Source organism: Lactuca saligna, chromosome 3, assembly GCF_052625555.1.
Source record: "Lactuca saligna cultivar CGN05327 chromosome 3, ASM5262555v1, whole genome shotgun sequence".
NCBI lineage: Eukaryota > Viridiplantae > Streptophyta > Magnoliopsida > Asterales > Asteraceae > Lactuca > Lactuca saligna.
This window is the reverse complement of record NC_136419.1, coordinates 227,763,986-227,836,074: the sequence shown is the minus strand read 5'-3', so window position 1 is coordinate 227,836,074 and position 72,089 is coordinate 227,763,986. Positions and strand designations below refer to the sequence as shown.

At 36.7% G+C, this 72,089-nt stretch overlaps 2 long non-coding RNA genes across 2 annotated transcripts; both read right to left on the bottom strand.

Moving 5' to 3' along the window:
* Positions 1–37,540: 37,540 nt before the first annotated feature.
* On the bottom strand, positions 37,541–40,918 carry LOC145034175 (uncharacterized). The gene is made up of 7 exons (XR_013677931.1): positions 40,298–40,918; positions 40,153–40,197; positions 39,823–40,031; positions 39,331–39,742; positions 38,552–38,618; positions 38,180–38,212; positions 37,541–38,109 (listed from the first exon to the last, which is right to left on the bottom strand). It is a non-coding gene; the product is annotated as an uncharacterized LOC145034175 (long non-coding RNA).
* A 2,026-nt stretch (positions 40,919–42,944) lies between these two features.
* Positions 42,945–43,466, bottom strand: LOC145034174 (uncharacterized). The gene is made up of 3 exons (XR_013677930.1): positions 43,389–43,466; positions 43,272–43,300; positions 42,945–43,020 (listed from the first exon to the last, which is right to left on the bottom strand). It is a non-coding gene; the product is annotated as an uncharacterized LOC145034174 (long non-coding RNA).
* Between the last annotated feature and the right edge of the window lie 28,623 nt (positions 43,467–72,089).

Below are 72,089 nucleotides of genomic sequence, written 5' to 3'. Positions count from 1 at the left end.
AGATCTTCATTATCATAATCGGTAAGATCTTCACCAAGATTCACAAAATGTTCATCATCATCTTCTGTATCTTCATCTTCATTGCCCTCTTCAATGTTCATAGGTGCACGCTCTTCATCGACAATAGCAATAAGAGGAACATGCTCTTCCTCATGCTCAAAAGCAGCCATCAGTTCATCTTTAGTTTCCATAGGATCTGATGAGCTTTCAGTCTCAGTTGAATCACTAACTTCTACGAATTGGTCGAATTTCACCAATGGATATTTCTCTTGAAACATGAATTTTCCCTTTCTATTTTGTTTCATAAGTCCAAAGGTGCTGGAACCAAGGGACTTCAAGTCAAGAGTTTCTCCCGTTTTTTAAAGTTTCGGGTATTTGTTGTTGAAGATCATCTTTAAGAACCTTGGAAACATGAGAAACTTGTCTTTTCTTTTTCCTTCTACGTTTCCCACCATTTCGTTTGCGATGAATCTCGAAAAGTTGAAGTCGAGACTCATAGCTAGAGCAGTAACTGCACCCGTGTTTAACAGGGGGACCTCGTCAGCCCCAACTCCCCTTACAAAAATACAAATCACAAACACATGAACCAGGAACCTCCAGTATGGTGGAAGCAATTTCTTGATCGTTGGAGGAAACACACCCTCATATCCCATGCATGCGATAATTTCCTCGGTCTGGTTTATGGAGATCTTGGTTGGAAATCCCGACTGGTCATTGATCTGGATAACCTCATGGATGACTTGCTCAGATACAACGATCTTCCTTCCATTGATAGTAGCTTCTAAAGAGATTTCATCATCATTTCCTTTTCGTACACAGCAGAGTTCCAAAACTGCTTCACTAGATCTTGAAAGATTATTGGACAGGATATGAGAGACAAATGATTTAAGTCATTAAAGATTAAGTTTTCTCATTGTTCAATTAATTAGGCTTTAATTTTGAATGAAATTAAATAAAATTTGAGTTTATGGGCAAAAGAGGGTTCACGGCTGTAAACGGGTTGACTGTTGTGAACGCTTTAAAGGCCGTGAATGCCTTAACAATGCTGAAAACGCGATTTCATCAATAATCCCACTAAACATGATCAATTCCAGTTATATTTAGCATGTATGTGATTGTTTCTGATGTACCTACAAAGTGAAACAATCAATTTTGGATTAAACACAAGATCAGATGTCAAATCGAGAATCAAAGGAGAGAGAATCTGATAAGGGTTCACGGCCGTGATCAACAAATGAGCGTGAAAGTGTTCATAGTCGTGAATCCTTCTATTTATACCCGGACCCAAAACCTAGCTCAAAGCCCATGAAACGCAAACCCAAAAAGAATCAAATCTAAGCCCAATACATCAATTTTTCAAAAAAAAAAACATTTTGAGGACAATTTTTAAAAATTTAAAAACAAAATAAAATAAAATCTAAAAATTTAAACTAAACTAATTTTGACTAAAATTTTTGTTTTTTTCAAAGGAAAATAAAGTAAAATAAAATAAATATAAAAATAAAATAACATAATATAATTTTCCTTTTTCAACATTGCAGATATTTCTTTTGTGATGTTGGGATCAAAGTTTTAGGACAATCTTAATCCATTTTTCAGTACCTTCACCTTCGTGACTAGATCTGGTCAATCGTCAGTCTTGTGGTTCACTTAAACACGAAAAATTGTGACAGATGAGGGCATAATACAAGTGACAAAGTATTTGACCCTATGATCCTAAATAATATTCCTTAGAAGACCATTTAGCTAACGAAGACCACTGATATTGTTGTCCACCTAAATTTAGTAGCAAGATCTATAGATAACCTATTGAATGTTGACTTTTAGGTGTACTAGAACGTGTTTCCCGCTTCTTGACATACTCCGATAATTAAGAACTTCCAGAATACTACTTAGTTTAGTTAGCAGATAATTATAAAGAGGGAAGTCAGATTTACAATGCATATGTTGTACACCCAGGTCAGATTTTCCAATCGCGTAGAGGGATAAACATATGAATAACTGGATAGAGAGATTGAGAAATAGAATGATGCATATGCTGTGTTCCAGGTCGGATAAGGACTTATCATGCAAAGGAGACATCATATGACTAACAAACAGAAAGAATTTGCATAGAAAAGAAGATGCATAGAAGTAGAGTTTCATATGTTGCAGTCCGGGTCGGATCTTCTGATCACGGAGAGGAGACAACATATGACTGGCAGAAAGAAAGTAAGAAAATAACCTTCTACAGACCTACTTTATCGGAATTCCCAAGTCGCCCTATCAGTACCAGAATTAAGGACATACATTCATACATCGAGGAAAAGTCACACCACAGTTCTAGATACAGATTACTTAAGTGAAGCCCGTAGATTCCCATGTATATCTCACTGTTCAATCTACTCGAGCGTCGTATTGTCAAACCAGAGGGGACTATCTAAGTCATTTTTTCAATTCCTTTCATTTTCCAACTATACCTAGTCTATTCCTTTAAATTTTTCGTGCCTACCAGCGCATCGAACATTGAGCCTAGACATTTTAGTGTTGGCACCTTACACTAACCAAAATAGTCTGTTATCACTCGGTTGATATCACTTCCCAACACATCACCTGCAAGCAAACTTCATCAAAAACATATTTTTTGATTTTCTAATTTTTGTTTGGTGTTTGTTTATTTCTCCCCCTAAATTTATGCATGGAAAGAATGAAAAGGAAATGCACAAATTTAAACTACCTAAAAAGAAAAATCAGTCCTCAAAGTGAATCATTTTAAGAAAACCAACCAGCACATCGAATCGAGCTTTGTTAAATGGTTTTGTGAATAGATCTGCCAGATTATTAGCATTGGGAACCTATCAAACCAAATGAGTCGGTGATCATAACAATCTCTGATAAAATGAACTTTGATGTCGATGTGCTTGGTTTTTGAGTGTTGGACATGATTTTTAGCAACATGGATTGCAGCTTCGTTATCACAGAATATTGGGGTTTCAAGAAAGTTCAAACCGTAATCCATTAATTGATGTTGAATCCAAATCACATGAGAGCAACAGGCAGAAGCAACAATGTATTCCGCCTCTACTGTTGAGGTTAAGAATATATGTTGTTTCTTGCACTTCCATGACACCAACGGGTCACCTAGGAATTGACATCCCCCAAACGTTGATTTCGTGTAAAGTTCACAACCTCCATAATTGATGTCAGCGAATGCAAATTAATCAAAATTAAAAATTTTTGGATAACAAAGACCCAATTTTGGGCTGCCTTTGAGATACCTAAAGATTATTTTGACAGCAATAAAATGAGAGAGTTTAGGATTAGCCTGGTATGGTGCACATTGACAAACATCGAACATGATGTCCGAGCTGCTTGCAGTTAGATACATCAGGGATCCGATCATCGATCTGTACTCAGTCTGATCTACGGATTCACCTTCAGAATCTGGAGACAATACGGGTGGTTCAGCCATCGGCATCAAGGCAGCTTTTACATCTTTGAACCCGAAACTATCAAGCATGTCTTCTACATATTTTGCTTGGTGCAGCGGAATCCCGACTGAGCTTTGATGTACATTCAAACCCAAAAACATTGTCATTTTCCCCAAGGAACTCATCTTGAACCTCTTCTTCATAATCGTCTCGAACTCCTTGCAGAGCTTCTGGGTCGTTGAACCGAAAATGATATCATCGATATAGATCTGAACAAAAATCATGTCTCCATCAATATGCTTTATAAACAACGTTTGATCGATCGTGCCTCTAGTGTAACCATGTTCGAGCAAATAACGAAACGAGAGGCTGATTAACATAAATCTCCTCTTTCACAACTCCATATATAAAGGCAATCTTAATGTCCATCTGATATACAGTGAACTCCATGTAGGATGCATATGCCAAAAAGATACATATAGCTTCAAGATGTGATATAGGAGAATACACCTCAGTGTAGTCAAGTCCTTTTATTTTCCAAAATCCACGAACAACCAAACGTGCTTTATTCTGCATTATGACCCCACAATCGTCCTGTTTGCTGCGAAACACCCAGCAGGTATCCAGTGACTTCTTTCCTTTGGGCAGTTTAACCAGTTTCCAAACCCCTAATTTCTCGAATTGATTCAGATCTTCATGCATGGCATCAATCCAACTAGGCTCATTTAGCACCATTTAGACATTCTTTGGCTCTATTTGAGAGATGAAGCAAGAGTAGAGACATATGTTTACATCACCACTCTGACTTCTCGTTCGAACATCATCGCCTAGTTCACCAATAACGTTCTCTATAAGATGATCTCATTACAGTCGGGTTGGAATTTTGTGGCTGATATCATTAAGCGTGACAGGAAGGTTGTTGTTGTTGATATGTCCGTCATTTGTTGAAACAGGAGCCTCAGATGATTAAGAACTGCGAGAGGTGCTGGCCACGTACTCATTTACAATCGAATCAGGAAAGAGAAGCTCCATCAAAGTTTGATTGGAAGTGCAAGTATCTCTGGTCATGAAGTCTCTTTCCCTCGTTAAAGTTTTCAATGTCGTGTAACTAGGAAATGCATCTTATCATGTGTTGGGAACAACCGTTGTCGACATACCATGGTATGGCAACACTGGGTCTACCTTGACCTCTCCTCCGCACCTGTTCTTGCAAAATGCGCTGTCGACATACCAAGCTCAGAACTCCATTAGAAACGGTTCCTTTTTGCATGATCTTTCCTCCGCACCTGTTCCTGCACAATGTGCGGGATCATTTAGATTTTGGGACCCAGGTCATTACAACAATGGGTCTACCCTTGACATTCACAAAATTTTCTTTGACCTTTTCATTTTGATTTAGAATCAAAAGCACCTACAGAAGATGAAGATGATTGGACAATTAAAGATTTGGGACCCACTGGTAATTAGGTTTTGAAATATTTATAGGTGATTTTGAAATATTTTTTTTGCTTTCAGCGTTTGGATTTCCGGCTAGGATTAGTCGAGGATCCAGATGTTGTCTTTGACGATATGGATCTTGTCTTGGCCGCATTCGATTTCGTCAAAGCACCTGTGGCTGTTTTATTGAAAACATGTTTACCCTTTTTAAGCTCAACCCTTTTTCTGTCCTTAAGAACATTCCAATCATCATCATGAAGACGAGATCTCGAGGAATTTCTCATGAGAGACCTTCCTGTTAGAACAAAGTTCTATTAGGATCGTATGATTCTAAGCAAGATATAAAATAAGAACGTAATAAGAACACAAGTATTGCATTGAATGTGTCGAATGATTAATGCAAATAACACCTCAGAAGATCTCGATAAAGAACTTCAATCTGTAGAGGCGTTTAGGGTTACAAAAATCAACGTAATGAAAAGCTTATTAATATACGCATACATGCATGCATATATATATACTATAACCCTAGCAATCAATCTAGATAACTACATAACTAATCTAGATAGACATGGATGGATAGGCCCAATCCGGATTACAAAACACTTAGCCCAAGACGCAACACAAATATACTCTACAATCTCCTCCTTTGCGTCCGTGGAGCAAAAACTTCATTCCCTCTTAACAACAGAAGGTTTCTTCACGGTTTTAAACACCTTCGGTATAATGGCCAGAATATGATGTCAAAACGTAATATACCACTGAAGCATGTCTGTGAAGTTCTTCTTGTCAGCCACTGAGTTCTGCTTGCATCGATGAATGATATTTATGATATGCTCCAAGCAATCTGTTGAAAACATATGCTTAACGACCAAAGTGAACAAAAACTTGTGTCTATCACCTTTAGTGAACATAACTGTTAGATTTGTTGAATCAATTTGCCCCAATTTCATTTTGTTCACATCACTAGGCTTAAACGTCGGCTTCACAGTAGGCTTTCTGTTCATAACCTTAGCTAACTCCTGATCCATGGTTGCCAGCTCATGAATATAGGATGCCAACATTCTCTTAATGTGTTCAAGAATCGGCTCATACTCCCTGGGATTAGAGAGCAGAATGTTGTATAGTAGAATCCAATCGTGTGGATTAAGGTTGGGAAGATCTGCCAGAGAGATAAAAGACTCCGTGTTTGCTAAACCACAGTTGATCTTGAAATTGACATTGATAAATCTCCCTGTAGATAAAGGTTTTAGTACCTTGACTTTAGTAATTTTCTATGCGCTCCAAGTCAAGTACTGCGGTTGACCATTCTTCAAATAAAAATCTATCAGCTCTCTGTCAACCTTAGAATGTGGATATGGGACCTCTGCAGTTGCCTCAAAGCAATGGAAAGTTAATGCTTTTCTGGTTATGGGCATGTCAAACTGCGAGTCTCTAGAGTTTTCACAGTCAAACGAAGCAATTGGTTCCAACCAATAGACAGATGGAAACTCAATCGCCTAATTGATAAGTGTATCTCTGTCCCATTCCGGAAAAAGAGCCTTCTTGCACTGCAAGGCCTCTTCGACTTCCTTATTTTTCTTCTTTCTTTCTTCAGCCTCTCTGGCTACTTTCATGGTCTCATCCAACTCTCTGTCTCTCTTCTTCCTCTAGAGAGCATCTACAATAGTCTCTTCTTCCTCATCACTATCAGTTGGAATATGAATCTCTTTCTGTTTCAGCTTTTGCTCAGAAACCGAAGCTAAATTAACCTTCGGTTCTATTTTGACCTGTTGTGCACCACCCTCTCCCCCTTGTTTTGGAGGTATGAACCCCTCCGAAACACCCTTCATCTCACTAAGAATGGAAATGGCAGGTAGGAGTTTGGATTGAAGATGTTTTTGAATTGTCAAGGGTAGGATAGAATCATGAGCTTCCAGCAAGTTGGTCAGCATATCCTTAACATCTCCTGCATAACTTTTGTACACCGCCCTTTGAGTTTTTAACAGAGAGATTTCCTTCACTGCCTGGGCGAGCTGCACCTTCTATATGTCAATAATGGCCTGCTGTTTGACTAGATCCTCCTTTAGGGCACTCTCAGTTGCTGGATTTGCAGTTAGAGCATCAAACCGAGAGTCCACAAAGTGCAAAAAAGAGGTTGTGTCTGTTTGAAGCTCAGTACGAACAACTTGAAACTTTTCAGTTTCTTCACGAAGAAATTTGGAGAAGGAATCCACCGAAGCTTGATATTTAGTTGCATTGGTGTCAGCATGAGATTTTAAAGAGTCAAGGAAAATCTGAGTTGTATGAACAACCTCAGAAACATCCTTGGTGGCCTTCTGACAAGTACAAGCAGACTCATCCACAGCCGCTGTAGATTTATCAATGGCATCTGTGTATTGTTGAAGAGCTGTCTCCAAAAAAGCTTTAATAACCACTCCTCCATAAGCTTTGCTATCAGCAAGCAGTTTATCCAGCTTTTCATGAATTTCTTAGATCTGTTGACTTGTGACAGAAGCATCAGCTGTATCATCAGATCGAATTCGATAAGGGCTATAATAGGTAGAATCAAAATCCTGATCATCTCCCCCAAGAGTGGCTGCAGAATCGGATGATTGGGTTGGTGAAGGTGGTAAGTTGATGACAGGAGGTTCAGTCACAGTAGTAGCCCCTTGTATCAGATACATTGACTTCTACTGTGGGTTTAGGAATGGTAGTTGTGGTAGATTCGGTTACAAGTGGAGTTGAGAATGGTATGGTTGAGATAGGAACAGAAGTACTTGGTGATGAAGGTGGCATAGCGGTTGTTGGAATGATAACTGGTGGAGTATCAGCAGGAGCAGAGAGGTCAACGTTCTGTTGTGGTGATGGAGGAGGAGTTGGAAGTGTTGTTTGTTATGGAGATTCTGGTAGAGTTGGGGAGTGTGGAGGAGTGAGCTCTCGGGGCGAGTCATGAGGTACTTCCTCTTCCTCAGGTTTTTCAGCATCAGGTTCTGTTCTTGGAGAAGTGCGTTGTCTTGGCCTACGAGCCATCTTATTTATCTTCTTCTTTTGCGGTTTAAAAGAGTCCCCTTCATCGGATTTTCCCTTAGAGGGCTTGGCCTTTGGTTCCTCAGGTTCCTCTTTCTTTGTGGGTTTCTTGCCTCGGTTGATTGGTTTCTCCAATGCGTCTAGGGCAGCTTGCTGCTCTGGAGTTAGAACCCTCGGTCCAAGAGGAGGTAGTTTTCTATAATCGTCCAGGACATTGCTCTGTTCTGAAACAGATCTATACATTGTTTCAGGAATCATTCCATAGTGAAGAAACTTACATAGATCTGAAATAATAATTTTCTTCGTATGAAAGGTTGCGATTGTAGCAAGAAGAGCATCCTTCATGATAGGAATCTCTAATGAATCGATAGCCTTCTTGGTAATCAGAGTCCAAAAACGACCACAAGATATTTCTGAATGGCGTGTCGAAGTATTTAGACTCTGCACCACTTGAGACCAGATGATGGAGCCGTAGTTGAGATTGATTCCATTGTAAAGCCCATAAAGAAGAGTAAGAAATCCCTTGCAGGTGGTATCGGAACCACCACTTCTTTCAGCCAAACCCTTAATTAACAGGGTTAATAAACCATTCCATTGGGATGGTAAACAGGATTTCTTCACCTTTGTTATCGTTGTAAGCACATCCGTGTACCCCATTTCGTACATCATGGAGAACAGTTGGGACGTCGTGATGAAATCTGGTGAGATAATGGAGGAATCGACTGCAAGGCCCAAGAGTGAACAAAACTTCACTTTTGAAATTGAAGATTTCTTATTGTGGATGGTGAAGTAGATGCGATCCTTGTTCTTGTCATATGTCGCCGAAGAATAAACTTGTGATAAGAGCGACATTGGAATGACTTCCACCTAGGTTAGGGCTAAAACCAGGGGGAATATTTCAAGCATTCCACAACCTGTAACATGTATGGATCATATAAGAACGGAGTAAGTTCAATGATCATGTTTTGGTTAGGTTTTATGGTGAGCAAAGAAGATGATGCGGTCTGATCATGTGTAGATGAAGAAGTCGCCATTGATGAATGAAGAAGAAGATGAACAGTGTTTACTAGTTATTTACATTGAGAGAATTGAGACTGGTAAATGACAAAGAACCCATTCGACCCTTTATATACCGTTTCCTGGAGAGAGAAAATCATGATGATGAGGTTGCTAAAACGTCGCCTGAAAAAGCGCGATGTGTGACAATATGGTTACTCCCAGGACGACGTCAGCACGCATGGGTTTAGAAACGAATCAAATTCACGCGCCTAAATCTTATCTTTAATTGGCGTTTGAAATTCCATATAGCCCCTTGTTTGGTTACGATAGATAACCAAAACTCATACCAAACAGTACCTTGAATGTTGGAAAATAAAATTTTCGTGCATAAGTGTGTCAAAGTGAAAGAAATAAATCAAATGTGTATAGGATGTGAGTGATGTCTGTGTGACATGAAGCAGAGGATTCCGGGCAAGAATTACTTCCTTCAAAGTCAAAATAGACTTGAAGTGCTTGTGTGGTTTCCCGAAAAATACAATCAACTGTTTGTTAAGAACCATTGAAAGGCTTCTTTTAATAATAGGTTCAGGGTAGCTTGTGTTCAACCGAACTTCGAGTTTTAACATAAAACCGAGTGTTGGAAGAAGTACCTGTGAGACCGATGTGGTCTGTTGAACAGGTAGGTTGGATATTTTATTTTAGTGACTATATTGGAATCAGAAATCTCAAAAAAAAAAAAAAAAACTGGATCTTTTTGGGAAGAAATGCCTTAGTTGTAGACAATTTCATAAAGATCTCTCAAAAATAAAAAGAGATTCCTTTGGTAACCAGTAAAATCTTGAATGTATAATTCACCGTCAATTCATTTTTGGTGTTGGATTTTGGGTTTCACTCAGCACATGGTATATGTATCTAAGATCATAAACACAGATGTTGTGTAACCATAAACCTTAGTGGTAAAGACCGAGAGTCTCAAGGGTTACGTTGGTGAACCGAAAGTGGATGGAGAATGTAAAGAGGTGAGTTAAGGACCGAATGTACCTTCTGCTAGATAATCCTGACAGAGCAGAGAAACTCTTAACTCATATGAGAAGAGTAAGGTAGCTCTAGACCGAGTAGCATAAATTAGCCTGATTTGGAAGGAACGATAGGTATAGATCGAATCATTAAGGCCTACTCAAGATCATAGATGCTTAAGACAACATGCAGCAGCATGCTTCTAGGGACCCTTAACTAGTTCATGTTGAAATTAAATCATACCTGCCTTAGATTCACAGTCGGTTGTCCTTGTTACCCATTTAGCCTAAGAAAAATAAAGAGAAACACCAAACAAACGATCGAGATAGATAAAGTAATATTAAAACAAAAAAATATAAAATGTTTTTGGATTTTTAAAATTTTCTAAAAAAGAATAAAAACAGAAAGATAAAATATTTTTGGATTTTTGAAATTTTCTGAAAAAGAGTAAAAACGGAAAAATAAAATGTATAAAGTTCAAAGCAAACAAAAGATATGCACAAAATATACAACCGAAACCTTATCTGAGAGAAGCGAAATAGATCGACCATTCGGTTCATTTTTGTTCCAGAAAATCACAGAGCAGAGATAGACAGAGCGTTCGGTCCAATTCTGTTCCCTAAAATTCGAGAGCCGAAATAGACCGAGCGGTCTGTCCATTTCGGTTGTCTAATTTTAATGAGATATTTGAAGATTCGGTACCGACTCTCCTTCCATCATGCCCAAGCCTTGTAAGCTTTTGTTAAAGGTTTCTTCGGGTAAGGCTTTAGTAAAGATGTCAGCCAGTTGATCAGCAGATCGAACAAAGTGAACTTCCACGTTTCCGTCTTCTACATGATCCTTGATGAAATGATACCTAAGTGCAATGTGCTTAGTTTTTTAGTGTTGCACTGGATTATGACAAATCCTTATTGCACTTTCAGAGTCGCAGTAGAGAGGAATCTTTTTCATACTTAATCCATAGTCCCATAATTGACTTTGAATCCAAACCACTTGTGAGGTACAAGATGCAACAGCAATGTATTCAGCTTCGGCTGTGGACAATGAAACACATGTTTGTTTCTTGGATTGCCAAATCACAAGTTTTCCATCAAGAAATTGGCATCCACCTGTAGTACTTTTTCTGTCCAGTCCACATCCTCCTAAATCAGAATCATAAAAGGCTTGAATGAAGAATCCTGATTTAGCAGGGTACCAGAGACCGAGAGATGAAGTTTTCTTCAGATATCGAAAAATGTTCTTCACAACGAGCATATGAGGTTCTCTTGGATTGGCTTGAAACCTGGCACAGTAACAAACAGAAAACATAATATCTGGTCTACTAGCTGTTAGATACATAAGAGACCCTATCATTTGTCGATAAAGTGTTATGTCCACAGTAGGTTTCTCCAGAGATGGGGTTAGTTTAGTGCCGAATGCCATAGGAACCTTCACTTTTGAATCACACTTCATTCCAAATTTCGTTAGTAAGTTCTTGGTGTATGCCTCCTGGTTTATAAAAATACGTTCTGGTCCCTGTCTAATATTTAAACCAAGGAAAAAGTTAATTGGACCCATTGCGCTCATTTCAAATTTCGTCTCCATCAACTTCCTGAATTCAACTGTTAAGCTAGGATTCATGGAGCCGAAGATGATATCATCAACATAAATCTGAACAATCATCAAATGTTCGCCTTCCTTCTTACGAATGAAGGTTGGATCAAGCGAACCTTGTTTAAATTTTGACATTTTTAAGAAGCGAGTTAGTGTTTCATACCAGGCTCTCGGTGCTTGTTTTAGCCCATAGACAGCTTTATCCAGCACATAGCAGTGATCGGGGTGTCTTTCATTCACAAAACCAGGCGGTTGTTCAACATAGACGGTTTCTTCTAATTCTCCATTCAAGAAAGCGCATTTGACATCCATTTGCAAGACTTCAAAATTCTTGTGAGCAGCATATGCAAGAAAGATTCTAACAGATTCCAACCTTGCTACTGGAGCAAAGGTTTCTTCATAATCTATCCCTTCTTCTTGACAATAACCTTTTACTACCAACCGAGCCTTGTTACGAATGACATTCGCCTCCTTGTCCAGCTTATTTCTAAACACCCATTTTAGGCCGACAACAGAGGCATCTTTCGGTGTGGGAATCAACCTCCAAACTCTTTTGCATTCGAACTCATTGAGCTCATCCTGCATTGCTTGAACCCAATCAGAACGATCAAGTGCAGCATTTACAGTTTTCGGCTCTATCTTGGAGATAAACGAATTAAACATACAAAATTCCATTTTAGAGAATAATGCAGTTTGTTTCACCTTCAGTTGAGACCGAGTAAGAACATTTTCGGAAGTTTCACCAATAATTTGCTCTTTGGGATGGTCCTTTGTCCATTTTACTAATGGAGGACAGCTTCGATCATATTCTGGATGTAATTCAACTTCTACTTCTATTTCAACATCTGACGGATCACCTTCGCCTTCGTCAGTAGAACTATCACTTACTTTTTCCTTCTCCCCCTCGACTGGCGAAGTGAAGTCTTTGTCATCATCAGAGTTTGTATTACTTGTTGAAGTGGGTGTCTCCCCCTCGATTGGATTTTCACTTGTGAGTTTTGGATCAGTTGTATCTTTATCATTGATACTTTTAAATGTTGGGGATGAACTTGGATTCTCCCCCTCAACAGAAACTTCAGTTGTCTTTGGAGTAGTTGAGCTCTCCCCCTGGAACGTTGAAGCTTTAATTGGAGAGACTTTGGGTGACTTAGAACTTGTTGGTTCGTTTTCCATCCCTTTAGTGGCTTCGTCTATAACCTTCTTGAGATTATCTACTTTGTTGTCTACTGCTGTTGCCTCTGAATGAATTGCTTTTTCTGGTTCATCGAACAGCTGAATGTATTCCTCAAACAGGTTGGATATTGGAACCGAGACCTGTCCAGATTCTACGAATATGTCTCCTGAAGCAATGTCAGTCCTTTGAACCTTGTTCATATAATTTTCATCAAAAGTAACATAATAAGTTTCTTCAATTTTTCTTGACCTCTTATTCAGCACCCTATATGCTTTTGATGACAGAGAATAACCCAGAAATATGCCTTCATCAGCTTTAACATCAAACTTATTTCGGTTCTCTTTAGAGTTAAAAATAAAGCATCGTGAACCGAAAATATGGAAAAATTTGACGTTCGGTTTCCTATTATTTAAGATCTCATAAGGAGTTATGGAGAATCTCTTGTTGAGCAGAGACCGATTCTGAGTATAACAAGCAGCAGCGATGGCATCAGCCCAGAAGTATAAGGGTAGAGAAGCGTAACTGAGCATGGTTCTGGCTGCTTCACATAGAGAACGGTTTCGTCTTTCAACGATCCCATTCTGCTGTGGTCTATAGGGGGCCGAAAAATTGTGAGTTATCCCTTTATCGGCCAGAAAGCCTTCAAAGTCCTTGTTCTTGAATTCTAGTCCATTATCACTTCTGATGTTTCTAACTATCTTCCTTAATTGCACTTCCACTTGCTTAATGAACATCTTCGGCTTGGGAGTTGCATCTGATTTCTGTTTAAGAAAGAAAACCCAAGTGAAGCGGGAAAAGTCATCTACAATAACAAGAATGTACTTACTTCCACCGATGCTCTCTATAGTAGAAGGTCCACACAAATCAATGTGTAACAGTTCAAGTGCTTCCACTATCTTAGTATTGATGCGTGTTGGGTGGCTTTTTCGGCTTTGCTTACCTATTTCACATGCTGCGCATAAATGCTCCTTATCGAACTTGAGAAGAGGAAGGCCTCGAACATGATCACCAATCACCAATTTGTTGATATCTTTGATATTCAGGTGTGATAGTCTTCGATGCCATAACCAGCTTTCATCAGTGTTTTCCTTTGACAGAAGACAGATAGCTGGTGTCCCTCGTATTTGATTAATATTTAAAGGGTACATCTCTCCCTTCCGTGCAGATTTCAGCAGAACCTTCTTTGATTGTTTTTCAATTATCACCGATCCCTCATCATCGAATGATACCTTCAAACCTGTGCCCACTGCTAATTGCGATATGCTGATGAGATTGTGTTGCAATCCTTCCACATAAGCCACCTTTCTGATTGAGAAATCTCCATTAGTTATCATGTCGTATCCTTTGATTGTCCCATAGGAATTGTTTCCAAACTTCACAGACCCACCATCTTTCAGAGACCGAAACTCCCTTAGCTCCTCCTTCCTTCCTGTCATGTGACGCGAGCAGCCACTGTCTATATACCATTCTTCGTCAAACTGCTCGTCACTGATTACCTATAAATTCAAGCAGATTTAGGAACCCAAAGTTTCTTGGGTCCTTGTGAGTTTTTCACAGAGAAAGGAATTACAACAAAAGCATCAACCAAATAAGTTCGTTTAATTAGAGTTGTTTGATCTTTTCTTTTAATGGTATACACCTTGATTTTTTATTTATCTTCTTTAACTTTTAGTGTATCATTTGGTGTTGCTTTTGATGGTGTAATGTTTTTCGTTTGATTCCTAGGTTTACTAGAGGGTATCTTATTTTCCTTTTCCTTTGATGTCCTTCAAATAATTTGTTTTATCTTCAGACTTGGAGGTTCCAAAACTTGGATTAGAATCGAATCTAGTTTTAGGACCGAATCTGGATCGAGGACCGAAAGTGGGTTGAGGACCGAAAGTGGGTTTAGGACTGAGACTAGACTTTCGGTTCTGGGATTTAGAATAATAGGAATTTTGACTAAAGTTTTCCTTCATCTTTTCCTTTCCCTTGTCCATGGATTCTTTCCTAGGAATCTCATAGTTGGGATTTTGAGAATTCCAATGCCTTTTACGTTCATTCAGATTCGTGGCGTATCTTCGATTTCTCAGGCGTTTCTGTTCAGCCAGCTCCTTCTAAGATTTGTGAATATTGAAGCTTGTCTTTGCTTTCTGTTCCTAGTGGGTTGTAGGTGACTTAGTTTGAACTTTCGGTGCTTCCTCTCTCTTGAGAAGAACTTTCAGTTCTTCCCTCTTGATAGGAACATCAGGTCCAACCATCGGTTCTTTAGGAACATCTTTGGTTCCACTTGTGCTTGGAATATCGAAACTGGAGGGTTTTTTGAGAGGTTCTGGTATGTATCGACCCTTGACTCTCCATGTGGTTTTCTCCGATAGTCCCACAGTTTCGTCTGCATTATCAATAGGAGCAGACCAAAAATAGTCTTCGCAACCTACAGCATTATCTTCGTCAACCATTGTTCTTAATTTTGTCGTTTGCTTTTGAGTGACTCTAGTCGTATCATAGACCTGATTTGGCACGGTCTGGACCTTTTGATAAACCAAAGCTTTTTCCTTGAGTTTTGGTTTCTGATCTTTTGAAAGACGAGCAAACTCAACCGAATTTTCTGATATTAGAGGTTTTTCACTCTCGGTTTCATTTTTCATAAATTTAGAACAATCAACCTCATCTTCTACTGAGATTTCACTCATCTCACTTTCCGCATCAAATTCAGATGAATTATCTAAGTTTATTTTATTATCCTTAACAATTTTAGCATTTGACAAGTCGAATGTTTGTATAGTTTCAGTTTTAATCTTTAGCCTATCATTTTCATCTAAGATATCTTTTAACATACTTTTATGTTCCTTAGAATCGATGAAAGTTTCTATCTTATCCAAACCTAGCCTATACGACATTGACGTTTCTTCAGAGGACACTTCTGATTCGCATTCTGCTATAACTTCATCTTCTTTAAATTCAAGAAAGGGCAAAATCATCTTATGAATTTTCTTACCAATTTCACAATTTAAATGTAATTGAGCAATATTAGTATAAAGACACTTAGCAATCAAACAAAAAACATTTCTTTGTTTTAATAACTTTAAGTTGTCTCTTTGCAAATAAATACTTTCACCTCTAGCCCTAACTAACTCTGCTTCCTTACAGATCAATCCTGATTCTCCTCTCCTCACTTTTTGAAGACACCCTGCCGAGTTGGTCAGTTAGGTTAGAATTTGCTAAGCGGGTTTGCATGAGGCTACTACTTAGGTTAGAGAATTTAGAGTTTAATTCATTTAATTCTTCTTGATAATCAGTTTTTGAAATTTTAAGAGACTCAAGAATAGAATGTACCTTTTTGATCAATCGATCGCAGTCGTTGATCTTCTCACTCACTGGCTTGGCCACAAAACATTTATTTTCAGTCAGGTTCGGTTCCGAATCTTTACTCTCGATTGATGGACCAGCAGTGACGATAAAATATTTTCCACCCGAACCTTCATTTTTTGCCACATTCGCCTTTCAATGAGTGGGTCTTCTAACCTCATCGTCTTCAGATTCGGTTGACCATACTTCTACGCCACCGAACTCATCTTCCTCAGCGCTCTCCTGTACGATTAAGGCATTCATTGAGCTGTTGGACGCCTTTTTCTTTTTGAATTCTTCTAATTTGCGCATATAATACGCTTCGTCATCTTCACCCTCTCTCTTCTCAGCCATCTTTCTCAACATGCAATCTTTGGCAAAATGGTTTTTTCCGTGACAATAGTTGCAGTCGTATCCAGAGTCTCCTGCAAGTGTCTTCTCCTTTTTCTCTTCATCCTATTGAGAGGAGACTTTCGGTTCATCCTTCATCTTCTCAGAACTGTAGCTCCCCTGCCAGTTTTGTTTCTTGTTGGCGGGAAATTTTCTCCTTGTGAATTTCTTTGGATTTGTGATCATCAAGGCATATTCCTCACTTGTGAGCTCGCTCTCTGACATGTATGACTCTTCTTCTTCTTTTTTAGCAATACTTTTTCCTTTAGAAACAAGACCCAACGATCCCATACCAGAGACCACTTTCGCTTCCTTAGTTACAACACTTTCATGGGACTTCAGTATCCCTACTAGTTTTGCTAGCGAGTACGATTTGAATTGTTCATGCGCCTTCACAGTGGAAACCACCACCATCCATTCTGGTCTCAGCCCATTCATGAACGTTACTTTCTGCTTGATCAGCTTCCTCTCTATCCCATGCTTGATCATCTTACTTAAGAGATGATTGAACCGATCAAAGGTCTGTACAAGCTTCTCTTCAGGTTTTTGTTCGAAAAATCCAAATTCTGATAGCAACAGAGTTTGAATGGAGTGTTCCAGATCTTCATCAGTTAAGTAAAGTTCCTTCAGCCTATCCCAGATTTCTTTAGCAGTTGTGCATGAACCTACAAGCCGAAAGGTGTCAGATTGTAGGGCGAATCTTATCATCTGCATGGCTTTTACGTTACACAAGATCTTGTCCTTATCATCCTGTGGCATCTTTTGAACATCTGTCACCAACTTTTTGTAATCTTTTTGCGTCTTAACGATTGTGTTTGTCTCTGAATGTACAAACGGTCCAAGAGTGATAGCTTCCCAGATGAGATAGCCATTGTCTTCCGATCCAACCACATAATCTTCAAATTGATGAGCCCATATTTCGTAGTCTTGAGTATAGAGTATGGGTACTCTTGTTGTTGATCTGATGTTGTTTGAGATGTTAATTGGGTTTGTATGTGAATCTTCTTAAGACATGGTGAACTGCTCAGAATCCAACCTGTAAACTTCAGATTAGGGTTTTATCAAAAATAGAGTTATCGTCGATATGAAGACAACGGCTTCTATCTATACGATAAAAGCGAAAACCCTAAAGAATTACGTATACATAAGGAATGTGTATTGATCACACAGTCTCCTGCTCTGATACCAATTGTTAGAACAAAGATCTATTAGTATTGCGTTGAATGTGTCGAATGATTAATGCAAATAACACCTCAGAAGAGCTCGATAAAGAACTTCAATCTGTAGAGGCATTTAGGGTTACAAAAATCAACGTAATGAAAATCTTATTAATATACGCATACATGCATGCATATATATACTATAACCCTAGCAATCAATCTAGATAACTACGTAACTAATCTAGATAGACACGGATGGATAGGCCCAATCCGGATTACAAAACACTTAGCCCAAGACGCAACACAAATATACTCTACACTTCCTCGTCACTCATTTTCTCTTCTTAGTGTAGAAAAATGAACAAATGCCCGTTTAGGACAATTTCGAGCAATATGACAAGCGGTTCCACAGTTAAAACATGTTTGTTTTTTATCGGAAAACTAAGCACCGCTCATTTCTGGTTTATTTTTCTTATCAACTCCATTACACTTTCCACATATACTAGTGCATGGTTTAGGTTGTGTGACAGGTGTAGGTGTAGTGTGTGTGCTAGTAATAGAGACATCATAATTATTAGAGACATCACCACAAATCAACATCTGAAGCATCAAAATTAGACACAATCATCACCAATCAAGTCATCAGTTTTAGAAACAAGAACAATATTGTCTGAAACAAAAACATCTTTTTTCAAAGCTGAATTATTATTAGTATTATTCTCTCCAGACTCCTACTTTCCTTGACTTAGAGATGAATCTGCATGGGAAGTGGAAACGTTAGTATCTATTTCCCTAGCACTACTTTCTGTGACCTGTGCAGCTGGTTTACCATACACCATAAATGGTTCTCGGTCTATCTCCTCCCGATTCAAAGGTTTAGCAGTATAATTGTGATTGAATGGGGGAGGGACACTCTCATATCCTATACCTACTTGTTTTTGGTTTTTCCACTTCATTTGTTTTTCAATTATTGTTGCAACTTTTTCACTTGACACATCATATTTTTAAAATGGAAATCAGCATTTTCAAAACGATTTTACAATGTGTCGAGTTCTTCAATTACAACAACAAGTTGTTTCTTAATGTAATTATAGTTCCCACACTTGTTACTGTAATCCTCCTGCAATTTCCTAAAGTCCTTAGTCTTAGCCTCTAGTTGTTCTTTTAATGATTTCTAGCCTTTCCTAAGGGTGTACCTCTCATATTTAAGGTCCTCGTTCTCCCTTTTTATCAATTCAATTTGCTCACTTAAAAATTTAATAGTTTAAATGCAAGTTTGAGAACAAGAGATTTCACTAACCTCCTTGTTTTCAGACTCTGGGGTAGTCTGTACCATTAAAGCAAATTGCAGTTCCATCATTTCTTCCTCCGGGTCCACTTCAGCTTTTTCTTCTGGGACATCATTGATCTGAGTAAGGTGAGCATTTTTAGGTCCTGAGATGTTCAGGGCCTGAATCTGATCTTCCCAGTCAAATGATTGAGGTACCACTGCCAGATTCAGCATTTGGTTGTTGTTGGTAGCTCCCTTGCTGCTTCGGACTGGCACCATTGTTCGTTCACTATTTTCCCTCCTGTCTGGCTTTGGGCTGTCTCTAGCAAAGTGACCAGGTTCATGGCAGTTCAAGCATCTTAACTTGCCCTTGTTGATGCCGACCATCTTCTCCGCGTTTATTCCCCAGTTATTTTTGTTGGTTTTCCTGGAGAATTGCTTGCCTTGAACACAGCCATAACAATCTGCTATGTAATATCCATCTCCTCAACATCCTCTGGATGTATTTGATCAAGGTCAGCAAAAGAAAGTTGAGGAGGTAGCTCGCTAGCCACAAAGGTGTTGTAGTAGTTTAAAAGTCTGGTTGCTAAAGCCATGATCTCATCAGTTTCTTTGGGAGCAAGAGTGGGAATATGTGCTTTCGAGAAGGAGGTTTATTGTTGATAAGGCACATATGGTTGAATGTTATGCATCGGTGGAATAACATGAGATTGTGGTTGCGGAGCAACAAAAGTTTGAGGTTGTGGAGTGGTGAAAGATGAGAAGGCATTGTTGGATGATATCCCAAGGTTAGCAGTGGAATATGAATTTACATGATTGATCTCCCTCTTCTTGCCATCAAGGTCGCAAGCTTTGATAATTGTCATGGTTTTTGCAAGACTCAGACGGTTGAGGTTTTTTGTCTTCTTGATCACTGAGACATTCATGTCCCATGACTGTGGCAGTGAGTTCAACAGCTTCTTGTTGATCTCGGACCTTGTGACCAAATACCTACAGAACTCATCTCAGTAGTGAGAGTGATGAACCTCTATAGTTGAGCCTCTAAGGATTCTCCCAGAATATGATTGAACATATTTAACTTCTGCCTCAACATGTCCTGACGACTCTGCTTCATATCCTCGTTTCCTTCGTATACCTCAATAAGTGCTTCCCATAAAGCTTTCGCAGAAGTATGTTCTCTCAAACCCTGAGAAATTTCTAGAGATAGAGCCATGGTGAGTGTGGCGAGTGCTTTCTCTTGCTCTTTAATTTTTTCAAAGTCTTCATCGGTATAGTCTTCAAAATCCTTGTCAATGACTGTTCCATTCTCAAGTGTTGTGGTGATTTGAACTGGTCCTTTCAAGATGCTTCTCCAAATCTTGAAGTCCTTCATCATTATGTATTTTCCATGCGGTATTTCCATTCGGGGAAACCTTCTGCAAACAAGAAACCTGGGATCCTGGTAGTGGTTCCCATAATCGAGTCCAATTCCTGATGAGCTGTTAGAGTTTGTGATTCCAGTTTTTTAAATTTTTCTGAGTTTTATTAATTGATTACAGTTAAATATTTGTTAAGAATAGCAACCGTAAACGATTATAACCAAAAGATTTCACGGTCGTAAAGTGTTCACGGTCGTACACAGAAAAAGGTGCATGATTCAGAAGTTCACGGTCAACTAACAGTTCACGGTTCACGTTTCACTAGTCACAAACGATTCAAGGACCAAAAAAAGATTAACAGTTAATAAGTGTGATAACGTCTATTTTATGCATATATTTATAATGTTTCCTTATTATTTTATACTATGTTTTTATGTTATTTAGAACTAAAAGATACTTAATATGCTTTGAAATATTCAATTACAGTAAAAATGGGAGCTGGAATGCAAAAGGAAGAGAATGGAGCTGGAATGCAAAAGGAAGAAAATGAAGCTGAAAAGATGCAAAAAGGATATTGCTAGCAGATTGACCCTCTTCAGTGTTTTGGGTATATCTGATGACTCATAAGTCTAATTGACGAGATTCAAAATGTTTAGAAAATTATACGAAATTTCCTACGACTTATGTGAGAAGGACTTTTGGCTAGTTCGACACTTATCTTATCCAAAATCGGCCTTGAAGATGAAGCATAAAAGCTGGATGGAAATTCCCTCCAAGTTACTTATTCCCCAAGCATCACTTACCTTATTTTTATTTGCTTAATCCATAAGCCACCATTAGTTTCCTTATTCCAATCCAACTCTAATATTCCATATTAATTCCATCTCCCTTCAACTATAAATACCCGATATCATTACACCATTTTCATAATCTATGATATTCCACCTCAACTCTAATATTCCATATTAATTCCATCTCCCTTCATAGTTGCCGTTTTTAGGGTGTAGGAGGCAGCCGAAAGGCTGTTAAGCTAACGGGAGCGGAGATCGGAAGGATTAGAGAGCGGATACGTGTCGGTAATCATGTGGTTTGTTAACGTGACCATGCTTAGCATTCCACTGTGATAGTATTATGTGTTTACTTTCTAATTTAGGTGTAAAAACCTTTTACTTTGTGTTTATGATTAAATAAAGCCTTGATTATTGGAGTAATTGCTAGATTAGATTGTTTGTTTATGTTTAATTTATCTTGCCAAACTTGTTAAAAGATCCTTACGTGTTAATGATAATTATTTGCTGTTAATTGTCAAGTAAATTGAGTTGTATGAACATCTGCTTGATTACTTGTCTCTTATGATTTTGATTACCATTAAGATTATATGTCTAGGAATAACGAATGTGAAACTAGGATTAACTCGAAAATAAGTAAGTTAATGTGTGAGCCTTGTGTCATAAACCATTAACAAGAGGTTAAATTGAATTATTAATTTGATTAACTATTATTACAAGTCTTGCTTGATACGAACTGAACACTAGGAAGCATGTTAGTTTAATCAACTGATCACTGTTTGAATTGACTTGTTTGCTAATGGATTAGTATTAGTGAGCGCGAATCTAATCATTTTAGGAATCGGTGAACATGAATAAATGAATTTGTGTATGTAACTGTCTATGCTTTTAAGGTGTAATTTATCTAAACCAAAGTACCTGAAGAGATTTGTTTCCCTGTTAGTTTATCGAGATTTGTTAATTAATTGCTCGTCTCAGATTTAATAAACCATTTCTTTACTACTTTTGTGTTTTTTGTAACCTATAATCAAATATTTTAAATTAATTCACTATCGTTCCCCTTATGTTCGACACCCTTGCTTATCAAAGCTATACTATACTCAACCGAGTTTACTGCCTGTAAGGTGTGGTTTAGATGCGATAAATCAGGAATTATAAATAAAAAACCTAGTGCATGAAAAATACAAATCAAGTTTTTGGCGCCGTTACCGGGGAACGGTTTTCAATTAATTTAGTTTGTTTGATTATTCGTTATTTGTTTTTATTTTTTAGTTTTATTTTATTATTATTTTTATTTTATTTTCATTGATATCATGTCACTTGTCGGGAACGTTCTTGTTATTTGCAGGAATTCGTGATCATACGCATTGCTTGATTTTATTTTTTGCATGGGTTTCGAGATTGCAAGCGATTAGGGAGTTCTTGACTTGTTTAGTCTACTACTTTGGGTGATTTGTCCAACTCAATCCACGAGGCGTAGTATAGCAAGGCGTATCGAGGTGGTTAATTGGAAGACCAAACTCTTGCAACTCTTGACTATTTGGGTCGACTCTTGTTCTGCTTATTAGTTAACGGTGAAAAGAAAACAAATGAAATAGTCTGATAGGTCCCGAAAGTTTTTGCTTTCACAAACCACCTCTTGCATGCAAGGGATTTAATCAACAATTGTAGCTTGATTTCGACGAAGATGAGTGATTGTGATATCCTTTTTAGTTATTTTGGTTTGCTTTTTTTTAGTTATTTTAGTGAGTTTTTATTTTTATTTTTAGTTTGTTTAAAATTTTGTTTTCCATGTTGATGCTCTTGATGTTTCAGATCTTTGCATAATTTTTACCCTTCGGACACTTCCAGAAATTTAAAAATTGGGGTCTAATGTTGATTTGTCATGCAAAAAAAGCCGTGAGAGAGTTTGAAGTTGGCAATTGAGAGCCATGACTTCCATTAAGTGTGGGTTTGCAATCTTTTGCACCACATTTTAGAAGTCGACGTTCTTGATTCTATTTACCGGCACATTTAGAAGTAGAAGTTCTAGTTTCCAGTCTTCCAGCAATTTATGGAGCAACTTTTAGCAGCCCTATTCGATCTCGGCATTACTACCCCAACAGAGTTTGTTCCTTTTCTCCCTTTTTACTGCTTTTATTTGCTTGATTAGTTTTAGCATACACTGAGGGCATTGTATGAAATAAGTGTGGGGTAGGAGGTTGAAAAAGAAATTTTATTGGAAAATTAAAAATTGCTAGATTAGGAAATTTAAAAACTTATACGCTTGAAATAATATGTTAATTTAGGAAAATGTAGTGATAATTTTAAATTTTGCTAATATTGTTTGGGATGATCCGAGGAGAACTCAAATGTTTACCTAAGCCTACACATGTTATAGTGTATTTGTGGTTTCCTATTTTCTAGTGAAAAGTCATGAGATATGAAAGGTAATTTGGTAGTTTATATGACATAATATGTTTTTCAGCCTAAACCTGAAATCTATTCAGGAAAGCTTATTTAGTCATTGCACATAGACTAATATCTTAACCAATAAAGGTTGAAGTTAAGCGCCCCTGCTTAAGCATGTAGGTATTGAGTAAAAAAAAAGTGAGTTACATGTAAAAAAAGAGGGAGAGCGAGAGAGAGAGAGAGAGAGAGAGAGAGAGAGAGAGAGAGAAATACAGAGAGAGAGAGAGAGAAATAGAGAGAGAGAGAGAGAGAGAGAGAGAGAAATTACTAAAAAGTGAAAGAATTTTGTAGCTATCAAGTTGAAGATCAAAATATCAAAATTCCAAGAATCAAAAAAGTTGAAGATACCAAAAATAAAAAAGGTGGTGAATTCAAAGAAATAAAATATCAAATATCAAAGAAGTGAATGATTCCAAGAGCTCCATTGTTGTATCAAAACTTGTAATTTCTAGATTATGTATGCTTGGGTAGCTTTACAAAAATACCTTGAGGTTAAGGAAGATTTTTGAAGATTGATTTGGAGGGTTGCAGATGTGAATGTCGTATAAACTAAGGGGTGAAGGTTCATAAAGATTGTGAGTATTTAGGAGTGGGAAGTTTTTTAGGATTTATAGACACAAATGCATGCATTGCGGTCTTGGGATAATGGCTGGTTTGAAATGGATTGTTTTATGCGATATTGGTGACATAATAAAACCATTTTTGCTTGAGGGCAAGCAAAAGGCTAATGTGGGGTAGTTTGATAGCGTTTATTTTATGCATATATATTTATGATGTTTTCTTATTATTTTATACTATTTTTTATGTTATTTAGAACTAAAAGATACTTAATATGCTTTGAAATATTCAATTACAGTAAAAATGGGAGTTGGAATGCAAAAGGAAGAGAATGGAGCTGAAAAGATGCAAAAAGGATATTGCTTGCAGATTGACCCCTTTTCAGTGTTTCGTGTATATCTGATGACTCATAACTCCAATTGATGAGATTCTAAATGTTCTGAAAACTAGACGAAATTTCCTAAAATTTATGTGAGAGAAACTTTTGGTTAGTTCGACATTTATCTTATCCAAAATCGGCCTTGAAGATGAAGCATAAAAGCTGGATGGAAATTCCCTCCAAGTTACTTATTCTCCAAGCATCACTTACCCTATTTTTATTTGCTTAATCCCAAAGTCACCATTAGTTTTCTTATTCCAATCCAACTCTAATATTCCATATTAATTCCATGTCCCTTCAACTATAAATATCCGATATCATTCCATCATTTTTCATAATCTATGATATTCCACTTCAACTTGTGCAACAAGAAAACTTCATAGTTGCCGTTTTGAGGGTGTAGGAGGCGGCCAAAATGTTGTTAAGCTAACGGGAGCGTAGATCGGAAGGATTAGAGAGCGAATACGTGTCAGTAATCATGTGGTTTGTTAATGTGACCATGCTTAGCATTCCACTGTAATACTATTATGTGTTTACTTTCTAATTTAGGTGTAAAAACCTTTTACTTTGTGTTTATGATTAAATAAAGCCTTGATTATTGGAGTAATTGCTAGATTAGATTGTTTGTTTATGTTTAATTTATCTTGCCAAACTTGTTAAAAGATCCTTACGTGTTAATGATAATTATTTGCTGTTAATTGTCAAGTAAATTGAGTTGTATGAACATCTGCTTGATTACTTGTCTCTTATGATTTTGATTACCATTAAGATTATATGTCTAGGAATAACGAATGTGAAACTAGGATTAACTCGAAAATAAGTAAGTTAATGTGTGAGCCTTGTGTCATAAACCATTAACAAGAGGTTAAATTGAATTATTAATTTGATTAACTATTATTACAAGTCTTGCTTGATACGAACTGAACACTAGGAAGCATGTTAGTTTAATCAACTGATCACTGTTTGAATTGACTTGTTTGCTAATGGATTAGTATTAGTGAGCGCGAATCTAATCATTTTAGGAATCGGTGAACATGAATAAATGAATTTGTGTATGCAACTGTCTATGCTTTTAAGGTGTAATTTATCTAAACCAAAGTACCTGAAGAGATTTGTTTCCCTGTTAGTTTATCGACATTTGTTAATTAATTACTCGTCTCAGATTTAATAAACCATTTCTTTACTTGCTTTTGTGTGTTTCGTAACCTATAATCAAATATTTTAAATTAATTCACTACCGTTCCCCTTGTGTTCGACACCCTTGCTTATCAAAGCTATACTATACTCGATCGGGTTCACTGCCTGTAAGGTGTGGTTTAGATGCGATAAATTAGGAATTATAAATAAAAACCCAGTGCATGAAAAATACACATCAAGTTTTTGGCACCGTTGCTGGGAACGGTTTTCAATTAATTTAGTTTGTTTGATTATTCGTTATTTGTTTTTATTTTTTAGTTTTATTTTATTCTTATTTTTATTTTATTTTCTTTGATTTTTTTGATATAATACGGTGTGTGTGCGTCCAATATAAAAGTGTACATCTATTCCCTTGACCGTTGATCATTATGTTTTCTGACGCTCACGATTAGTTCATTTGTTCCTTATTAATTATGGTTCTCTATTGAACCTCTCCATATATATATATATATATATATATATATATATATATATATATATATATATATATATATATATATATATATATATATATATAGACACACACACACAGAAAACTTGAGACCCCGTGCTAAGTACGACCCGTGAAGGATAATATGACTATTTTATGAGATTGCTCTAAAAACTGTTGAAAGTATAATGTTAAAATTGAATAGAATTTTTCAAAGTACAATATTCTAATACAGGAAAATGAAAGTAAGATGCTATAAATGATAGTTAAATGGAAATACATTCTTATTTCTTGTATTTAACACTTTGAAATTAATACAAAACAACACCCACATGTAGGTAATGTATCAAAAACACAACTCTCAAAGCATCTCATGCACTACATTGGTCTTCGAACAATGCCAAATCTGTACACATATCGAAATATCTATTTTAGTGAAAACAGATTAATTCAAATATTCATTCTCATTTTCTGTACATCAAGTTCATATAAACTCAACTAATTCAAAAAGAATTAGCTATATCAGTCAGAACCCATGATAAAAAAAGTGAACATTGAATTGAGCCCACTAATATGACTTGTTCGAACTTTAGAACTAATATTTCTTTAAATAAATGATAAAAAAAAACAAGTTTCTAAAAGAAAAAGTGCAATACGAGTCCTAGAATCTGTAATGTTAGACATAAAATTAGATACAAGAAACATCTAAGTATTAATCTTTAAATATTGTGTATTGTTTCATAAGATATACATTTCAAGAAAAAAACCCTCTGAGGAAAACAAGAGATATATAGTAATCAAATAGAATCTTCACTTAAAGTTTTTAACTTTTAAAAATGATAGTTGTAGATAGTTTCTCTATGTAGGATGGGATTTCCTAATCAAAAATTAGAATTCCATCACCCAAGTAAAAATTTCATGCTACTTTAAAGACAAAAACTTATTAAAAAAGCTCAAGAACACATGATCCATAACTATTATGATTCGGACCATAGAAAATTAACATATTGCAGACACTTAATGTCACACCCCAAAACCATGAATGGTGGAAACATTCTGGGGCGGAGGACGTCATATACAGTATCACAACAATGAATAGTAGTAAACAAGCAACAACATCATCCATTGCATTAATAATATAATTTCGTACATGTGTGTTCTGTCAAAGTTATAGACACCAAAAATATACATATCAAAATAAAAGATGAGTCTTGAATGAACTCCATCTTCTCAAAAGCCTGGCACCTGTACCTATCTAGTCGTGACCTGAGAATAAAAGTTATTTTGAAAGCGAGTATCAGCTTCATGCTGGTGAGATCATAAGTATATTAATGTCTGAGTTTGTATGAAAACGTTTGAAAGTTGTTTCTGTAAGATGTTTTGTACAATGTTTTGTATAATGTTTGAACTCTCCTAGAAAACCCTCTGTTTCCTACTAACTGTAACCTTCTACCAAGGCATCGCGTGTCTGGGTGTATGTCTCTCGTTAGAGCGTGTGTTTCCCAATTCTAACTATCATTAACCAAAAATATAGTTACTACATTACCGTGCATCATGTGAATATTCACGAAGTGAATGTAATGGGAAAATATTATCGTACCGTAGTATTTGTAATAAGGGACTACCTTGGTACTAACTACCTTAACACAAAAGGTGTTCCAAATAACATGTGATCGACCTGTATCCTGCTACCGACTCTAGTAAAATGACGATGCAAGACACCGTAAGAAATGACATTTGGCACCCGTAGACTTGCAAGTCCCACTGTAGCGAGCAGCAAGGTGTAGGATAGTCAATCCAGTATAGATCTATACGCAAACTCATACGCTCTCCAATTAAGGAGATTCGGGATACAAGAGCAGTCATGGCAGGAAGTGCCATGACCCGCCCAATGGTTCACATAACTGCATAAATGTATATGTAATGAATGTGCTAACTGAAAGTGAAATCTTTCTCTGTCTAGCCTGTATGTACTGAAATGTTCTATCTGTGCTAGATGTAATGTATGTTCTCTCTATCTTGCATGTATATTAATGTACTGTGTGTACTAGTTGTAATACATGTTATCTATTTATTTAGCATGTATAGTAATGTACAGTGAGTACTACTCGAACTGACTCATGAATGACCTGACTCATTGTATGTTTCATTGTTCTAGTAATAGTATTAGTATCCTCCTGTGTTACCCCTATGGTAACTTACTAGTGATGTAACAGGTACGTATGAACATGGAAGTATACCCTTGCGACCCAAGGGTAATGAATGAACTGGAAGGACCTTTATGACTATATATGTACACATGATATATAATTAATATTTAAATGACTTTCGGACGGATACCCGATATCCCACCAGACCACATCTCAAGCACGAAAAGGAAATAGGGCGGGCAGGCCTTCCTAAGCCTTTTAAACATTTATTATATAACTATACATACATAGACATGCAATTGATAATAAGTATAAAAGAGTTTAAGTAAAAGTATTTGATAAGTAAAAGACTTTGTAAAACAGTTTGATAAACAATTTGAACAGTAAGAAAATCACTGGTTTTGTAGTTATTAATCACATGTGATTGATGTAATAACTATAAGTATTCAACTTGTATTGCCCCCCATAAAGCATTTAAAAACATTTAAATCATTGGTTAAGGGGTATGAACTCACCTGTAGTGAGTGGTACGGATGAACTGAAAATGTAGGATCGCTAGGTGACAAGTGATAACATATAATACCACATATATGTATCTAATTAGTCTTAAACTACTAATTGATAATGTTAAGACATCCTAGAACATAACAAAAACTTTATATAAGTGTTATAATCCCTAAGGATTTCATCCAAGTTGTTGTGGGACAAGGCTAGTGAGTTTAGGGTTCCAAGTGACCTCATACATGAGTTTACTCTCCAATAAATCCCACACAAGGATTTTCCGGTCGTAAAACCTTGATTTTACGGCCGTGAACTCATGGGTTTAATGTCCTTTGGTGTTTTGAAGTTCTAAATGATCCCTAGAAGCATTCCCACTTGGTGGATTAATTCTTGGAAGGGTTTTGGGCACTTATACACTCCTTTTAGGATTTTACGGCCCCAAGGCCAATTCCCTTTGAGTTTACTGTTGTAAACTCATATGAAGAGGGATGTTTTTATGCTTTCAAGTCCCATGCTCATGTAGGATAGGTTCTATACATTTATCTAAGAATAATGAAGGCCTTAGGCACACTTTGGTGCCCTTTCTTGATGTTCACTGCCCAAAGACCATTTCCCTTATAGATTACGGCTATAATCTCTCATGGGGATGGGCATTTGATGATTTAAAGTCCCTTAATTCACTAGAAACGAATCAAGGCTATTGTCCAAGGCTTTAGGAGTGATTAAGGCACTCTTTGGCCTTTGAATTTGGAGTTCACGGTCCATGAACTTCTTGGGCCGTGAACACCTAAATCTTGGTGTTCTTGGATGATTCATAGTCTTAACAACACTAGCATACAAGCCTAAGGTGGTTACATATCACGGGGAAAGGATTAGGCATCATTTAACCCTTGAAAAGGAGTTTACTCCCCAAGGTGTTCTTGGGCGGTAAACTCTCAAATCTTGTGTTTTTGTTATGACTTCTATGTTATTAAGCACTTAATAAGTTGTATAATACAACTAGAGAAAGGTACTCACGATTTGGGATGAAAACCCGAAGATCCGTGAGAGAGAAATGGCTTTTCTCTAGTTGGAAATGTAACTAATGAAATAATTTGGTTAAGAATCATATATATAGTCCTGGGATTTTTGGCAAAAAATATTTTTATTCAAGCAATTAACTCTAATATAATAGAGTTTTGGAATAACAGAGTTGCACAAAACCCTAGTGCATCCACTCTCCTGATATCTCCTTAAGTGTAAATCCTGAAATACTCAAACTTATACGGAAAAGTCTGAAAATTTACTGTGACTGTTATAACTTCTATTGACTTGATACAGTTCGTACATAATGGAAATTTCGGGTTGTCACATCATCCCCCCGTTAGAAGGAATTTCGTCTCGAAATTAGAATTTAAGCAAATAAGTAGTTACAAATAACTAAGCGAAAAGATGAGCATATTTTAGTTTTATCTGATCCTCTCGTTCCCCAGTGAATTCAGGTCGTCGTTTGGCTTTCCAGCGAACCTTCACTCTCGGGATACGGCTTTGTTTCGTTTGCTTGACCTCTCGGTCCATGATTTCTACTGGTTCATCCACGAAGTTGAGGCCCTCGTTGATCTCGATCTCATCGAGTGGAATAACAAGAGTCTCGTCGGACAGATACTTTTTCAATTTCGAGACGTGGAAGGTAGGATGTACGTTACTGACTTCGCGCGACAAGTTAAGTTTGTAAGCTACAGGGCCGATTCTTGCGAGAATCTCAAAAGGCCCAATGTACCTTGGATTTAGCTTTCCACGCTTTTCGAAGCGTATCAAGCCCTTTCAGGGTGAGACCATCAATAGAATGCGGTCGCCCTCCTGGAATTCCAACGGTTTCCTACGTTTATCAGCGTAGCTTTTCTGTCGGTCTCTAGAGGCTTTCTATCGTTCACGGATCTGAACGATCTTCTCCGTCATTTCCCGTATGATTTCCAGACCTGTGAGACTGCTTTCAGGAACTCGTCCTTTAGCTAACTGGGTATCACCCACCTCAGCCCAGCACAGGGGGGATCTTTACTTTCGGCCATAGAGGGCCTCGAATGGAGCAGCCTTTATGCTCGTGTGATAACTGTTGTTATAGAAAATTCAACAAGGGGTAAATGAGTATCCCATGCTTTCCCGAAGTCGATCACACAGGCTCGCAACATATCTTCCAAGGTCTGGATAGTTCTATCACTTTGCCCGTCAGTCTGGGGATGGTAGGTTATACTCATGTCCAACCTAGTTCCTAAGGAACTTTGTAACGAGTGCCAAAACCTCAAAGTGAATCTACTATCTCTATCCGAGATAATGGATAAGGGAACACCGTGCAGTCTTACAATCTCCTTAATGTAAGTCCTTGTAAGCTTCTCCATCTTGTTTGTTTCTTTGATCGGCAGGAAGTGTGCGGACTTGGTCAGTCTATCGATGATGACCCATATGGAATCAAGTCCACCCGTCGTCTTGGGCAACTTGGTTATGAAATCCATAGTTATCCGCTCTTACTTCCATTCTGGTATCTCCGGCTGTTGTAAAAGACTGGAGGGTTTCTGGTATTCGACCTTGACCTTTGCGCAAGTAAGGCATTTGCTCACGAAGGTAGAAATCTTTGCTTTCATGTTAGGCCACCAGTATAACTCTTTGAGGTCCAGATACATCTTATCTTATCCCGGGTGCATGGAATAATGAGTGTTGTGCGCCTCGTTCATGACCAAGTCTCTGAAACCACCTAGGTTCGGGGTCCAGATCCGGCCCATGAAATAATAAGCTCCGCCACCCTTAACCTCCAAGTTCTTATCCATCCCTCTTAGGGATTCACCCACCACATTTTCAGGCTTCAAAGCGTCAAGTTCAGCTGCCTTAATTTGGGTGGACAAGTGTGAATGGATAGTCATAGTCAATGATTTGACTCTACGACCAGAATATTCCTTACGACTCAGGGTGTCAGCTACTACGTTGGCTTTACCCGGATGATAACGAATTTCACATTCGTAATCACTAAGTAGCTCGACCCACCGTCGTTGTCTCATGTTGAGCTCCTTATGGTCGAAGATGTGTTGTAAGCTCTTGTGGTCTATAAAGATAGTGCTCTTCGTTCCGTACAAGTAATGTCTCCAGATCTTCAGAACAAACACAACTGCTCCTAGTTCAAGATCGTGGGTTGTGTAGTTGACTTCATGTGTCTTTAGTTATCTCGAGGCATAAGCAATGACCTTACCCCGCTGCATCAGAACACATCTGAGCCCTTGATTCGATGCATCGAAATAGACTACGAAGTCCTCTATTCCTTCGGGAAGGGATAGTATTGGTGCGGTGCACAAGGCTCGTTTGAGCGTTTGGAATGCTCTTTCCTGCTTCTCTTCCCGGTCAAAGGCCATGCCCTTCTGGGTTAGTGTTGTAAGAGGCTTCGCTATGCGGGAGAAGTTATGAATGAACCTGCAATAGTAGCCAGCGAGGCCTAGAAATTGACGAATTTCCGTAGGCGTCTTCGGTGTTGAACAATTCTCAATGGCCTTGATTTTGTAAGGGTCCACGTGTATTCCCTCTTTGCTAACCACGTGCCCTAAGAATTTGACTCGTCAAATCCAAAATTGTCATTTCAAGAACTTCGCGTAGAACTTCTCCGACCGTAAAGTTTCGAGGACTTGTTGCAGATGTTGACTATGCTCCTCCTTACTACGAGAGTAGATAAGTATGTCATAAATGAAAACGATGACGAACTGGTCCAAGTAAGGATGACACACCCGATTCATTAAGTCCATGAATACTACGGCCACGTTTGTTAATCCGAACGGCATCACTACGAATTCGTAGTGCCCATAACGAGTTCGGAAGGCTGTCTTCGGAACATCCTCCCGTAACACTCGTAATTGGTGATATCCGGATCTTAAGTCAATTTTTGAAAAGAAGCTCGCCCCTTGCAGTTGGTCAAACAAATCGTCGATCCGAGGTAAAGGATAACGATTTTTGACCGTCAGCTTGTTGAGCTCTCTGTAGTCGATGCACAGTGAAACGATTCGTCTTTCTTCTTGACGAACAAGACTGGAGCTCCCCAGGATGAGAAGCTTGGTCTTCTAAAGCCTTTGCTGAGCAGTTCGTTAAGTTGACCAGACAGTTCTTGCATCTCTGCAGGTGTTAGATGATAGGGCGATTTTGCTACTGGGGTAGCCCCTGGAACTAAGTCGATTCGGAACTCGACTTGACGTTGCAGAGGTAATCCTGGGAGTTCTTCTGGAAAGATGTCGGGAAAGTCGCGTACTACTGGAATGTTCTGAATGTCCTTCGCTTCTTGGCTCACATCGACCACATGAGCAAGGAATGTTGTACATTCCTTTCGTAAGAATTTCCGAGCTTGGATGCTCAAGATGATACGAAGGTCCGTGTCGGGTTTGTCGCCATAAACAACTAAGGTTTCGCCAAACAGCAGATTAAGGCGAACAGCTTTTTCGCAACACATGATATCGGCACGATGAAGACTCAACCAATCCATGCCGATAATGACGTCGAATCTTTTAATTGAGATCGACATAAGATCGATAGAAAATGAATGGTTATCTAAAGTTAGGGTACACCCTATGAATATACCGCTAATGCTCTCTGTCTTTCCATTATCCATTTCCACAGTAAACGGTTCATTAAGTACTCGTGATTTTTGCCTAAGTAAGTGAGCAAATTTCTGGTTCACGAAACTCCTCTCCACTCCACTATCAAATAGAATGCATGCATAAGATTTATCGAGGAGGAACGTACCAGTGAACACCGTGGGGTCGACAACCGCTTCCTCATGGCCTATGGCCAGAACTCTTGCCGCTCCACCGGCAAACCCTGCCTTTGGGCAGTTTCTCTTGAAGTAACCTACCTCGCCACATCCATAGCAAGTTTGGCCCACTCCAGCACTGGGGGCTTGGTTGATTGGTTTTGCTGGAGCTTTACAGAAACGGGTTGTGTGCCCCTTCCCGTTGCAGTTCAGACGCTGCATCTCCCGGCAGGTGCTGACGTGATGGAAGTTGCACTTGTTGCACTTAGGCAAACTTCCAGCATACTGCTTTATCGGAGCAGCAGCGGCAGGTGTTATTGAAGCATGTGTAGCCACGACCTGCCTCTTCTTGGTAGCCTTAGCCTTCTTCTTGTCATCCCAAAACTTCCTCTTGGAATCAGCGGTTCTTGTAGGTTCTAAGATGGACAGGGTAGTTGTTGCGGCCGGCGTACGAACCCCATGGTCTATGAGTCGTTGTGCCAATCGCTTGGCACTATCAAATGTAGTGGGATGTGATGCCAAAACATTTCCCTGGTATGGGGGCATCAGTCCCCATATGTATCTTTCGATTTTCTTTCACTCTGAAGGAATCATGTTGGGACAGAGGGCCACCAGCTCACAGAATCTGGCGGTGTAGGCGACTACGTTGGAGCCCTTCATGGTTAGGCTCCAAAGCTCTTCTTCCAGCTTTTGGATCTCGCCCCTCGGGCAGTATTCCTCAATCATGAGGTCTTTCAAGGTTTCCCAGCCCATCACATTAGCCACTATAAGAGTTAGTGACTTAACATGGCCATTCCACCATGTTAGGGCTTTAGTTTCAAAGGTGCAAGCAGCATACTTCACCTTGCTCTCCTCGGGACAAGAGCAGATTTTGAAAACTGATTCGGTTTTCTCGAACCATTGCGAGAGGGCAATGACTCCGCCAATCCCATTGAAGGATAATGGCTTACAGTTCGTGAAGTCCTTATAGGAGCACTCTCTTGAGCGCACAGGAGCTTCAACTTGAACCGACTGAACAAGGGTTCCTCCTCCAGTGGAACCAGATGAATGATATTGGGCCATGGCGGAAGCCACAGCCGCAGCTACGGCAACATTTAGAGCTGTCGTGTCGAACTGAGGAGTAGGTGGTTGCGGAGGTGGAGGAGGTGGTGTTTCGTTATTTGGGTTTCTCCTTGGATTTCTGCGAGGCGACATCTTTGATCTATAAGTTTATGAAGATGAAAGCATTAATAAGAATTCAATGGAAGAATTGATGAGAAGGACTCATGGATTAACTCCCCATAGCCCAACATTACGATTGAATGAAGACCTAAACTAATAGATGATCATATCTGGATAATAATTCCTCATAAGATTAGGTACCTGTCAATATTACTGGTATTACTGATGTAAAAAGTTCAGGAAAAACGGCCTACAATAAGAGGCCTTACATCAACCAAAATGGGAAAATTTTGACAGAATTACAACCTAATTAAGACCTAACAGGCCTATGATTTACAAGATACGAAAATAGACCAAAGTTTTACATAACTAGGTTATATCCAAAAAGAGAAGTTGATAATGATCTATTGGCGATGAGAACTGCCAGAGTGAGTCCTTGATCCTGACAGAAGGTGTTCTAGGTCCCTCATACGCCTATCAGCCCTTGCTTGTTGAGCTCGAAGTTCTCTGACTTCAGCTCGCGTTTCAGTGAGTTCCCTCTGAAGAGCTGCATTATGTACCAGAGTCCTTTCATGAGCAGACTCTAGTTGGCGAATGCGGACTGTGTTAACACCAGTGTTGGCATCAATCTCCAAGATTTGATTGATAGCTGATTGACCTAGTATTGTGTTCCAAGAAATCCTACGAACCATGATGGGTCGGGGGTTGTTATTTGGGGCTTGACCTACTTGAGGTAGGTTATTGACTTCGGGCTCGGAGTCAGATCCATCCGAGAAGCCTTCTGCTTGATGGTCATCCAAAGGGATTTGATGCTCATCATCGGACTCTGCCTCAAGCCATCCATCATTTCCGTTGGGTGGAAAGTACGGGTCTCCGGGAATGTGGAATCCAGTCATTAAATCTACGTGAGAAGGGAGGTATAAGAATCTAGCACATAAGTAACTTATAGTAATTGTAAAATACTCCTATAGTATTTTTTAATTTAATGTTATGTTCTAGTGTTCTCATTGTGGTATTGTTGGTAAGATTTTAAACTTGTTGCAACCACATAACTACACTTAGGCACGTGTTATTTAACCCTCGGATAATATAGTTGATCAGGCTATATCTTCCCAGTTTTGACTATATGTCTCTAAGTCCACCTGTGTTGTTCAACAATCGTAATTCTTTTGTACTGTCCCAGTGACACTGATTTTAGTATGAATGCAGGCACGTATACTTAATTAAATATTTTATTATTTATACGTATAAACTCTTGGTCAGAGTATTTTTAATCCCAATGTATTTATAGTTAGTATATCTTTTATGGGTTGATATACTCAATTCACTATAAACAATGCTCTGATATCAATCTGTCACACCCCAAAACCATGAATGGCGGAAACATTCTGGGGCAGAGGACGTCATGTACAGTATCACAACAATGAATAGTAGTAAACAAGCAACAACATCATCCATTGCATTAATAATATAATTTCATACATGTGTGTTCTGTTAAAGTTATAGACACCAAAAATATACATATCAAAATAAAAGATAAGTCTTCAATGAACTCCATCTTCTCAAAAGCCTGGCACCTGTACCTGTCTAGTCGTGGCCTCAGAATACAAGTTATTTTGAAAGCGAGTATCAGCTTAATGCTGGTGAGATCATAAGTATATTAATGTCTGAGTTGTATGAAAAGCGCGTCTTTAAAAAATGGTAGTGCCCATGGAGAATTTAATGGAAAATTTATTGTAGAGAAATCCGAAATTGACAATTAGTTTTTTTTTTTAATGTGGAGGATGTGGTCAGAATTTTTCCAGTGGTGAATGGAGAATGCACAGGATACATCAAGAAGAGGAAAATGCGACGGGTTTTAGAATTCGGAGGTAACATAGATACGACACGATGGAAAGTGAATCCTTATGAGTCATTGTAAATATCCAAGGCGTCTCTTAGGCGGTTGATGATGTGGCGTCAAATTAACCGGGTGAAATTGATTTAGAAGGCAGGAGATAAATAGGGTTATATATATATATACACACACACACACTAGTAGTGGACCCGTGCAATGCGGCGGCGACGATTTGTTTCATTTAAAAAAAAATAGTTTCTAGGCGGCGATTGCTTTCCTCTTGGCATGCGTCAGAACGTTTCGTTTCTCTAGTCATTGTTGTTTGGCTTGAAGGTATAAGTTTGTTGCTTGTTTAGGTTTTAATGAAAGTATTTAGTTGGCCTTTATTTTCGTTTACGTGAATAGTTTCGTGACAACAGTTGGATTCCTTTCGACGTGTTTCAAATAGTTTTCTTTCAATCGCCGACTGTACATTGCTATTTTTTGTGAAGAATATATGTACGTTATTTTCTTCGGTAAAAAAGCATGTGTTGCTCTTTTTTGTCAAAAAAATTGTTTTTTAAACACGATTAGAATTTGATCAACAAATAGTGATAACAAAAAGTTACACGACTCGCTAAATCGGCAATATAGGTCAAAGTGATTTGGATTAATTTGTTTCCACCTTTGACAACATAATGGTTTTTGATGTTTTTCTAACATTAAAGGATCCAAATTCACCATTTTTTCCTGATAGCAAAACCAAAGCTACATACCATCTTTCATTTTTCTTTAATTGAAGCTTTTCTTTGGTTTATAATACTAAACCTCAAACTTTTGTACAATTTTAAAATTTTAACAGATTTTATTTCTTTTCTGTTGTCAAATACATAATGCATAAAAAAAATAATGTCATCACATCTTTTTTTTTTTTGGTTTTCTATGTTTCCATATTTTATAGTATACTATAATTTTAACTAGATAGGAAACCCCGCTTCGCGGGGGTTGGATTCAGCACTAATTAGAAGAAAACCGACGGGATCCTCAATATATCGTTGGTGATTTGATGACCATTGCTCATATTGGTATCAAAATGTAAGTATGTTGTTATTATGGGTAAGAAATATAGTTACAAAAAAATGAATTTGAATCTATTGTATAAGAATTAAAAGTCTAATCCTAAGTTACAAAACCAATAATACACTCCGTGATCCCAATATGACCGATTTGCCCCTACTTACTTTCCTGTCATCATCACCTCCCATCCTAGTTACTGAAATGACAAACTTTCTCTCTATAACTCCATGTTAAAGAAACATAACCATCTGCCCATAGTACATGTCAAGAAACTTCTACACCTCATCAAAAAAAAAAAACAAAAAAAAAAAAAACAAAACAAAACAAAAGTACGTTGCCAATATCAACTAACCAAAGTACGTTTATTCCATTCACCTTTGTACAAAGGTTTTCGCTCCAATAAACCAGACCCGATCTCCAGTTCTAAACCATGGCTAATCACTCTTTTAGCCATACATGAAATTATTCTATGGTCTGCCCTTTATTTTTCTACCCATAATAACAATGTGCTTATATTTATTTGGTTATCAATATAGACATTTTAATTTATATGTTACATATTTTTAATATTAGTATATAAAGATACAAATAAAATACCAAATGACAATGCTTCTTTAGGTGTTATCTTTCGGCCCGTGAAAATAAGTTCTTTGGCTATTGAGCTTCCAATTAAGCTAGGAAGCCTCTGTGTCCCTCCAGCCCTGTAAAAATATATGTAAAAATATGACAACCATTTTTTTTATAAAAAGTATATATTTGTTCTTATATTACCGGTTTCTGGTTAGCCCAGTTTGGCATCTTCTCCTGATGACATCAAATTATTAGAAAATGAAACTTATGTAAAAAAAATCATAAATAATTATTGGAAATATAATGAAAATGTTAAAAAAATGTTCCTTTGTTCACTCTACTGATAAGCCAAAAAAAATATTCATTTAATGAATGCATGTAATAGCTGTAATGTTTTTGGTGCACTCTATTGATAAGCCAAAGCTTACAGTCTACATGGTATAACCAGCATCTAAAAGTAAACACAAAAGGATTACAAAATTCCATTACAGGTGAAAATTTTCATACACTACATTAAAGGTTGATGATTAACTTTTTTTCTTATTAGAAGCAAACAGAGTAGACACTATATACCTATGAGCTTGATGTTCAGTTTGACCATATTGTCCTCCATAGCAACCCTGGTATGGAAACAGTTGCTCTGCAACAAAAGTGGATAATTTTAAATGTGGGCCCCGGCTTCGGCCCAGCCTTTCCACCTTGATGCAACCACTCTAACATAGTTTTCTAGTTTTGGTAAACCTAACGAAAAGCATTAGCTTTGTCAAATCATTTTTCTTTTTTTAAAACCTAATATTAAATATTAAAAAACTGAAATATATTTTCGTTTATGTGGTATTGAAAAACAATGGGTTTAATTTTATAAGGATTTAAATTTTATATATCATCTCTTTATAGCTGCAATTATATATTTATGGCCCTTCAAATGGATATTGCTAAATTGGATTTGTTAACATATGTGACAGTGTGACACACCTTCTACATTCCTTTTCAACCTTGATTTTCTTTATGAATTTTTATTGTATTTTAAATAAGCTCGTAAAGCTGGAGATGTACATATATTAATATATATTAACGTATCAAAATCTTCATTATTATTAAAAACAAACATTAACATTTTTAAGTGATGACAACAATTAAATTATTTTAAAATCATGCCTTAATTTTAGTCTGGTTCTACTATTTTTTTTAATTGTTTCAGTTATGATTTGATATTGTTGAACATTTTTTTAATGATGAATTTTGTAGATAGAAAAAGAAATAAATTCATGTCATCCTTATATTCATTTAAAATAGCTTTAAGTGTAAAAGTAAACACAAAAGGATTACAATTAAGGCATGATTTCAAATACCTGTTTATATCGCCCAAACATAATGGAAATTTCAACATTTTACAACCTACATGAATGAAATTTGACTCAATTTCAGATACGAAATGTTTTAAGTTTGGCTATGAAAAAGGGCATCTCTAACTCAGATACGAAATTACAGCAATATTCAGCTACAAATGATGGGACACAAGTTCATCCGATCATCATATAAGGCAGACACGTATTTGCTTTGACAATCTAAGATAATCATTGAAGTTAAAACACATACATGATGTAAACTGGATAAAATTCTAAAGCATTTGACATATACTGTACCGGGAATATAGGGAGGAGGCTCCGGAGAACTCATTAAGGGGGTATGTAGAGAAGCAGGGTAACGATCAGAACCTGTAGCAGCCGATCGAATTTTGTTCCTCCAAACACTTAAGAAACCCTAGGAGATGAAATGAGACAATGAAATGGAAAATCGAAGAAAAAACAATAACAATGAAGATTAGTAGATTAGTAGCTTACCAATGCAGAAACTCGTAAATCGAATGATGTCGGTGGAGATGAAAGGAGTTGGGGTAATACCCCCAAATTCGCCAGGACCGCGCTTCCGACCACCATCACTGGCAACCGATATTGCGACACCACCACCAGAAACAGTCGAATGGTTCGATGTCCTGCAATCTCTCTATGTCGGTCTATTTCAGTTGCGACCGAGCCTTCTAACAGGAATCCTAGTTTATCAAATATCTTGTCAGTTTCACATAATTTGTTGTTAAAACCTTACTTGTTTCCAAGTAAATTAAGGGATAAACTCATCGATAGACATGATAAAGTTTTCTATTTTTCAAATACCTGTTTATATCGCCCAAACATAATGGAAATTTCAACATTTACAACCTGCATGAAAGAAATTTGACTCGATTTCATACAACCAATTACTTAGGGTTTATAAAATTAAAGCATATAATGAAGGTATAAAACAAATGAAATTACTTACGGGAAAACCAATTTGATCAGAAAGAAATCGTTTGCATCTACAGTGGCGTATATGTAATCGACGCATCATTTATGGCGGAGGCAGAGTCATCGACCGAGGCTATAGCAGACGTCGAGTGATGGGAGACGGATGTGACTTAAGGCAACGACAGAAAGAATATGTGAACCCGTCAGGCGATGCAGACGAAGAGGACGGAACGAAAGCATGTTTACGTTTAGACATAGGGAAAACGAAAGCGCGTCGGCCATGGCGGTATGATAGAAGCGAAGTGAGTGATCGATCAACTGAAGTCTCCGGTGTAATCATAGAGTAATAGAGAACTCATAACTCTTGTGAGTTTGATTTGTGGCCTTTGTGTTTCATTTTAGAGGGAAGATGGCGGTATAAGTGGAACACAATGAAAATACAATCGAAAGTGGAAGAAAAGGATCGGTGGAGGAAGCGGTGATGGGTGGAGAAGAAACAGAAGAGACAAGGTGGAGGAGTAGGTGTTTCTTGAAAGATAGAGATGAAGGCGGTGGGTGTGTGGTATACGGGTGGCTGCGACCATGTACACAAATCTGAATATGATTGGACCAGAAAACAGTGAAGCAAACACGTGGTCATCAAATTGACACAAATTGACCTATTGCAAAGGCAAAAAAGAAAACAAAGAGAAATGAACAAACCCACATAAACACGGGACCATTTTTGTCCATCCTTAGCAATTTTACTGTAGCTAAGGATGGATAATTTTAATATATAGTATAATATATGTATGTTTCCTTAATTCACCTTATCCTATCAAATTTGCTAAGGGTTAGGAATTTGGGTTTCAATATACTACCCTTTTGAATTTAAAAAGTCTATAAATATTACATCTGTACTTAATGCTTTATAACTTCTATCTTGTCTTATTAAATAAATGTAAAATTATAACAAAACTTAAAAATAAATGAATAAAAATATGAAAGTTATAAAAGAATAAATATAATGATATTAATGCAAACAAAATCATGAATTCCCATGTTCAGAATCTCAATGTCTTTCTTACGTCATATTGTTTAAGCTACCTGGAAATAGATTTGCTTAAAGTTTCCACTGTGGACATCCCAAGCGTCAACAGGGGAGATCCATTACTCTTCCAGATGGACCTTTTGATTATCGGTAGAAAAAACATCACACATCAAGTGTCCGATATTTGACAAAATAAGGATATCAAGACTTCCACCATCAACCATCCTCGGCTAAAATATCATATAATCATGACAAAGAACGCAAGAAAAGAGAAAAGGACTTGCTACAAACTACAGGAAATAGAAATATACCTTATTCTTTTAACCAATGTAGACTTTCCTTTTATTAAGTTCATGAAAAGGAAATGGACTTTCCTTGGTTTGTCTTATGTAGAGCATCTTACTCTCATTTCAACCATAAATAAATTATATTTTAATTTTTTTTTTTTGTATTAGACCTTAATACTTTGAAAGTACATTGCTATAAATTGGTGGTAAGAAATAGCAATGTATTTTCAAATACAATCATATTTAGCCTGAAACGTTTCCAGATGCCAGGTGGGACAAAACTAATAAAATAAATGAAAAAAATTATTGATTTTTGCATATAGCATCTTACTCCTAAAATGTGATAAGATCTGTTAAACGATGTAGAAAATATTTTCAAAACATAGAATATTATACCAGAGCTGTAGGATTAACTTGACCAGCATCTGATAAAGCTACAAAATAAAATTCTAACATAAGTTGCCAACTTAAAAGTCAAAAAATGTGAACGTAAGTACATTGTAATTATTCCATTCATCGTTTTATATTAGTTTCATTCTATTTTTCTTATTTCTTTTCTTTGTTTCTTTCCTTTCTCAACATGTTTGCTTGAAATCACCAGTTATCCTCAAGTGGTTATTTGCAAGTTAATAATTACATATCAAAAATCTATATTTGATGTTAATAGGCAAATATTTTTTATGTAAAACGTTAAACTATGATTTAAAGGCTTGGAACAAATAAGGATAAAGGACAGACCTCTATTTCTGAGCCTCTTTGGTTCTTTGTCATCTAGATGATTATACTATTGAAAGGTCTAATGAACCTTTGTCTCTTTTATAGGGACACAAAAGTCAAAGTCATTCATTTATGTGAACAAAAATTAACTTCAAAACCAAGATGAATCTTAATAGAACTTAGTAAGGATTTTTACCTTGAACAAAGATAAACCATCGAACCAGCAAAATATCTACCATGTCCACGTCCATCATGCTATTAGAGAATTCAATTTTCTGTGAAAAGTAAAAACAAAATCGATAACTTTTAGTCAAGTTACATATGTATGCTCAATTTATGTTACAAATACACTTCTATAAGAGCAAATGATTCCATAATACAATGAAAATAGTAGTACTTTCCAAAATTCAAAAGTCCATCATGATCTTTTCGGGAACCAAAAAAAGGATTTTCATTTTGACTTTAATTTGGTTCGCTCAAGATATATTTGTCAATAAAATGGATCATTGTAAGATAAAGTATGAGGCTAATGATGATATTAAAGGGTACAATAAAATGTGAGAATAAGGGTAAATCAGTAGTAAACAATCAAGTACTTGATTCTTACTTGCTCATCAATAACCTGGGCATAAATGATTCTCCAAATTGGTCAATATATTGAAATTGACCCATTCTAATAGCTTGTTTATTGGAGGCAAAACATTCCATTGATGTTGGTGGGACCTACATTTATATCCCCAAAAGTTTCAGTAATTTTATCAACAAACTTTGTGCATGTATCTAAAGAAAACTCAAACAAATCTTGTTTCCGTTATTTTACAAAAAGAATCCCTAAAAAAAGCAATAAATGGAAAATTAAGTACTGTAAAGAACTAAACCATCGATTCCTACCATTCCAAATAATCAAAGAAGATATGTAATTGAAACCTAACTCAAGATGCAAACATATAAACACAAAATTAGGAGAATCTTACCATGTTCTTCTTACTGATTTGTTCAAAACCTTCACAAACAGATGCAAACAAATAACAGAAAAAACAAATGTCAGACGCAACTTCTAAAATTTGAATTGTGAAGCACATAAAAGTTACCTTAAAGTAATTTGAAGCACTGGCACCAGAGTTAATGACTTTCCTATTGATAAAGGAACCTTTGGGAGAGATACAGGTGGTGCGCCGGTGGTGGTTCATTCTAGCAGTGACTGTTGTAGAATGATAGAAGAAGTGCGATGGATAGAGAGTGTGAGTCTAGTTGGTTCTATCTTCTTTGAACCACATATAATTCATGGAAATGCAACTTACCAAATGTAAGAACTAAAATAATTGAGTAAATTACACGAATGGTCCCTATGGTTTATGGTAATTTGCATGTTTGGTCCCTAACTTATTTTTTTAACTCGGAAGGTCCCTATTGTTTGTTTTTGTTACGCGCTTGGTCCCCGTCATACCTAAAAATACTATTTTGCCATTGATTTTTTTTAATTTATTTAAATAAACACACTTCCAACCCCACCCCCTCACATTATATCACCTACCCTAACATTTTTTCATATTTAAATAATAGTATTTTTAGCTAAGATAGGGACTAAACACGTAACATAAACAAATAGTAGGGACCAAACGCATAACAAAAACAAACAACAGGGACCTTCCGAGTTAAAATAATAAGTTAGGGACCAATCATGCAAATTACCCCAAACCGTAGGGATCATTCGTGTAATTTACTCAAAATAATTCAAAATCTATTTCACATGCATTAAAATATGTCAAAAAGGGGGGGCATACTCACGGATATTGTATTTCAAACAAAGATGAAAAAATATACCTAAATCGCTTGTATGCGTAAATATAGGTCTAAGCTTTTCAGGAAAAAAAGCATTAAGAACAGTGTCTATGGTTTTCTCTAGTTATGTAGTGATGTTTCTTGTGTTTAATGCTGAAAGTCCAGTGATGGTCTGAAAACATAAATTAATCAAAAAACCAATTAATCAATTTCCCAGAAAATGTGTATTTGATGGTGGGAAAGGACGTACCATAAATAAAGAATAATAAGAAGAAAGGATCTTACATCGAGATCGAGTTTGATGGAGCTACACCTTCCTATAATCTTCACCCCAGTCAAATAATAATAATAATAATAAACATTATCCCCTCGATTTTCAATACTCCACGTCCATTCTAGCACCTTCTAGTAATCTTCATCCCCGATTGAGAAACCATATGTCTTTTAGAGAGAATAATGAGTGTGGTGTGGTGGCGGCTGACAATGGTTAGGGTCTTCTATAGAGAACAATGTGTGTATGGATAAGAGGTTGGTGCTGAAGGAAGAGATCGGCAAAAGAAGATCACGACGATGCAGATGAGCCTTGAAGGCGGGAGAAAAGAACAGATCGGTGATTTGTTATTGCGTGTTCAAAGATTTATGCTTCGTGGCGTTCTGATGGTGACAACTGTAGAGATCAGAACCCAAATAGAGAAATGAAGAGGGAAACAGTGATGAAGCTTAATGTTGTCGAGAAATCTAGCAAAAAAGGTGGTGGGTTGTCATCGTCGTTGAGAGAATCCATTAGGATGAGGCTAGAAGAAGTGAGTGAAAGAAAATGTGGAACAAGATTTCAAAAAAATTTGAATGATCCATGATTTTCAAGACATAGAATGACGCCTAAAGTTGCTCAAGTTTGCATCTTACTCAGGAAGAGTAAATGAAGCTTTAGTTGATTGTATGTAATATCTAAATACTTGTACATGGTAAACACTCTATTGTGATTGGATATAAGCATTTCACATGGATTACAAGCAGAATAATCCTCACCGTCCAATACAGATTCAGTGGTCCAGATTTTGTTTCCTTGAATTTTAAGACATTGTCTTAAAATGTAACGGGCCCACAACTATAAACTCTTTATAAGATATTATATATATATATATATATATATATATATATATATATATATATATATATATATATATATATATATATATGGTGAGGTTCAATAGAGAACTATAATTAACCAATGAACCAATTGTGAGCGTCAGAAATCATAACGATCAACGGCCAAGGAAATAGATGTACTGTTTTACATTTGACGCACACATATCAGGTTATACAAAAAAATCCACAATTTACAAAAAATTCACCACTTTTTTTCGTTTAAACTTTTTTTAGACCATTTTTTTTATCGGAAAAAAAACCGAATATACCATTGTTAACGATTTTTCGTTCTCTTTCCATAAAGATCCATGATGATATATAAAAAACAAATTTTTTTTCGAAAAAAACTCACTTCATTTCTTTTGATGAAAAAAGTTAAGATCTATTTTTTTATAGAAAAAAATAATAAATATATCCAAATTCATATTTTTTGTACTTTTTAAACATATATTCATATTCATGTTAAAAAAACGATATTTCAGTTTAGACTCACATTGTTAACCTGTTCAGATTCATATTGTAAACCTGTTCAGATTCACAGTGTGCATAATAATAAGTCAGATTCACAGTGTGAATCTGAACTGATCAGAGTTTTTTTACATTGTGAATGTCAAATTTTAAAATATTTACAGTTTAGATTAACAGTGTGAATCTATACTGATCGAGTTTTTTTTTTTTTTTTTTTTTAACCTTCTCAGATTCACAGTGTGAATCTGAACTGTTCGAGATTTTTTATATTGTGAATGTTAAAAATTGAAATATTTACAGTTTAGATTCACAGTGTGAATCTACACTGTTCGAGATTTTTTTTTTTTAAATCAGTGTTGACGTTTATTAATGGAGTACAAAAAATTAATATTTTTGGTATAATTAGTTTTTTTTTTTTTTTTGATAAAAATAAACTTAAATATTTAAAAAAACTAAGAAAATTAAATGGCTATTTTTCAAAGAAAAAAAAGTTCGTTTTTTATATATCATCATGGATCTTTATGGAAAGAGGACGAAAAATCTAGAACAACGATATATTCGGGGGTTTTTTTTTTTGATAAAAAACTTAGACTTAAAAAGAAATTTAAATGACAAAAAAAGAAGTGAGTTTTGTTATAATTCGGTGTGTGTGTATATATATATATATATATATATATATATATATATATATATATATATATATATATATATATATATATATATATATATATAGAGAGAGAGAGAGAGAGAGAGAGAGAAAGAAAGAAAGAGAAAGAGAGGTTCATTTGAAACTATTCTAATTTTGTGAAACTGTGAAACCAAATCTAAAAATAATTTTAAAATGCAAAATAAATGGAAAAATCTAAAAATTCTTTTTTTAAATATTATTTTCGGAACTTGAATTAACTAAAAAATAAATAAATAAATAAATAAATAAATAAAATCTCGTTTGTTTTTGAAAAAATACGTGAAATATTCTAATAGAATATTAAACTGACATATATTCTAAAAAATTATTTTAAAATGCAAAATAAATGGAAAAATCTAAAAAAAAATTTAATATTATTTTCGGAACTTGAATTAACTAAAAAAAAATCCCTTTTTTTAAAAAAAAATACGTGAAATATTCTAATAGAATATTACATTGTACATATTCTAAAAAATAATTTTAAAATGCAAAATAAATGGAAAAAACTGAAAATTCCTTTTTTAAATATTATTTTCGGAACTTGAATTAACTAAAAAAAATAAAAAAAATAAAAAAAAATCCCGTTTTTTTTTTTGAAAAATACTTGAAATATTCTAATAGAATATTACACTATACATATTCTAAAAAAATAATTTTAAAATGCAAAATAAATGGAAAAATCCAAAAATTCTTTTTTTAAATATTATTTTCGGAACTTGAATTAACTAAAAAAAATAAAAAAATAAAAAAATGCGTCTCACGGTCTCGCAAAATATAGGTGGTCTCAAATGAACCTAACACACACACACACACACACTCTCTTTCTCTCTCTCTCTCTCTCTCTCTCTCTCTCTCTCTATATATATATATATATATATATATATATATATATATATATATATATATATATATATATATATATATATATATATATCCCTCCCGAAAGAATTCTTCCTCATAAGAAATATTATAAAATATTTCACACGAGGTTACCATAACCCAACATTTTAGGCCGAAGGGTGTGGGTGCGGTCCCAGACCGCACTTTGTGCCACGTAGACCAAGAACACCGTCCCCAGACCGCGGTCTGGTGCGGTCTTGGCCGCACTATAGTCCTTAAGTGTCGCCTTTTCTGATTGGCTAAGGGGTAAAAATAGAGGATCGCACGGTTGTTGTTTTTTTTTTTGCTTTTTCTTTCTTATATATACATATCTAACATCATTTTTTTTCACAGCACAATCTCTTATCTCTCTCAAAAAACTTTTTAAAAAAATCAACACTCTCTCAAAATTTTCATATTTTAAAGAGTTTCAGACTATTTTTGATACCGCTATTGCGTGTGTTCAAATGACGGAACAAACATACAACTTTGTATGTAACAACGCAGCTACAAGTTCTCAACGGAGAACATGAAGATATATTTACAGAAATCGTGAAGAAGTCAACCAACGTTTGGTGCAAGACTATTTTGCAGAGAATGTCACTTATCAAGGGTATTATTTTTGTAGGCGCTTCAAAATGCTCAAAGGTTTATTCGAACGTATAGTTGAAGATGTAACGAGGGAGTGCAGTTTTTTTTCCAACAACGCTACGATGCTAGAGGTACACCCGGTTTCACTCCCCTACAAAGATGCATGGTCGCAGTTCGTCAGTTAGCATATGGCATTCTACCTAATGCGTTTGACGAATATTTTAGGATGCCTGCTAAGATCGCACGAGATAGTCTCTATTTTTTCTGCAAAACTGTGATTTAGTTTTATGGTCCAAAATATTTACGTAAGTCTACACGTAATGGCATCCTACAACTGCAAGCTCATCATGCTAGTGTGCATGGGTTTCCTGGAATGCTAGTGAGCTTAGATTGTCTTCATTGGGCATGGAAAAATTGCCCTGCATCATATCATGAGCAATTTACCCGAGGTGATCATGGTCACCCAACGTTCATACTTGAAGCAGTTGCATCAAGAAATATGTGGATTCGGCATGCTTTTTTTGGTTCTCCTGGTTCGATTAACGACATCAACGTTCTTAATCGTTCACCAATATTTAACAACATATATGATAGATCCGCACCAGATTCTTCTTTTCAAGTGCGTGGAACGCCATATAAGTATGCTTATTATCTGGTCGATGGAATCTATCCTGAGTATGTTGTGTTTGTTAAATCGTTTACAGCTCTACATGGTTCTAGACGAAAGAAATTCAAGAGAGCTCAAGAAAGAGCTAGGAAGGATGTTGAGTGTGCTTTTGGAGCTCTGAAGAAACGGTGGTTCATATTGAAAAAAACAACAACTTATTTAGGCGAAGAAAAACTTCGAGAAATCATGTATACATATCTTATATTACATAACATGATTATTGAAGATGAAGGAAGAGCGATATATGCGTTTGACGAGGAAGAAACCATACCAAAAACACAACCAATAGAAATTGGTGACGAAGAGTATATATAAACAGGAGAGCAGAGATACGATGCACTGAAATATTTCACAATCTTCGCAATGACTTGGTGGAACACATTTACGGGGTTCAAAACATTAACCTTAATTTGGATCAACCGGATGACTCCGAAGACAAGTTCTCGGAGAACGACTTTATATGGTTTTTTTTACTTATTTTATTTGTGTTTTTTAAGTTTTTAGGATTATTTAAATGTCATGTGTGTGGTTTTCGTGTTTTTTTTTTTGGTAATACAATGTAATGTTTTTTTTTTTTAATTTTCAAGTAATGAAAAATTATGTTTTTTTATTAAAATAGAAATTTTATTAAATTAAAATAGTTAAAAAAAGAAGTTTTATTAAATTAAAATAGTTAAAAAAAAAAAAAAAAAATGGCACCACTCCCTTTGTGTGGTAAGAAACCACACTTGAGTTGTAAAAAATAACATGACGTTTATGTGGTGGGGAATAAAGTACACTTTGAGTGACACCACACCCTCCGGCTTAAGGGTTTCAAATAATAAAAAATTTAAAGTACCGAAAGTACAAAATCACCCTCTAAGTTTTACGTGTATTAATAATGTTCCTCTCATTGGTTTTAAAACTGACCCCCCACGAGTAGTTTCCACAGGTTACTTATTCCACCCTACCCGACCCCCACCTCCATCAATCAACAATCATCGTTTAATTTCTTGATCAAACTGATTTCCCTCTCTCTGGCCACGCACCATTCCCTCCGTTTTCTCACACACACACACATAGTGAAAGACGACGGCGGAGGGAGGAGAGAGATGAGCCGTAATGGTGGTGGCCCATGTGGAGCATGTAAGTTCTTAAGGAGGAAATGTGCAAAAGGGTGTGTATTTGCACCCTATTTTGAGCCGGACGACCGTGGTTTGACTGACTTTGAGGCTGTGCACAGGGTGTTCGGAGCCAAGAACGCCGCCAAGCTCCTCCTAAGAACACCGCAAAGCAAACGCCTTGACGCTGTCGTTTCTCTGTGTTATGAAGCTCTCTCTAGGGTTAGAGACCCTGTGTATGGTTGTGTGGGTCGCGTCTTTAACCTCCAACAACAGGTCTTCTTGCCTTTAATTTCTTCTAGTATAATTTGTGCTTCTAAAATCAAAATATTAAACTAAAACTTTCTTATTTTGATATTTTAATTATACAACTAGTTATCGTGCTTTTCATGTCGAATCTTATGTGTATATATCAAAATAATGATGTTTTGTATATATATAAACTCAGGTCGAGAAGTTGCAGGCTGAGTTAGCATACGTTCAAGCTCGTGTTTCGATCTTGAAACATCATCCTTCCAGCTGCCAACCGGCGACAAACCTTCCGATGTTGTCAACTGAGACGTTGATATCTAGTTCTATGCTATCATCCGTACACTTTGGACAACCTTCACCTGTAACACTAACACCATGTTTTTCTAGAGACAATGATGCATCGATAGAGGAGACATTATTTGAAGAAGATAATATTGAGATGTTAGCTCGAGAGCTATTGAGTAAGTACTTACCAGTTTCAAAGATTAGGCATGAAAAACACGATTACTATCGAGGGGAATAAATACTCTATTTTGGTATTTATGAGGGTTGTCTTGGTAATGATGTTGTATTATTATTTTAATAGAAAAGGATTTCGATCATAAATTTGTATTACAGTAGTAGATTAACCCGTTTTGCCTATTGGCCTTCTCCACTAACGCAATATCATTAGTTTAGTTTATGTTTGTGTATCATAGCTAACTAAATTTTCAATTTTTTGGTTTGATAAGCCATAACTTATTAATAATATAAAGTAGTTGAGGAAAAGCTATATATATATATATATATATATATATATATATATATATATATATTAGCTGTGTACCGCAAAAAGCGGCGGTATCGATTAGGTTGTTTTGATAATTATGTTCATTCGGCGAACAGTTTCTTTTCTACAATTAGTTTCCTTTTCGTAAACATGACATATTAAAAAGAACACAAATTATACGTTTTTTTTTTAAATTAGTTTCCTTAAGGGTTCTGGGTTTTCGATTTTTCAGTTTTATGTTTAGAGCTTAACAAAAATATAAGTACATTTATGTTTTTAAGCTACATTTTTATATAATAAGTACATTTATGCTTTTATATTAAGTACATTTATGGAAGAAAACCTTTAGACCTCTAACGTCATGAAGGCTAGGCATATCAAAACCAATATGGGAGTACTTTACATCTGTTTTTGTCTGATCTGGGCTTAGAGATGCAGATCATCTAACGTGTTTTCAAAGAAAAAGAGTTGGACTAAAGGTCGAAGGCTAGAGGTCGGATCAGAAGTTGAAGATTGGATTCAAAATCGATGAACAAAGGCCGACTCGGAGTGGAAGGTGGAAGATCGAAGCTAAAACATGGTACGATTTTCCCAAGGCACAACCACAAAAATGATTAGATTATGATCACACATGAGGCTTGCGGGGCCGAAGTGACCCACCAAACTGAGCCCAATAGTCCGAGACGGAGACCTATAGTTGATAAAATCTATTGATTTAGCTTTATCTTTAAAAACATTATAAATATAACATTTGAAAATTAAAATATAATTAATGTATTAGGTTTACCTTTTAATAAAAAATATATCATAACAAAATCTAAAATGTTATTCTTAAACAACTTCCATATTTTATGTCAAATACTAATATGGCTTGCATGCAATTTGTGTGTCTATTTAGTTAATTTCTTTCATTTTTCTTGTCTAAAGTTTCTTTGTAGGTGGCGAAAAATGCCCATTTTTATTATTTTTCTTTAGAAATCCTGTCTTATTTTAATACAATTTGGTACCTTTTATTTGTGCCTTAAAGTGTCATCGCAAACAACTATGTCGCAAACAACCATACGCTCCGTCTTATTTTGAGTCGATTCAAATACAATTTGGTTTTGCTTAATATAACCACGTTCAACAAAAGGCTTTTTTACATATTTTGTTTCACATGCTGACACATCTTAGTATATGTCTAACCATTTACCTCTTAACCGATTCCGAACTTATGATAGTGACATTATTATTTATTTAAAATTTAAAATTTGATAGAACTATAAAGCAATGATCATGGATACTAAGATAACTTTTATTTTTCCTATAGTTTTGTTTTTATTGTTGGCAGGTTTTAAATTCTTCAAGAAAACCTACTGCTATATTTTCATCATTTCTCATATATAAATAAAAATCGTTATTGTTCGTAGGTTTTACCTTTTCATGGTAGATTTCACCATTTATCATATATTGTAAAACGATTTCTTTCATTCCTAAAAATAAATATAAAAATATTTAAATATCCTTTATTATACAACTATTTATTTGATTATGTGTTCACTGTTTTTGAATTTATACATTTTTCTAGTGAAGTTTATATGTAAAACGAAAAAAATTAGGCAAGCAAGATACTCCACGTTACTTTATTACATGACAATGTAGATTTTGGTTTGTGCATTTACAAAAATCAATGCACAACGATGAGGAAGAATATTAACATTATTATTGCAAGCAAAGATAAATATCAAAATTTGCTATAACAAATATGAGCTACATCATCGATACCAATTACTTGCTTGCAAATATTGTACCAAAAACTCATACCCAACTGTGATATTATGTTAATTTGAAGCTACAACCAAAAGAGCTACAATTTTAAAAATAGGTAGGCCTTGTTGGCGTATGGTTCTCAAGTTAGGCGTATAATATAAAAAGCTAAAAATCAGCACAAACATGACATATAAGAGGGCTGGTGCAGGGCCTAATTTTGAAAGTCGCCCCATTCCATCCCAACTTTTTGTATTACACCATCCTAGCGTTTCCCTACAGATTCAGAAAAAGAGTTTTAATACTTGTTTATGTACCCTACAGATCACAGTTAACAAACGTATCAATATCTTAGTACCTTAAAATGGTTTTCCCCCTCTCGTTATAATATCTTATTACCCTGATAACAATTTTGACCAAATTTTGTCATTCTCAAGACAATTAAATGCTTAAATCGTGAAATTGTAGCAATACATTTCAAAGTACAATGTTCAAATAGAAAATAATGAAAGTATGATGTGTAACAAACACATCAATGCAAGTACATTGCCATTTCAACTAAAATTAGGTAGATTTCTCGAAATATAATGTGTAACATAAAGAAATGAATGTTGGATGAAAACTCGAAGTGGGACTATAAATCTGATGAAAGGGGATGATGAGACAGATCTGCGAAAAAATCAAAGAATCATTTACGATGCATAAGCATGACATAATGGAGATGGAAACATTATTAACCCGTTCTACGAAGAGACAAAAACATGAGCAAAGGCGCTTTCTAAGAAAAGTGAAAATGGAATTTCAGGTTAGGTAGCCCCTTTGATATGCCATGTGAAATTTGAGCCTTGAACCCTGAAATTTTCAACTTGAAGACTCGATACTGAGACATAGGCGGAGGAGGTCACAAATACTTTTTAGGAAATGCTTCAAGCATTGGTCTTCAGGAAAAAATTTGTATATAATATACAAAAAAAACGGATTTCAATTAAAATAAAGTAGATTCATACAATTATAGACCTTCAAATAGTGGTAACACGAAAAATTCACAAAAAGGGCCAATTTATACATATTTTATTCTAAAATCATGATTCCGATTTTTCTTAAAAAAAAACCCTTGTATTTTCAATTATTTTTCATTAAGAGCCTATACTTTGAATACTCTCCAATTATAGAAATACAAATTTCTTTTATTGAAAACCTTACAATTCAAACCTTACTTACATGCCATGACCTTTTACAAGAGTTGCACCTAACCATGAATGGAGGAATGAAAACCTAAAAAGAATAAATCAATATGGAACTTATTCTTCAGAGCATATTTATAATGGAACTTAAAAAAAAAAAGCACTTACTATGCCATTGCCCTCACAATTATGAGGGCTCTTTACCCAGGGTAACCATGTCCAATTGCATTAGAAAGGGAAAAAAACATTAAGAGATTTGGAGTAGAATTTATCAAACACACAATTATATCCTCATTCATCATGAACACAAAACATATCAAGCTAAATACAAACAAATTTTAAGGGATATAGGACCTTTTCATTCATGGTCATCGAATGGGGATTGAGATCTGAAAGCAAAGCTATTCCCCCTCTTCAATCTTCCTTGACAATGCTCATCACTCTATGAGATTGATATTCTATTGAAACAATATTGAACTACTTTACCTCATTGCTTCCATTTCTTCCTGTTGTCCCCCTCTCCTACATGATAAAATAACTTATAATTCCATACTCCTAATCTCAATGTCGAGTAAACCTATGCCCACCATGACGAATAACTTAATTTTCTTTTAAAATTAGAAATATCCTTAATCCAACTCAACTATACATTACCACCACATAGAAATATCCTTAATCCAACTCAACTATACATTGAGCCTTGAACCCTGAAATTTTCAACTTGAAGACTCGATACTGAGACATAGGCGGAGGAGGTCACCAATACTTTTTAGGAAATGCTTCAAGCATTGGTCTTCAAGAAAAAAATTTGTATATAATTGATAAAAGGCATCGGGATTCATGTACTTCATCGCCTCAGTCTTCAAATCTTGCAAATCATTCGATTGGTTCTAGATGTATTAGAAAAATCTAACTTGGCATCGATTAAAAGAAAAGACTAAGATAACTGACGGTGGTCCACATCGTAGAGAGAGAGAGAGAGAGAGAGAGAGAGAGTCACCGGCGGTTTAGCGTGGCAGCCATCATTTACATCTTCTGTCGTTAGGTGTTGATGGAAGCAGCACCATCTAGTTCTTATGGTTCTAGGGTTTCTAAAGAGTATTTGTACTGTGGGACAAAGTTGATCATCAATGTGATAGCCGAGATATAAGGGAAGGTCGGTGCAAATTTTTGAAGAATGGGTCAAAAACTGAGATGAGGGAGGCAGATTCGCGTATATAAATTTGCATTACAAGCTTAATAAGATTGTATATTGTGTTATAATAATTGTACCTCTTAATTTTCAAGAAACATCAAATATGCTTAATATAATAGTATATATATATATATATATATATATATATATATATATATATATATATGTATATATATATATATATATATATATATAACGTTATTAAATTTGACATAGTAATTTGATAATAAATTGATATAATATATTGATTATTTTAAATTATATGATAATATATACATCTGTTATAACTATATAATTTTAATCATTCGAATGACTTCTACCTGGAAGTTACGCATGAGTAAATTTATATAATATATGGTTTAATGTTATGTATAGTTGTTGTTATTATTAATTAATTTTTAAAAATTTATTTGTTTAATGTTTTAGTTTTTATAATTATAATTATTTAAAAAATCAAACATTGTTTTTTTGATTTTAAAGGTAGTAATATAATCTTTTATTTTAAGCTATTTATTTGAAATTTTTTAACAATTATACAAATATTTTTAGGAAATATTTTTGTTAAATTGATATTACAATTTAATTTTTGCATTTGTCACTATAATTTATCACTTTTAACTATTTACAAAATATTATTTGGTTTTTTAAGTGGAATAAAAATTTATATTTAAGTTGACACTGTAAGTTATATTTAAATTAACAATTTAAGTATTTTGTCCAAACTATTCAAATATTAGAACTTTAAACTGATAATGGTTTACATACAACAACATTTTAATTCTAATAAATTAAGTATAATATTTTAAAAGTTAAAGACATAACTTTATAAATAAAATTAAAGATATTTTAAAATTGAAATTTAATTTATTTATGATTACACTTTAAGTGTGATATTTATTTAACCTTATTAACCAAATTATAATCATTATTAGAAAGATACTACAATTTGTCATTTTAAACTATTTACAAAATATTTTTTGGATTGTTGGTTAAACTAAAATTAATATTTAAGTTAACCCTGTAATGTTATATTGAAATTAATAGTTTAAGAATTTTATACAAATTGTTCCAAAATTATATCTTTAAAATAATAATGGTTTACATCCAACAATATATTAAAACTAAACTAAGTATAATATGTTAAAAGTTTAAAAACATAACTTTATAAATAGAAGTAAAAATATTAGTTTAATATTGAAATTTAGTTTATATATGATTACACTTTAGGTTTGATATTTATTTAACCCTATTAACAAACTTATAATTATTATTAGAAAAAAATTGAAAAGTTATGGGAGTTTCAAATAAATGTGGTGAAAGGAAAAATGCATGAGAGTTTCAAATGAATGTGGTGAAAGGAAAAATGTTGTAACGAAGCAAATTTTCAAATAAAATTTTCATTTTTAATTAACCCAAAATGTAACGACCCAAATTTCACGTCTAAAAATTTCGTTTTCAAATCAATACTTTCCAAAATATTTGTAAATAAAACATTGTCTGGTCAAGCCATTTCATAACATACATCGTGTCTGAAACCAAAATATGAAAACAACCAAATATCAGAGTACAAATCCTAGAACAAGTTCGTAAAGCAGAAAACAGTGTGTGTGTATGATATGACGCTACCGCGCCAGCTCCTTCCCCTTCGATGAAGAGGTATCTGAAACCAAAACTGAAAATTGTAAGCACGAAGCTTAGTGAGTTCCCCCATCATACCACATACCATAAAACCACCTAACATACATAGATTATCAGGCATATATGGGTGCCCGACCTACCCCTTCGGTCCTCTCGATCGGATGTTGACTAGCATATGTGGGTGCTGGTCTCCCCTTCGGTCCTCTCGATCGGATACTGACTAGCATATCTGGGTCCTGGTCTCCCCTTCGGTCCTCTCAACCGGATACTAGGGACTATCTCCCCTACTGTCACTAGCACATAACATCATATCATACTAGCACATAAACATATCAGGTAGTAGCAAACCTAGATGAATATCACATAGACAATCATCTAATCATACAACTCCTACTAATGGGCTGGCATTGTGGCTGTATACCCACCGCTACTGGAAGGTAACTCACCTCGAAGTAGCTGCTGATTTAAGTAGAAACTAACTATTTGCTGCTGCTGCTCCAGAAATCCTTCGGCTGTAATTCCCACAAAACACTCAATCAAACACTGCTAATTGTCCCTGGGGTAAAATGACCATCTTACCGCCGACCAAGTTAAAGTCAAAGTCAACTACCAGTTGACCTAACTCACCGAGTTGGCTCGCCAACTCGCCAAGTCCCTATCCTTCCATTTGTCCTTATTGTTGGATTAGTGTCTAAGTCCATAACTATTTTGGTATGTACTTGACCCGATGGTGCATGGTCCTTTTGGGTTGCCTTCACCAAAGCAACTTGATTGGAGAAATAAATAAAGAGAGAAAGGTTATTATGATTTAATAATATGTTATAAGAATAATATATTAAAGGAGAAATCATATTTGTTTAATTAATATTGGTCAATAATTAATTAGGAATTAATTTTGTGATCAAGTGTAATTAATTAAACTAGAGGGGTTGATTTGTAATTATGTGATAGTTACAAAATAAGGTAAGGATTATCTTAAATATAGGGTGAACGAATTTAAGGTGATAAGGCCTTAGAATTCGACTATGATAAGGATTCAAGGATTATCTTATGAGTTGCTTTGTGGATAAGCAACTAGATAAGGATAATGACTGAAACCCTATCTCTACACCTATATAAACACCCCTTTGCTCATGAATTCGTGTATCCCTTCCCAAGAATTCCTAAGGATGAATTCTAACCTCTCTCCTCTCTCTTTATACCTTCTCCATTTGCTCTTGGTGTTTGTAAGCCATTAGAGGAGTGACACTTGTGACTCTAAGCATTCCAAAGTCAATTCAAGGAGATTTGGGATTGTTATTGCTACATAACAATCAAGGTAACATTATAAACTCATTCTTATGTTAATATGATTACTTGAATGCTAGAATTAGGGTTTATAATCTTGGATTCAAAGCATGTACAATAGAGAAACCTAGATCCAAGCATTAGGGTTTGTATGAGCACATAGGATGTCTTATGACCAAAACTCATCAGTGGTATCAGATCCATTGGTTTGGTTTCAATTGTATGAACTTGATATATTAGGGTTTATTGCCAATAAACCCTAGGAGGCTAGTTTTTTTTTTTTAGGGTTTGCAAACCCTAATTTGCAAGAGTTTGAATAAGATCTTCAAATCCTTTCCTTAAACCCTTAAATTTCGAAATCTAGGGTTTGTTATAATCCCTTGATTTTCGAAATTTGCCTCCTCCCCAAGATAAGGTCTTAATTTTTAGGGATTTGGATTATCCCATATCTTGTAATTATCCTCTAATTGTTATATATGGTAATTCAAGATCTTGCATTATCCATCGATATTTTCGAAATCTATATAGATATTTAAGGGATTAGGATAACTTAAATGTCTAAATGGTAATTATCCTCATTATTTAGATAATCCCTTATGATTTAATAATTAAATTAATAGTCTAATTCAAGATAATTATTAAATCAAGAGAATTAATATTTAAAATTTTAATTTAAATGTCATAAATTCGAAATTTTAAGATAGATTAAAACTAAATTGTTTTGAAATGTTTCAAAACTTGCCCTCAAGTTTTGGAATTTAAAAGTTGATTAAAAGTTTAATTAGGAATGTTAAATTCTAAAACCCTAGTAATGTTTTGAAAAGTTCAAATCACACCCTTATGGTTTTATTAATCAATTAAGGTGTATAATTAAAAGAAGTTTAATGAATCCATCAAAGTTTAGGTTTACAATTTAATTGAATTAAAAATATAATTGTTAAATTTGATCACCTAATATTTTAAAAGTGTAAAATGCATCGTATACTATATATAACATTAAAAGTCTAACATTACATATATGTATGAGTAAAAGTCAGTCTTACCGTTAGTAGGCCTCATTCACGAAGCTGGTCTATAAGGGGTGTTTAAGGAAATTGCCTATAATATGGCGATTGAATGGGTATCCACTCTTACCCACCGCACTCTTGACTAGTAGAGGGTCGTTAGCCGAACGGGTAGGATAGGACGAAACCTTCCATTATAAGTATAATGAAATACAAAGTAACTAAATGTTTTTCAAATTCCCAATCTTAGTTACTTAGGCAAAAGTGAATTGATGCAATTCCATGAAATTACACTTTGTGCCCTTGCAAAGACATTAGTGGAGCGCGTGTGGCTTACCGGCACACTAAATGGTTCTAAGCAAAGGTAGCAAAGGGTGACTCAATGTTTGTCATAGTTCGGTGGAGCGTGTGTGGTTTACCGGCACATCGAATAGGTGACTGTAACATGTGAGAACACCATGTAAGTTTGCATGGTTATTCACACCCGCTTTGTGATCCTCGGCATCCCAGTCACAAACAAGAGGGGCATATCGAGATTTAAACATGCCATTGAAAGTTCAATGAATCTCAAAGGATCTAGGAGTTTTCATAGATTTAAAACTTAAATTTCTTTTTCGTTTTTTGTGGTGGAAATTAGTGAATCGTCATTCACTTACCTTCAAATATTCTACAATTAGGGTTACGGAATCCCTCTCCCGAGTTGTAGAATATTGTGTTGGGTCCTAGCCTTAGTATTTCATTTGGGTGATTTACTAAGGAATCAATCTATCAACTAACTTGAATTCGTTTTTCTCCCGTTTTGTAGATGTCAAAGTTCGACAACTATGGTCTTCCCAAATCCCGTGGAACAAGCATTCCACATGAAGATGATATTCCACGATTCGATCGAGGAACAAGAGATCATGCTTCACTTCCTCTTCCTCCTCCAATTATTCTCCCTAACCCACAAGTTCAAAGGCTTGAAAAGTTCAAGATCACTCAAGCCATTTTGGCAAGTAAACATAAAGAAGGAAAGTCGGTGTGTGCACATGTCTTAGGGATGAAGTCACACATTGATAGGTTAAGAATGATGGGATCCGTTGTCGGTGAAGAGATGGCTGTTGATTGGGTTCTTCAGTCACTTCCTAACTCGTATAGTGAGTTCGTAAGAGAGTACTATATGATGAACCACAACGTGACCCTCATTGATCTCACCTATATGCTTATTGCTGCTGAATCAGCAATGGTTTGGCGCAATAGAAAAGCAAAGTTGATAGGTGAATCTGCCTTCAAGACCTCTATGGATATAGACAATGGCAATGAAAGACATGCAATGATCGAAAAGTTTGATCATAATAGAAAGGCGATGTCTGAAGTAGTTCCATGTGTTGTTCCAAAAGAGTCAATTTGCTTTTATTGCCAAGAGAAGGGGCATTGGAGAAGAAGTTGCCCTATTTACCTAAGAGATCTAAGAGATGGGAGAGTCAAAAGTATGACTACGCTTCAGGTAAAATCCACTATCTAACTCCGTTAAGTTCCTATTCATTGATTCTTAATACATGATGTGATAAGATTGCATTTGAATGTTTTGCAGGATCGGTGAAAAGAAAGGAAGATTTATAAGAGAGCAAGATGAATCTAATCACAAGAGATGGATCTCGATCGCATGGACTTGAAGATTGGATTTTGAGATTAGATAGTTATGATAGAGTTGTTAGAAATTTTCCTTTTACATAGTTTTCAATAGATTTTGCATTGTAAGGACAAATGTTTTTCCGCTGCTTTTATAAATAAAATAAATTTTGACTTATTTATTTATTTGTTTACTTCCTTGCAATGAAATCGTTATGAAAATTAATGTTTGCATATTTCTACAATGAATGGATATGATTCTTAGTTATGTTATTTATGGAAATATCGAGAATTTACCAAATAGGGAGAGTTTCTCATCGCCCAAAGTTTCAATTGGACAGAAATTTGGAATCACGCAACTTGGTTGCATGATGAATGAGAAATTTCATATTTGATAATTAGACTAATTCGTTGACAAAGTGTCAAGTGAAGGACTAGGAGATAAAGTACACAAAGTTGCGTGTTGATCAAAGTCCACCATAAGAGTAACAAAGACATTCGTCATGATTTACTAAAGGTTTAGTAAATAGGATTATGCTTATAAGATTAAGTGTAATTCTGAATTGATTGAAAATGTTTAAATCAATAGCAGAACGAATAAGAAGAGTCAAGTAGGCAGAAAGATAAAAGTTTCTCCATTCTAAGAAGAAGGGAGAGTACCTTTTATGCTTTATGATAGGTCTTAATGATTAAGAACCATATCTCAATTGATCCTCTAAGTGAGTCTTAGTACAATTGTATGTTTAAGAAGAGGAATTAAGGATTGAAGAAATGGTTAAATCAAGAAGTCTATCATACTTCGTTCCAATAACAAGTCTTAAAGTTAAGATTGTGACAGAGAGTGAAAAGTATTAAAGGTTTATAACATTCATCAAATGTGGAAAGTTGTGATGTTTTGAATAAGACAAAGATCGACTAGGACCAATTTATGAAGTGTTTTGATAAAAACTACACTAACTCTTGAATATTTGTTTGTCAAGAAATGTTTATTGACAAAAGAATCTTATATGTCAAGGAGTCAGTGGGAGTCTTATTGGTCTGGAAAGGTTTCAAGAACAAATCAAATAAACCTTATCGATCATCACTAGCACACGAGTTGAGGTTTACAACCTATCGTGTTGACAATATTTTGATTATGTGCTGTTCCAATTGAGTTAATTATGCATGTAAGTCCTATGAGTTCTCATCTTGAACGCATAAAAGGCAAGTCACCTTAATCAATAAAAGGTACATTGATAGGAAAAGGTGAGCTGCTTAACTACTTGGAAGACGTGGTGGGCAGTTGTGCTACCATAAGGCAAGAAATCAAGATTAAAAAAAAGGCTCGGTCCATATGAGTTTGAATTTGTCGTAAACTTTGGTTTTAAAAAATTCACATGGATAGGAAAAAATACACCATTTAAATCTAAGTGTCATAAGATTTCCTCCTTCATGAAAATGATTGTGAGGAAATGCTTTCACTAAGAAAGATTTTAAGAAGATAGTGATTGTAAAATTGCATTCTCAAATTCGATCATGGTTACGGTATCCCTTTCCATAATTTGAATTGTGAGGTTTGGTAATTAGTCTTAATTGTTAAGACACACATATGAACTATCTAAGGCAAAGGTGTATAAGTTCAAGAAGCCTTGATAAAAGATTATCAAAGCACTAAGTATTAGAAACATGGACTTAAGAAATTCAATAGGTATTGTCTTTCTGAAAGTTAAGATGTTTATGAATACATGTCAAAGCTAGTGGGAGCATAAGTTTTATGTTTTATAGTAATCATCATGATAGTGGGAGCATAAAAGTTATGATTGTATAATTATTATGGAAAGTATTGCAAGCTGGCAATATTAATTATAGAAAAACAAAGAGTTATACCTTGCAAAGTCGTAAGGGTTGTAAAGTTGTTTTGCTATAATTAAGGGAGAGAATATTATGCTTCATTTCAAATCTAAAGGATTAGGTTGTGAAATGTTAATAGATTTAGTCAAAGGTACATAGTGTGTTCTTAAAATTTCAATTATGATTACGGCATTCCTCTTCATAATTCGAATTTTGAGAACATAGCAAATAAAACATTGTGCATCGTGTCTCATACGCTTCGGGTATAGGATCGATTGCAAATGCTTTAATGTTTGACCATTCTTAAATTTTCCAAATGTCTAGCGCATTTAGAGGGAAAAGGGACTAGAATCGGTTTTGACTAAAATAATTAAACAACTATCAAAGAACAATCCAAAGTTCGACGAGGATTGGTTGCTTGTGAGTAGTTGGAAGCATGGTATTGGATGGACCATATCGACATCATTACAAATAGATAAGATTCTATTAAGAATGAGTTGTCATGAGGAAAATATGGAAGCATGTTCATATTAGGAAGTAAATATTGAAAATCTATGTCTAGATTAGAAACTTTTATGCAAAAGGATGTTCAAAGGAATGTACTTTGAGAGAGAGACATCATATCTAAGGAATTGTCTTGTAACAATCTCCGATAGAGGACTTTGTAATATCATTGGCAATAGTCTTTGTGACTTTGGTGCAGTGACATTACGAAAGGATCGTTGCATAAAGTGTTAGAATCTGGCATATTCTATAAGTAGCGAGAATTTGATATTCTCACACTTATGAAAAAGGATTTGGAGTTGTGAAATGAGAATGATTGGAAATGTATTCAATTTGGTTTATTTCACAAAGTAAGAACCATAGGTAAACATTGTGTGCATGCTAGGAGCATGGGACAAGTGTAATAATTCAAGTAAGAAGTTGATTACCCGAAATGACAAATAATGAGTAATCGGTATGGTGATAAATAAAAGGAGTTTCATTTATACTCAAAGGTTTGAGGCCATATGGGATTAGTATTATTCTTGTGTTTCACCTTGCATGTTTTGACTTCCAGAATAATTGAGTTTATTAAGAATAATCGAATTATTCAAACGGGCCACAGTCGTTCATATGTTGGAAGTAGATATGAATGAAGACTGTCGTGAATTGGTGTGTGGATTGTCTAGAAAAGTATTAGACATAAGCAAATGTTTGCTGCAACGTTCATGAGTGCTTATGAATATGATTTGAGCATTGGATTAAACCCACGCTCACTTGGATCACTCCATGAATTGTATCACGAGTGATTAGTGAGACGATAACATCTTATATTCTTGAAACTGAGATGTGTGAGTTGTATCTTGCGAATCGGTTGCACATTGATAATATGTAAACGCACTAGTAACCTGATGTTATAAAACATATTGTTGTGTGTAATTTGGTGAGTAAGTGCAAGCGAGCATTGTATCAAAGTTTATCCGTTCCTTTTATTCAAATAATAAAAGCGATATCTTTTGGGCCCCTCGATGGTTTAGTGATGACAAACGTAAATGCTCGGCCGGGCTAGGGCTAATTTGATTTGTTTAATTAGTCTGTCGTCATAAATCGGAAATCGAGATATAGTACAAAGAGAATGGTTTGAAATCATATCTCATATGATATCTAGAATGGAGGAATATATGATCCCTTATCTAAGGACACGCGTATCTGATAGGATCAGAGTTGACAGCGGCTTTGGAAAGCTACGATTGCAGATCAGGATCTCAAGTCATACGCAGAATAGTTATTAGACTTATCCAAGTGGGAGACTATTCGATTAGTGTCTAAGTCCATAACTATTTTGGTATGTACTTGACCCGATGGTACATGGTCCTTTTGGGTTGCCTTCACCAAAGCAATTTGATTGGAGAAATAAATAAAGAGAGAAAGGTTATTATGATTTATTAATATGTTATAAGAATAATATATTAAAGGAGAAATCATATTTGTTTAATTAATATTGGTCAATAATTAATTAGGAATTAATTTTGTGATCAAGTGTAATTAATTAAACTAGAGGGGCTGATTTGTAATTATGTGATAGTTACAAAATAAGGTAAGGATTATCTTAAATATAGGGTGAACGAATTTAAGGTGATAAGGCCTTAGAATTCGACTATGATAAGGATTCAAGGTTTATCTTATGGGTTGCTTTGTGGATAAGCAACTAGATAAGGATAATGACTGAAACCCTATCTCTACACCTATATAAACACCCCTTGGCTCATGAATTCGTGTATCCCTTCCCAAGAAGTCCTATGGAAGAATTCTAACCTCTCTCCTCTCTCTTTATACCTTCTCCATTTGCTCTTGGTGTTTGTAAGCCATTAGAGGAGTGACACTTGTGACTCTAAGCATTCCAAAGTCAATTCAAGGAGATTTGGGATTGTTATTGCTACATAACAATCAAGGTAACATTATAAACTCATTCTTATGTTAATATGATTACTTGAATGCTAGAATTAGGGTTTATAGTCTTGGATTTAAAGCATGTATAATAGAGAAACCTAGATCCAAGCATTAGGGTTCGTATGAGCACATAGGATGTCTTATGACCAAAACCCATCACTTATACCTATCTCTACTCATCGAGTTAGGCGATGACTCGATGAGGTTTTCTTACAAACGAACATCAACCGAATCTTCATCCGACTCGCTGAGTTATATGAACAACTCGTCGAGTTCATCTTCAACTGATAAACAGGTCCTGTCATTGACTCGCCGATTTGTATGAACAACTCGTCGAGTTCATCTTCATCCACATGAAGATTGCCTTGGACTCGCCAACTCTCTATTCATGCACTCACCATGTCCCATGAATATACCGAACAATGGCTTAGTCCAGAACATTGGGTCACTCCCCGGGACTCCCTAAAACCTTTCCACACTTAACTGGGTCCTTTTGACCCTCAACCGATTTGGGACTCAATCTTGGACTCGCTGAGTCCAAGGATGGACTCACCGAGTCTGTCGCATATTCTCACTAGATCTTTGATTTTTGATGTACAACTCTTGATCAAAAGATAGATCTATGCTCCTAGGACCGTTCTAGCACGTAAAGTTACAACCTTTACGTGCTTGCATGGGACTTTAAGCTCAAAAGGTCCGAAAACAAGCCCTTAAGTTGCATGGAGCCTTTCTTGGGTGGAAGAGACCTCCTTTCTACTTTGTGACCCCTCAAGGGTCCTAGATCCGTACCCTCATCCCCAAACATGCTTGCATTCATGGTTGGCTAGCTAACATGGCTCATAAAGCCCTAAAACTACACAAAAAGGGATATAGCATTTGGAAGAACAAGGTACATGCATTTTACCTTGAATGAGCTGCAAATGATGCACAAATTCGGATCCCCTTTAGTCCCTTCTTGCTCCTTCAAGCTTCTCTTCCTTCCTTGGATCACAAGAACATCAAACTCATTTTAAAGGCTTTGGTTTGCTTCAACAACGGCTAGGGTTTGCTATGGGGGTCCTCTGAGAGTAAATGGGACGAAGGAGGTCGGGTTAAAGTGTTTAAATAGGGTGTAAACCCTAAGATTAGGGTTTTTGTCCAGACATGCTCTACTCGCCGAGTCTACAGCTTAGACCCTGCGTCTTATCCCGAATCTACTCGGCGATTTGGTCCTTCAACTCGCCGAGTCCTAGGCCAAAAATTCAAATATTTAAAGAGTTAATTACAAAGAATACGTACCAAGAACCAAGTGCTACAAATCTCCCACACTTATTCTAGACTTCGTCCTCGTAGTCTGCTTCTCGTTCCTGAAACAACTCGGGGTAGTGCTCCATCATCTCTTCCACCGGCTCCCAATTCCACTCCGACCCCTTCCGGTGCTGCCATTGCACCTTCACGAGTTCCACTCTCTTATTCCTCAAATCCTTCGACTTCCGGTCAAGGATTGCCACTGGCCTCTCAATGTAATTCAAGTTGTCATCAACCTGAATGTCCTCTAGGAGTACCACCGCCGAGTCGTCCACTGGGAAATTCCGTAGCTAGGAGACGTGGAAAGTGTTGTGGATCTGACTGAGTTTGGTTGGCAGATCCAGCCTGTACGCTACCTTGCCCACCCGGGCTACAACCCTGAATGGTCCAATGTACCATTGGCCCAGCTTGCCCCCCTTTCTGAATCGGATAATGCCTTTCCAAGGCGACACCTTCAGGAGGACCATATCCCTGACCTGGAACTCTAGGTCTGAACGGAGCTTGTCGGCATAACTTTTCTGCTGACTCTATGTAGTCTGAAGCCTGCTCCGAACCTGTTGAATCCTCTCGGTCGTCTTGAGCACCACTTCGGTGCTCCCCATGACCCTCTGGCCAACTTCACCCCAACATATCGGGGTCCTGCACCTCCTCCCGTACAACATCTCGAAGGGAGGACAGTCAATACTCGTGTGGTAGTTGTTTTTGTATGAGAACTCAGCTAAAGGGAGATAAGTATCCCAGCTACCACCAAAGTCTAGCACGGAGACTCGCAACATATACTCTAGAGTCTGGATGGTCCGCTCACTCTGACCATCTGTCTGCGGGTGGAAAGTGGTGCTAAAATGCAGACGAGTACCCAACTCGTCATGGAACTTCTTCCAAAACCTGGAGGTAAATCGTACATCCTTGTCTGAAATCACAGAGACTGGCACTTCGTGCCACGCCACCACCTCTCGAATGTAGATATCTGCCAACTTCTCTGCCGAAATACTCTCCCGGATCGGTATGAAGTGGGTGCTCTTGGTCAACCGATCATGATGACCCATATAGAATCCACTCCCTGTGCTATAACATCCAAAAATACGACCCAAAATTTTTTGTTTTAATAATAATAAAAATCATATACTAAATGTCATATCATAAAACCATACGTCAAATAATTGAAATAATAATAAAATGTCGTGAAACAACTGTATCAAATCAGACTATGAATCAAAACAAACTCCCAGGACAAAGACTGAAGTTGTGGTGTGTGCGATGCCATCAACCCGAGCTCTTCACTTTATTTGCGGAAGTACCGGAAACCAAAACTAAAATTGTAAGCACGAAGCTTAGTGAGCTCCCCCAAACTACCACATACCATACAACACATATAAATCACATACTGGGCCTTGCCCACTGCATCGGACCAAAGTCCGGAAACTGCATCAGACCGAAGTCCGGTTTTGACTGGGACCTTGTCCCTGCATCGGATCGGTGTCCGGAACTAGCTGCATCGGACCGCAGTCCAAAACTGACTGCATCAGACCGAAGTCCGGAACTAACTGATCATAGCATAACATAAACACATATCAACTAGCATAACACATATCATCTAGCATAAAAACATATACTGCATACTGCATCAGGCTGTAGCTCGGAACACATAACACATAAATCCTGTCTGAGCCACGAAGTCATCAAACATACTAACTACTGCATCGGACTGAAGTCCGGAAACTACTACTTGCTAAACGGGCCGGCATTGTGGCCTTAGACCCGTTCCTACTGGAAGGAAACTCACCTCGTAATCTGGCTGCTGAATGAACTGCTCGGGAAACCGTCTGCTGCTGCTCCGGTATCTCCCCGGCTACAATTTCTATAAGTACACTCAATCAATCACTAATAACTATACTGAGGGTAAAATGACTATTTTACCCCTGGTCAAAGTCAACCTATGGGTCAAAGTCAACATTCAGTTGACCTGACTCATCGAGTTGGGTCACCAACTTGTCGAGTCCCTACTCTCACTTTCTTGATCCTACTCGCTACTACTCGTCGAGTTTGGCATAGACTCGATGAGTTCCTCTTCGATACTAACACTCAGTCAATCTGCATCCAACTCGCCAGGTTGTATGAACAACTCATCGAGTCCTCCTTCAACACATGAACACTCTGGCTGTGACTCTCCGAGTTGTATGAACAACTCGTCGAGTTTGTTCTTGAGGTATGAAGATTGCCTTGGACTCATCGAGTCAGGGCATTGACTCGCCGAGTCCCTACATGAATAAGTCCGATCTCCGACTCACTGATTCCTCCCATAACTCACTGATTCCACTTGACATAACACATGAAAGGGAAGAACTCGGGGACTCGCGACCCGACTCGTCAAGTCTGAAGAACAACTCACCGAGTCGGTTGCATGCAACACTATTCCGATGATTCTGCTCAATTCTAATGCATACAACTTATAGATCTGGGTTCATAAAGCTTGGCTACCACGTAATGATTCCAACTTTATGTGTACAAATGCATGAAAATGGATTTAAAGGATTAAAAGGCACTTGAAGAAATAGATCTAGGGCTTTCAAGCAAAAAGGCTCCATAAAGGTGTTAGATCCACAACTTTGGGACTGAAACATGGCTAGACCCGGAGTCCAATCACCCCAATGTGATTTCTCTACCATAAATAAGCTAAGGAATGGACAAAATGGTCTAAATATGATTCAACAAAGGAGGAATAATCATAGCAACAGAGGGGATCCGATTTTTACCTCAATAACTCTGCAATGGATGCAAGATCTTGGACCTTCTTCTACTCCCTTGGATCTAGCTACTTCTTCCCTTCCAAAACATCAAGATTCACACAATAAATGCTCAAGATGCTCAAGGAAAGGTTAGGGTTTGCTATATGATGCTCTGAGGGTGAAGGGGGACGAGGTTGGGGCTCATAACATGGCTTAAATAGGGTGCAAAGCCCGGGGATTTAGGGTTTCATTCAGACTGATGGACTCGTCGAGTCCAGGATATGGACTCGCCGAGTCGCCAACTCAAACGTGCTCGAAATCCCGTCTCTACTCGACGAGTCGGGCTACTGACTCGTCGAGTCCCTCCTGAAACTTGAATAAATAATAATATTAAATAACATACCAGAATTGGGGCATTACAACTCTCCCCCACTTGTCTCAAACTTCATCCTCGAAGTTCGTTGCTGCTGTATCTGGGAACAACTCTTGGTAGTGCTTCCTCATCTCCTCCTCTAACTCCCACGTCCACTCAGATCCCTTCCGGTGCTGCCACTACACCTTTACCAACTGAATCACCTTGTTCCTCAAGGTCTCCGTGTTTCGATCCAAGATCGCAATCGGTCTCTCAATATAATTCAGGTTGCCACCAACCTGAATGTCCTCTAAGGGTATGACTGCTAAATTGTCCACCAAACACTTCTGTAGCTGGGAAAAATGAAAAGTGTTGTGGATTTGGCTGAGCTCTACCGGAAGATCCAACCGATAAGCGACCCGACGCACCCGGGCCAAAACCCTAAAAAGACCGATGAACCTGGAGCATGTCCTCAAGAGTATGAATCTTCCTCTCGCTCTGCCCGTCCGTCTGAGGGTTGAAAGCAGTGCTAAAATGGATACGAGTACCCATCTCGTCGTGAAACTGCTTCCAAAATCTGGAAGTAAAACGAACATCTCTATCTGACACCACTGATACAGGCACTCCATGTCATGTCACAACCTCTCGCACATATATATCGACTAGCTTCTCAGCTGATATGCTCTCCTGGATCGGTATAAAATGGGCACTCTATGTCAACCGATCCACTATAACCTAAATCGAATCCACTCCACGTGTGGTCCTGGGAAGCTTAGTGATAAAATCCATAGTGATATCCTCGCAATTCCACACTGGAATGTCCAACGGCTGCATCTTGCCATGAGGCCTCTGGTGCTCCACTTTAACCTTCCTGCAGGTTAGACATCTTTCCACATACCAGGAGACATCCGGCTTCATACAGGGCCACCAATAGTCGGGTTGAAGATCCCTATACATCTTCGTTGCCCCTGGATGGATGGAAAATCGAGACTTGTGGGCCTCGTCCATCAACACCTTCCGTACTCCGCCCCAATACGGTACCCACACTCTCGCATGAAGGGTCAACAATCCTCGGCTATCGTAATCAAAAGAAGATACTCGGCCCATAATCCTCTCACACTTCTGCCTCTCCTCCTTGAGGCCCTCGGCCTGAGCCTCTTTGATTTGCTCCAACAATGGAGTAATCACTGTCATCCTCAAACAAATATCTCCGATCGGGGCCGTTGCTGCCTTGCTGCTCAGGGCGTTGGCCACTATGTTGGCCTTCCCTGGGTGGTAAAGGATCTCACAGTCGTAATCCTTCAACACATTCAACCATCGCCTTTGCCTCATGTTCAAATTCGGCTGATCCATAAGGTACCTGAAGCTCTTGTGATCTGTGTAAATGGTACATCGGACCCCATAGAGGTAATGTCTCCAAATCTTGAGGGCAAACACCACTGCCCCCAGCTCCAAATCATGCGTGGGATAGTTAGCCTCGTGAGGCTTCAACTGTCTCGAGGCGTAAGCTATCACACGGCCTCGCTGCATCAGCATTGCTCCCATACCCGTGATCGAGGCATCACAGTAGACTACAAAATCTTCTATTCCCTCCGGCAGGTTAAGAATCGGTGCCTCGCACAATCTCTGTCGGAGGGTCTCAAAGGCTGTCTGCTGCTCAGGCCACCAATGAAACGCCACCAACTTCTTGGTCAGTCGGGTGAGCGGTACTGCTATCTTGGAGAAATCCTGGATGAATCTCCTATAGTACCCCGCCAAACCTAGGAAGCTTCGAATCTCAGATGGAGACTTCGGGACCTTCCACTGCATCACAGCCTTTATCTTGGCCGGATCTACCAAAATACCCTTCTGGTTGACGAGGTGTCCTAGAAACTGCACCTCACGCAACCAGAACTCGCACTTGGAAAACTTTGCGAAAAGTTTCTCCCTCTTCAAAATCTCCAGCACCTCCCCCAGGTGCTCCTTGTGCTGCTCCTGAGCCTTGGAATACACCAAGATATCATCTATGAATACTATCACAGACCGATCCAGCATCAGCCTGCACACGCGGTTCATGAGATCCATGAACGCGGCTGGGGCGTTGGTGAGCCCAAATGGCATCACCACGAACTCATAATGTCCATACCTGGTCCTGAAAGCAGTCTTCTTCATATCCTCGCCTTTGACTTGCATCTGATGATACCCGAAGCGTAAATCGATCTTGGAAAACCAAGACGCTCCCTGCAACTGATCAAACAAATCATCTATCCTCGGAATCGGGTAATGGTTCTTCACCATTACCTTATTCAACTGCCGGTAATCTATACACATACGGTGCGACCCATCCTTTTTCTTCACAAACAAGATCGGTGCACCCCAGGGCGAACTGCTCGGCCTGATAAAACCCTTGTCTAGTAGCTCTTGCAGCTACGTAGATAACTCTTGCATCTATGGGGGAGCCAAACGATATGGTGCCTTAGCTATCGGAGCCGTACCAGGGATTAGGTCAATCCCGAACTCGACCTGACTCTCTGGAGGTATTCCAGGAAAATCCTCTGGAGATAGATTCGGGTAGTCTCGCACTACCAGAACATCATCAACTGTTGACTTGACCTTCTCCCATGCATCTAAAACATATGCAACATAACCGACGCAAACCTGCTGAAAATAGTGCCTCGCTCTCGCTGCTGAACACAGAACTGGTCTGCGTTGTGGCCTCTCGCCCTGAATAACTAACTCTCCCCCATTGGGATTGCGAAACCTCACTAACTGCACCTCACAATCTATCACAGCCCCATTGGGGCTCAGCCAATCCATGCCTACTATAACCTTATTCCCTCGCAGGGGAATAGGGACCAAGTCCACTGGAAACTGTTCATCAAACAACTGTAGAGAACATCCTCTGTGTACCCTTGCAACCCTAACGATCCAATCAGCTGCTATCTCAACCTCAAGTGGACAATCTAGCTCCCCTGGAGCTCTACTAAACCTCTTGCTAAGCGCAAGAGAGACGAATGATCGGGTAGCCCTTGAATCAAACAATATTGTAGATGAAATGTCGTTCACTGAGAACGACCCTATACAAAACATATAACCATAAGAAAGAATCAATAATAAATGCAGAGATAAGGGAGAAATGCATACCCATCACCACGTCAGGAGTCGCTCGCGCCTC